Here is a 72,089-nt window from a genome sequence, read left to right on the forward strand (position 1 = left end):
ATTTGATCAATGACTCAAATCCTACATTTCCCCAACTACCACATAATTTATCAACAATCATACATAATTCATCAAATAGTTCACATACTAAAATCATCCATATGAACACTAATCATTACCAAACTCAATCAACCACAAGCGTGCAATTAGAAATTTTTATCAAACTCACACACACAAACAAAAACTAGCTTCACTTACCTGGTGAAAAGCTCGACTGACTCTAACAACACCAAAATCTTCCGCAAACCACAAGGTACTCTATCTACACATAGAAATACCACGGAGATAATCAGATCATACCCTCATGACCAATGATCAATAGATAACCAAATAGAAGACTAAAGGAACACATGCGACCTCAAAGAGAGGAGCATGCAAGGATGATCAAGAATTACACAAAAGGAAGAGTTGAAAATCAACTTACTCAATGGAAAAATTGATCGGACAGACTTGAAGATCTTGCTGCAAGGATCACACAGACGGTCTCTGATCTTCAAACAAATAATCACAGGATTTGATAGTTTAGAGAGAGGAGAGTGAGCTCTTATAAAGATAATTTTAGAGAGATAAAATATTTTTAAGTAATGAGATCTCTTTATGAAATTTCTATTTATAATTCATTATTTTATTATTAAAATAATAAGATTTTATTCTTTTAAAACACGACCACCCCTTAAATACTATTTTCTAGGGTCTCACAAAATTTGTTACAATAAACTCATAGTGTAGAAAATTTGTATCAAAAGAAAAAACTTAATTTTTTGTAACTTTGTCTCAAACTTATTTTAGATGATTATTGGATCTAACCTTGAGCTTTTCTATCCAAGGCATTTGTGGACTTCAAATAATTTTAACCAATAAAATAATTTTAATACGTAATTGCTTGATTCTTTGGTCATCTGCCCTTACAAGAGTTACATCATAAGTTAAGTTATCATGAACTTAAATTGGATATAGTTAACATGAATCATGAACATACTTAATGTAGATCTAACAATTAGATAACAAAATTATGTAGTATGTAACTAACTAAATCTTTTTAAAAAATACTATAAATGAATGCATTTTTTATCTGATAAATTTATTAGTATTCCCTTTATATTGATTTAATTATAAAGTATTTAGAAAATTAGGATGTGTTTAATAAAACTAACAAATTATAAGTTACTTTGAAAGATAATCAAAATTTCCAATATAAATTTCCCGATTTGCTCTCTAGTCAGAATATATATATATATATATATATATATATATATATATATATATATATATATATATATATATATATATATATATATATATATATATATATATATATATATATTTTGTCATCAAACTCGTAAACTAACATCGAATATTTTGCTTCAAATAACTATAACTTTGAATAATTTATCCTAAATGCAATAATCTAAAACAAATAACAGAACAATATTCATTCTTTTGAACTATACAAATCTCATCAGAAACTCAAATTGATAACATGTTCAAACAACAAATAATCCTACGTAAAACTTAAGATATATCACTATGTCATTTTCATATTCAGATTATCTGTCATAAGATATAAAAGTATATAAATAGTTTCTCTTACCTATAATTATTCTCTTCAGGCAATTTCCTGAACCGATATTCAAAATTTGGGAAGAAAAAATAAAGTATCATAATATAACAAAAGTTTAGTGTGTCTTTAATAAGATAATTATTTCTCAAAATTAACTCTACTAAGATTGTTGATATAATGATAAGAAAAGTAAAAGAACAAAAAATCTTTAAAGAAAGAGAAATTTACTTGGATTGAAAGTCTGATCGGATTCCTAGCCCTCAAATATTATGAAATGCCTAGATTTAAAAAAAAAATGAGGATAGGAGAAAGAAAATTAGAAAGTAGTTGAAAAGAAAAATCTAGAAAAAGAGAGTTCGAGAAGTGAGATAAAGGATGAATTATGTTTTTAAAATTTACACAACTATATATATTTGATAGTTATATATTTATTAAATGAAGTTTAAGTATTATTATTTTTATCCTTCAATTAATCCAAATTTGGCTCCTCGGTGTATCTTTTAACATCTTCCTCTTACTAGCTTTTAACTTCAATGTTTCGAAATATTATATCCATCCCTAATCGTTTTAATCTCTTCAGTTAATTTAAACTATTAAAGGAATGTTCCCACGTCTAGGTTTCCTAGTGAAAAAAACAAAGATTTCTAGGAAAATAAAATCATACAAGAGTGTTCAAATTAAACTTTTCCAAAATGAAAAGATATAAAAAGGCAAAATATCATTTTTATTAAGTTATTTAATGTAACAAAAAATTAAGAATTATAGTGAAACTAACACATTATTTTGATTTTAAGAAAATTATGTAAACATTTCTAGTCATATCTTTTACCTACCACCCAAAAAGACCTTAATCATCTACAGAGATAATAATTTTCAGGATTTATAGTTATAGGTTCAGAAGAAGAAAAAAAAAAACTAAGATAACCCTAGTGAAGAAGAATTGAGATAAATGTATATGATATTGTAAAAGAAAAAGAAAAGAAAAATGCAAATATGAATTTATGTAAATGAGTAAATTTAGTTGGGAATTGAATTATAGGAACATATGAAGGTGGTGGGGACTGTAATGAATTCCATGGAAAAATGTGTAGAAAGAAAGAATCTTTTGTTTACAGGTGTAGAAAGGAAAGAGAATGATGAATGTTATGTAGGGTACCCCCACTCATCTCCTTTCTCATCTTATCTATCCTTTTCATCACATCACATTTCACTTTCATACTCCATTCTAGTTACCCATTAAAAAAATATATATAATCTATTGATTTTCTTTTTGTTGTAGTAGATTAATATAAGTTACACAATGTGAATGTATTCAAAATCATTTTTGTTATAATTTCTTAACACCCTATGTTAGCAAACTATGATTAAGTATATTTCAAGAGAATTTCTAGTTATGTATATTAAAATATTCTAAATTGACTAATTTTGTATATGTTTGTGTGTAAGAGGAAAAAGATTTCTAGGTCAAAAATGTACCTGTGAAAATTTATCATATTTTATTAATTTCTATAAGTAAAAAAATAGTGTGAAAGAAGTGTGAGAAAGAATGTTATTATCCATAGAATATGAGTGGATTTTAAGATAATCAACTTACAATGAAAATCAAATCAAATATTCAACAATTTTTTTTTAAATATGTGATATAGCAGTTATTATTAAAAAAATAATAAAAATATTATAAATGATAAAATTAGAATCATAAAATGTATATAAAAAAGTTTATTTATCTTAAAATATTTAATATAACAGTTACAATTAGAAAGTCAGATAAAAATATTATAAATGATAAAATTGGAATTATGAAATTTGTATTTTTATAACACATGCACATGTGTTCTCATTTTTTTATAATAAAAATAATTAAATTATAATTATAAATATAGATAATTTTTATTTATTTTGTAAATTATTTTTATATTTAATAGATGATTTTTATTTATTTGATTTAAAAAGTAGTTAAATTTAAAAAATAAATAAAATTTAAATAAAATAATAACTTGAATGTTAAAGTGGAAAGAAAAATAAACAAAAAAATCCTTACAGATTTATATTTATTATATATATATATATATAATTAGTGATTTAATCCTCTAATTTATTAGTTTAGTTCGTTTTAATCTTATTATTTTTTGATTCAATTTAATCCTTCAATGTTTTAAAAGAGGTTCACTTTGGTCGTTTATTATTTTTTATTTAATTTAGTCCTCATTTTCTTTAAAACGATACAATTTAATTCTTTTAGATTTGAATCCAAATTAGTAATTAAGCTTAATTATAACTTATATATACATGTTAAAATAATTTTTTATATTTATAAATCAAATTGAGTATTTAGGTGGAGTGTAAAACATAAAATAATTTTTAGTATTTTGGTGGTGTGATTTGATGTATAAATCCAAAAAAAAAAAAATTAACATTTATATATAAGTTGTAATTAAACTTACTAATTTAGTCTTAAATTAAAGAGGACAAAATTGGATAGTTTTGAAATGAAGAATGACTACATTGAATAAAAGATAGACTTAAATGAGACCAAATTGAACCTTTTAAAAACAAAATGAATGATTAAATTGAACCTAAAAAGGACTAAAATGAACCAAAACAACATATTAGAGGACTAAATGAATAATTAAGTATATATATATATATATATATATATGGAATACTTAATGTGCATTGTATGATCATGTTCACATCGAAAGATGGAATGATTGAGTTCATTAATTAAAATAATATAAATGAATATAACAGACTTTATAAAGACAAAACTATCATTTAAAACTTTTAAGCAATACCTCTGATACAAAATAAGAACTTTGAAATTTGTAAGGTCTTTTCTAAAAGTTTAAATAATTTTTTTTATATTGCTAGTTTTATGTATTTAGAATTAATAATTTTAGATATTGAAATATTGTCTATTTTTTGGAATTTTGTTAAGCTAACATGAATGTTGCAAAATATTATGGAGAAGTCTGAGAAATTAATTTCATTGAAATCTTAAATTAATATTTTAATTTTAATTTTTGTAAACTTTTTAGACCTTTAACACCATTCTTTGTTAATTTTTTTATTTAATTTTTTTTTATATTTAATTATATTTTAATTTTTAATAATATTAAAATATAATTATTTTACTTTTTAATTTTTATTCATAAATATTAAATAAAATATTAAACACATTTATAACAGTTATAAATATTTATGTACTTTAAATAAAAAAAACTATATTAATAATTATATTTTATTTAATATTTTGATAAAATTTAATGTATATTAATTATCATTAATAACAGCCTATTATAACAGATAAAAAAAACATAAATTTAAGAAAGAATCAATAAACTGAAACAAAAGAAACAACGGTTGTGATTGATAGATAAAAAAGTTGATTAGAAACTTTGTCGTCAGATTGGTGGGGTCCCCAATTTGAGTGAACAAAATTGACCTATACAATTGCAGGTCATAATTGTGGGGTTGACCAAAGCTATCATGGTGCTGCTACTGTGTTCAGCACAACATATATGCTTACAAAGTGAATGCCTATATAAACATTTGCTTGAAACCCTTGCTTTCTTTCTCATGCCACCCTTTTTCATTTTTCAATTGAAATGGAGCAATTTGCTTGGGGTCTCTTTTGATCTCTGAATCTGTAAGTGCTCCATCCCCCTGTGTGATTTTATTCTATGAATTTGTGTTGCATGTCCTTTTTAATTTTTAATTTTGTTAAGGGTTATCTCTGAATAGGGTTTTTGCTGTTTTCGGCAAAAACTTGATCTCTCTATTTTCCATGAAATCTGTTTTTTCAATTTTGGATTTCTCAGAACAAAGAGTGAGGGGATGAATTAGATAAGAAGAATTTGAAGTTTTTTTATTTTTTTATTTTTTTTTATAATTGGGGCTTTATACAGGTTGACTTGCCGCTTCACCTGAGGAGTAAAGGACGTGAAGGGTAAAGGGGTTTTTTCTTTGTTCTGATTTTATGGTATGATATAAATATTAAAAGGGAAAAAGATTTTGGAATTTGGATCCTGAATATACTGTGAAGAAAATATGAGTTTGGTCTTGTGATTACTGTGTTTATGTGATTACTGTGTTTGTGTTGACTTAACTTAAGGCTTATAGCCTTAGCTAGGTAATTACCCACGTCAAAAGTTAATTCAACTAAAGTGCAGAGAAAGATTTTGTTTCATGGTTTGATTCCTGTATTCAATCGTAATTTCAAGTGGCATGGGATATTTATTTGTATTCTTGTGGATATCTATGTTGAATAGCATATTTCTTCTGATTGGTGGTCATGCTTAATTTTCCTTTTATCGCTGTCCCCTTTTGTCTCTCTTTCCGTTCAAATTTTCCCTGACCACCCTTTATTATTTCTGCCTTTTTGGAACTTTGAAACATAATCTAATCCGACATGGTCCTTGGTTTTGGTAAATTCTTTATACTCTATTGATGTTCTTTGTGAATGATGAATGATCCATGTGTGGTATTTTTGTAAAAGAGTCTTGGTTTTTGATGGAGCTGACTTAGCTGTGTAATCCATGTAGCTGATCTAACCCAGTGGTGGGATAAGGCTTTGTTGTTATTGTTGTGCTTTGTACACTGTATCAGTTTCTCAGTCATATTTCCTTTGATTTTCAGTGATCAAGAATCTTGATAAAGAATTTGAAATGGATTCAAATGGGAGTCTACATGCCAACAACTGGGCAAGGTCTTCATCGTTAACCTCGGATTCCATGTCATTCCCAGGTTTTGGTCTGCAGAATAATCAACCCAAATGGGATGATCCCTCAAATTCAGATTATGGGATGAGAGCAGAAGTACCTTTCAAAGACTTCAACCAGCCTTCTCAAACTCAGTCTCCACTTTCTTGCAACTCAAACAATGAGATTGAGATCCCTAATCAAGAAAACTGTCATCTGAATGAATCATCACAAACCAGTGCACTCCAAGATTGGGACCCCAATGTGATGTTGAATAACCTGTCTTTCCTGGAAGAAAAGATTCATCAGCTTCAGGATCTAGTGCACTTGATTGTTCGTCAAAAGGGCATTGGACAACCTAATGAACTTGTAACTCAGGAACAGCAGCTTATCACAACGGATCTCACATCAATCATTATTCAATTGATCTCTACTGCAGGTAGTCTTCTCCCATCTGTTAGGCACAACCTTGCAAACACAGCTTCATTGTTGGGACAGATTGATCAGCTTCGTGGGACGACCGTTCCTTCCGGGGCTGGTGGAAGTAGCAGCTGTATTCAGCCAGAAAATAATGGTGGAAAGAAAATGTCTGATCAGTCCATGCAAACTGATCTACCTAATAACTGTGAAATGGAGCCAAACTACAATGTGGTAGAACAAGAACTCAAAGATGAAGAAGATGTAGATGAGGGAGAAACCCTTGCCCCTGGTTCATATGAGATTCTACAATTAGAGAAAGAAGAAATCCTTGCTCCTCACACCCATTTCTGCACAATTTGTGGGAAGGGATTCAAGCGAGATGCAAATCTCCGAATGCATATGCGCGGCCATGGCGACGAGTACAAAACCCCAGCAGCTCTTGCAAAACCTCACAAAGAATCTGGATCACCAAAGCTTATCAAGAGGTATTCCTGTCCCTATCCTGGCTGCAAGCGCAACAAGGATCACAAGAAGTTTCAACCTCTGAAGACTATCCTTTGTGTGAAAAACCATTACAAAAGGACACACTGTGACAAGAGTTACACTTGCAGCAGATGCAACACCAAGAAGTTCTCAGTCATGGCTGATCTGAAAACTCATGAAAAGCACTGTGGTAAGGATAAATGGCTGTGTTCATGTGGCACAACATTTTCTAGGAAAGACAAGCTTTTTGGGCACATTGCTCTTTTCCAGGGCCATACTCCAGCCATTCCCTTGGATGACACTAAAGGGGTAGCTGAGCCACCCAATCATGAAAGAAAAGAAAACAGTAAGGTGGAGAATATGCAGTTCAGTTTTGGATCAAGCCCTTCTTCAAATGGAAATGAAGTGGAGAATGTGATGGATGTAAAAGGCAATAGTGATGATCCTATAAGTTTTTTCTCATCATTGAACTTTGACAACAGCTTTGGTGGGTTTAATGAATTCACTAGACCTCTATTTGATGACTCAGAAGGCTCATTCTCTTTTGTGATTCCTGGATCTTTCAAATCTGGTGGAGAATCCAGCCCTGACGATCTTTTGTAACAGTGCTAGTATCTATGTTTGTCTCTTCATCTGAACAACTACAACTCTGGTTTATATTAAATTTGTAAAGCCAGTTTAGTTTCCTATCCCTTCAAATTCTAAGATCATAGATTTTCTTCAAGATTTTATCTTGTTTCCTAACCTTTCGACAGAGAAATATAAATTGCGATTTAGCATCTGGGTTCTTCTACTTTCCATTGCTGTGCTACTTAATGACTTAACGTTTTGAGTTGATTGCACCGCCATACTTTCCGGATTACCTGTTCTGGAAATCTTCCAAAACGAGCTTTTCAAAAATTTTAAACCATGATTTCTGATCAGAATTTTCGATATATTTTCAGAACAAGATCTATGACAAGATCTATGGAATAAGCTTCTTTAACATATGAGATATGTGTTGGAACGAGTTTTCTATAACGAGCAACCCAATGTTTTACTCACACTTTCTCCTTCCTTTAAAAGAGGATGGCGAAGATTAAAGATATTTTAATCCCTTTGCTATTAGTATGGGGGGCAGTGCAGGTGGTAATAATGGAGGTGGGGAAGAAAAAATCTCTGTATGAGGAGTAGCATATAATTACATCTCTTAATACGATGTGCTGGTCGGTTAAGACAGAAAAAGAAAATACGGACAAATTTCTTCCTGCACCCCATCACACTGAAATTTTTTATCCAGAATAAGGGTGTAATGAGTGTCTTCCAGAAAAACTTTTCCGGAATAGGAATAATGTGTTTTAGAATAGGGTGCAGAAAATTTAATGAGATGCAGGAAGAAACACCCAAAAGAAAATTGACATATTGAATTGGGTAATATTTTTAATATTTCTAAAATTAATTTTATTATCAAGATTTAAATTTTAAAAACGTATATATCATTTCAGAGATGTTTAGAAGTTGCGAGGGTACATAAAATGTAATCTTTGTCAAAATAAAAATTATATTAAAATTGATAAAATTATTAGTATGTGCTTTATTTACCAAATATAGATATAGTTGTCAAGAAATCTAAAATAATGCTTCTTCTAATAATCTGACGATTAAAGTTTCGTACTGTGATTTAGATTGTTCAAAATATTAAATATTATAGGCTGTATGAAGAGTAGCCTATAATATTTCATATTAAATCATGATTTTATAATTATTTTAAATTAAAATATTAAAATTATAAAAATATGACATGTAGTAACAACTTAGAAAGATAATAACCACGTCACCCATTTAATCGTCAAATCATTTAATTATTAACAGAAAAAATTAATACTAAAGACTCAATTGAAAAAAAATAAATTTATTGAGTATTCAATAAATTATAATAAATTAATACTAAAGACTCAATTGAAAAAAAATAAATTTATTGAGTATTCAATAAATCATAATAATTTATCGAGAATTGACCGGAAAATTGATAGTTTCCAAATTTATTAGGAATTTTTCAAAATATAATTAAATCTATAATATATTTCGTGATTAGCATGGAGCACAATTTATTGAATTAAAATAAATATATGATTTTTTTGTAAAAAACATTTTTATATATGGAAGAAAGAAAATCCGTTGAAAAAATATTAATGGTTTTCTAAACAAAAGTAATTGCATTTATTACCCAATTAATGTCAATTAATGTAAATAGTCCTTTTGAAATAAAGTCAAAGATTAGGATCAGGATGAAATGTATGTTATTTCACTTACTCTTATGTTGATGGTATTCAAGATACTTTAAGGAAGATTTGGAGTTTGAGACAAAACCAAACCTCACCAATAAGACTCCACTCAAGATTATTTATGTAGTTCATAATTTTCTTAAAGTTTTTTGGTATTATTTTTCTAACTTTATGTATATATTACTAATTTTATTCTTTTTATTTTGGATTCTACAGATAGAATTTAGAGACACTATTGTATTGATATTTATAAACAATCAGCCTTCGACCATCATTTACTAAAGAAGCATAAATTGCATGTAAATAATAAAAACCTTTTATTATATAGAAAAAGTTCAACTTTAAAATCTTTTAATGTTTTACTTTTAACTTTCAATCTTTTCTCTATTATATTTTTTTTCTAAACTTTAATTTTTATTCCATTATTTACATATAAAACCCAACTTTAAAAATTTAATTCAAAAAATCTGTGAATAATACACAAATTGGATCCAGGTTTGGGCTTGACGAGAAATAATGTCCACTAGGAACAATTCCTATACAAAAAGCAAAATATGATCTCTTTGAAGAAAAATTATTAAATGATCATATATTGCTTAAAGACATTCCCGGTATTCACGTAAGATATCTATAACAATCCTGATTGTATATTCCTATAAATTATATTTTTTAAGTTGATTAGTTATTTGAATATATTCAATTTTTGCAGGGTTGTAGAAACATTTATTTATGGTCCTCTTTATATAGTGAAATTACTAGCCTTTATAATCCAAAAGTTGAGAAAAATCAAATTTCTATGTCTCATATATTGGTTGAAAATGAACTTATAGAATCTTCCAATAAAATAACCATTGGATGGCATGTGAGTTACAATTATTGTATTTATAATTTTTTTTCCTAAATTTAAGTTATTTACTTTGTCTATTAAATGTCAATAAAAAATTAGGTATTTTTAATGTTCGTATTAAAGAATATTATTTTATAAAATATTTTTAGTTTTTCATAATATATATTTTATTTGAAATAATGATTTTTAGTTTTATTAAATTTATGAGTTATAAATGTAAAGAAAAATAAATAAATAAATAAATAAATATATTAATTTTATTATAGTGAAGAAGAAAATATCATAATTTTTTGTTTGTGTGAAAATAATTTCAAAAAATAGATAAAGTCGAACATAACAAAACTAAACTTCTAATTGATTTCATACATTCATATAAGGTACTTCCAGCGATATATTCCAGCGATATATGGTGATGCAAAAACCTATTTTTATACATCATTTGTAACGTCCCATTTAAATAGATAAAACTAATTAAATAAAACGTCGCATACTTAGTAATATCTAAAGAGCATGGAGTTTAGGGTATGAAGGTTTACATTTATCCAATCATAATAACATTGGAAACAAAGGCACTACACTGCTTGGAACAAAATATAAAAGTTCAACAGTGGCCCAGAAGACTTGCCCATAAGCAGGGGATTACAAATTAATTAAAACTCTCCAAATGTGGGCTCAACAGTGAGCCCAATACCAATCCATGACCATCAAGCTGCAGCATCCCCATTGTCACTACGATCACCAAGGGTTCCCATATCTGCTCACACCAAGAAATTTGATGATCATTGCAAAAAGGAAAACCACACAAGAATACAAACACAAGCAAGAAAGGGTAAGCTAGAGTGAAAAGGTTTTATCATACAAATGAGCATACAATTTAAAAGCCAAGAACACATAAATTAATCAAGCATGTGATAGCAAACAATGCAGGACTCTAAGACTCAAATTATCCGGATACATATAATCAGTCAGATTCACTGGATACTTGCACTTGTGGTGGCCTCTACTACTCTGCAGAGCCATTGCCAATGGGTTTCACCCTACCACGCACAAGGTTGGCCTTCAAACATCTAAGGCCATTATCCTGCCAAAAACTAGGGCCTCTTGCTACTCTCACCACTTGAGTCAGTATGTTCTACGTGAGACTAACTGACTCTTTAGAGCTTCAGGATGCAATCCTTTCTTGAATCCATACTTAATTATATACTGAGGCACCACCACGAAACCTTACTAAGAGGTTCGTGGAATTACATCCATTACTTGAGGTACCACCATGAGCTCTCCCCAAGAGGGTCATGGAATTACCTCCATTACCTAAGGCACCACCATGAGCTCTCACCAAGAGGATCATGGAATTACGTCCATTACCTGCAGCACCACCATGAGCTCTCACTGAGAGGGTCATGGAATTACGTCCATTACATGAGGTACCACCATGAGATTTCACTAAGAGGTTCATGGAATTACGTCCTATCCATACCATAGCCATGTCTCACCAACCAATCATAGAATGATCATGCATACCAATCTCATGCCAATTTATAACCAACCATCCAATCATGTTTCATACGCATAATCATACCAACTTATCAATTCCAGCCCATGAACCATTTAATACATGCATAATCACCCAATTCATGCTTTAACAGAGTAATTCAATCAAATATGTGACAATCAACCAAGAACAGAGGAAAAAACAAGACCTGAGCACGTCCCTGCCCAGTTCTCACTTAGGCAGAAGCCCTCGCTCAGGCGAGAGAGGTCCTCTTGCTCAGGCGAGCTCCTTTTGCCCAAGCGAGAACTCGAGTAGTAGAACAGTGGCTTTTGCGTTTTCTTGCTTAGGCGAGACCTCCTCGCCTGAGCGAGATGGACTCTCGCTCAAAACTAGAGCTCGTCACTTGAGCGACAGCTCGCGCAAGCCCTAGGGAGCACTTCTAATACTCTCGCTTGGGCAAGCCTCGCTTGCCTGGGCAAAAACACCAGGTTCCTCCACTATTCACATGTGTGCAACAACCAGACATTCACAACCAAACAGTGCTTTAGCATTTCCTAAGCAATCACAACATCAAACAAGCCACACTATCATGAAATAAAACCAAAGCAGGTAGTATATCACAAGAAACAGGCAAACCCTAGCTTCCCTTACTTGGACAGATGCTAGCGGAAAGCACAAACACTCAACACAGGGTTTTCTACAACTCCAGCAACAAAGTTGCGAGCTGGAAATACTAACACCATAACCCAAAAATGAGATTACTACAAGAACTCTAGTTGGAACCACGAAGAATAAGCTGGAGAATAGAAAGTATGAGTTAAGAACTAACTTACGTGGATTAGGAATGGAGTTTGCTAGCTTGACGCGGAAAGGGGCCAAACCCTATCAGAGCTCATTGTTGTTGTTCTATGAGGGAGGATGGGAGCTGTTTTCTGAAAAGTGGGCAGAATGAGAGGGTTAGAGCTGGTTTAGGGGTTTTGGGCACCCTATGGGCCACCCTTAGGCCCAACAGATTAGGGCAGGCCATTAAGAGCAAAAGAAGTGGATTTTACATCATTGACGGTAAGAAGACATATCATTATATTTTAATTGATCCTAATTTAATTTATATAACTAAAATATGGAAGACAATATACTATAATAAATCTTAGGTATTAGTGCTTATTCTCTTTTCACTTTTTTTTCTAAGGCAAATGGATGTTTTGCCTTTACATATAATAGACACTTGATAGAAGATTATGATTAATCTTTATAAATAAAAATTAATTTTATTTATTCATAGCTACATATCATTATTTATTTATTTTTATGCTACACACATTTTATTTCTTTAAATTTAAGTCAATGTTAAAAAATTACTGTGAGATGATTTTAAGAAGACATGATGCTATAATACCAAATGTCGAGGTTTTGTTCAGGTTGACAATAAATTTTTTTTTGTGGATATTTCTGTGACACATTTACCTATGGTGGACCAATTCATGAGGTTTACATGGCTATTACTCAGGTAAATAATTATACAATTAAATTTCCACTTTAAGTAAAATTGAATGACTCTTAAATCCATTATTACATTTTACTTTTTTAAACACACTTGTAAATAAACATATTTAAAGAGTTTGAAATATTTTATGATATGTTATTGACAAAAGTTGAGGTGTATTTTCAAGATCCAAAGACAAAAAAATGGTGGATAAGTACAGAAAATGTAAATATTGGATATTATTCAGCAAGATTGTCCTCAAACTTAGGGTAACATCCAGTGGAGGGTGGGGTGGAAGAACGAAAGCCAATGTTGGTAGTCTTAGTCCTCCAATGGAATTTGGACACTTTCCCGATGGAAACAAGGTCCATGGATTTTATTTTAGATCTCTCGAAGATTCAAGAGAATTCACGAAAAGTTTATACGCTTGAACTTTTCTTATCAAAGCTTTCTCTGACAATACTAATTGTTATGGTGTTTATTACTATAAAGATCACATAGGGGTTTATGATGAAGGTGTCATCCAGTTTGGAGGACCCGGAGGCAAGTGTGAAATTTAATTTTCTTTATAATTAAACTTTATATAGAATTTATGAGTTCAATAATAATCATCATAGTTTATAATATATTTTTCAATTATTCTCTCTATTGTCTTGGTCATAACGCTATCCATTTTCCAAATAACGCTGTATCACTTTTTTTTCATTGAATAATTCTTTTATCATAATATCGATATGACTTATTCGTTATCAAGAAATTATTAACAATGTTGAAAGTGTTGAGAAAAAGAGATGGCAAATAACCCTGCTCCTGTGGGTATTGTCCGAACTTGTTCCCATTTTGACGGGAAATCTCCGCATTGACTGGGTATGAGTATTGGTATGGGGAATCCCCGACTTTTTCAATTGGGTATGAGTATGGAAAATCCTCGACTTTTTCAATTGGGTATGGGAATGGGTATGAGGATGTACATATCCCCACCATAATACTCGTCCCCGCCATATCTCCGCCCCTATTTAAATTATTAAAACATTCACAATTAATTAATTAACACTATATATATACTTTCTATTTTTATTTCTTCTAATTATTTGGTTTGTCATGAAAATCATCTGCATCTCCAATATATTTTTCATCTTATCATAACCTTTATGTAATTATGTTAAAATGATGTATGTCAAATAAAAAAAATTATGTCTCACATTTGAATATTTCTATTTTTTGTTCATATTTTCCTTTGACATGAGAATGTTTAATACTCTCAATTTAAGTGTTTAATAGCATAAACATTTCATTTACTATGTAATATAAAAACAATATTATGTATATATTATTCTTATTCATTTTTGTTTCATTTGAAGAACTCTCTTTTTTTCGCTAAAATAATTTTCGTTATTTATCAACCATTGAGTATATATGTTGATATTTGAAAAGTTTGCTTAGATCTCTAAGGTATTTTTCATTTTATCATACCCTTAATTATACATTTGTTTTTCTTTGTGCAATTTCTTTCACTAGTCTCTCAAATTGTTTCTAAGACACACATTTGTTAATTTTTTAATATTTTTATTTTTTGTTTATTTTCATCATGTAGAATACTATTTCAATATATTTTATCTAATTATTTTTTATTTTCTAACTCATTATCAATCATACTGTAATTTTTTCACTATAATTTTATAAATAACTTTTATTTACTACAATATAAAAATTAAATGTAATTGGCATGAATATTTTTTTATCACCATCCAAGATATATTGGAGTTCAAAAGATACAAGATCTATGTCAAAAATGTTATTATTATGTTTATTATTTGTTCTTTGCGTCATTTTGATCAAGTGATGTATTATAACTTTTATTAGTTTATAAAAAATAGATTCATTAGAAATTAAAAAATTAAAGTAAACAAATATTTAAAATATATTTTAATTTGAATATTTGTTTTCCTTTTATATTATTTTAAAAATATTTTCAAATTTTATCAATTAGGTTTCATTCATGTTTGCAAATTTAATAAATGTTTTGATTCTCACGAAATTTTATTTGATATTCTAATATAAAATGTAAATAATTACAATTTATTTCAAAGTATTTGATATGTAAGAAACAATTATGCTCCTAATATTGAATATTTGATAATATTATGTTTCCTTTACTGTATTTTTTTTTTATAAAAATTAATTAAAATTAATATTGAAGTAGTAAGAAAACAAGTATGGGTATGGGTACGAGATTATCGTTACCTAGTGAGGATGGGGATGGGACAAAAGTTTGATATATTATAATTAAGGTTTAAACCATTTTTGTTCCAAAATCTCAATTGGGTCCTCAGATTTTAAGTTGTCCCAATTAGGTTCTCACTTTTGAAAATGTGTTCCAATTTGGCTATTTCCGTTCGTGCAACATTGACGACGTTAACTTTGTGCCACGTGTCAGCTCCTGTTTTTTTTTTTATTTAATTCTTTTTAAAACAACTACCACATGACAAATTAGAGTTCTACCACATGCCAGCTCGTGTTTATTTTATTTTATTTTATTTTTTTAATTAAAAAAATACAAACTTGCCACGTGTTAATTTAGGATTCTACCACGTGTCATTATTTATGTGAAAAATCCCAATTTGGTCATTGTATTTATTATTTTGTCTCAATTTAGTCTCAATTCTGCTAGTGGCCTTTTTTAGTAAGAAGTTTTGTCCTCGTATGATGCAAGCTTCTACGTATTTGCGGGAGCTCTATGCCATTACAACAACTATAAAAAAGGGGCGACAATATCGCTTAGGCAATTACTTCATCATACAAATAGATCACAAGCCTTTGAAAGATCTCTTTACTCAAACTGTTCAGACGCCAGAACAACAATTTTACATGAGTAAATTGTTGGGGTACAATTACACGATCCAATATCGTCCTGGTCGCACTAATGCTACTGCATATGCATTATCACGAATTCCTGACAAACAAAGTAACTCTCAACTACGCATCATGACGGTTTCTCATTTCCAATTTTTGGAGGAATTTTGCACAATTCTTCAGTCTAACCAACAATTTCAGTCCATGAACCAAGATATTGAACAAGGTGCTGAAACTGTAATTGACTACAAACTTCAGGATAACCTGATTTTTTTCAAGGGAAAAATTTGGTTGCCCCCCTCTTTTCCTTTTGGTGAAGTACTGATGACATAATTTCATTCAACCCCTTTGGGTGGTTACTTAGGATTGGTTAAGACCCTTAACCGATTGCAGGAAAAAAATTTTGGCCAACGATGTCTAAGGATGTTAAGGATTTTATTCGAAGATGTGTGATCTGTCAACAGATTAAGTATAGCCCTCAAAAGATAGCAAGACTCCTCCAGCTTATTACACCACCCACTCGACTCTGGGAAGACTTGGCCATGAATTTCATCACCCATCTTCCTCCTTCCTGCGGATATACAACTGTTTTGGTAGTTGTCGATTGCTTTTCTAAAGCTGTCCATTTCGACCCTCTACTCACTCAATATTTTGCTTACCAAGTAACTCTGTTATTTATCAATTTGGTGGCCAAACTCCATGGAATGCCTAAGAGCATTATTTCAAATCATGATCCCTTGTTTTTAAGCAAATTTTGGCAAGCACTGTTCAAGGCTTGTGGTACTCAACTACGTGTATGGTTGTGCTCCTCCTTCACGATCAAAATATTTATTAGGGCAATCTCCAGTGGAGGCAGTAGAAGAAATGTTGAGTTCCCATGAGGCTCTGTTAGCTAAATTACGTAAGAATTTGCACAAGTCTCAAAAGCACATGAAGAAGTTGGCGAATACTCATCGACGTGATGTCCAATTTGAAGTAGGGACTTGGGTGTATGTCAGGCTTCGTCTGTATCGTCAAACTTCGTAGCTGGATGTACTCCTCACAAGCTAGCCAAACGCTACTTTAGTCCTTTTCAAATTATTCGTCGCATTGGAGTAGTGGCATATGAGTTGGCCTTACCCGCAACATCTCGCATACATCCTATTTATCACTGTTCTGTTCTGAAACTCCATGTTGGAAATCCCCCGACAAAGGTTGGCATCCTTCTTGCAGACACTCATCAAAATGGGTCGTTGTTAGTTCCATTAGTTATTTTGAATCACTGAGAAGACACCTCAGTTGATCCATCAAGCATACAAGTTTTGGTGTAGTGGATGAGGCTTTCTCTTGAAGAGGCAACCTGGGAATCATGGTCAGATATAAAACAAACTTTTAACCTTAAGCACAAAGTTTTTTTCCAAGGGCCAAGGGATGATACAGATGGGGGAGCTAATGGACCGTGTAACACCAACAACCAATTGATGTGAGCGGGCCAATCATAAGGAAAAGCTCTAGGCAAACTGCAAGACCAGCTGGATGGAATGAGTTTATCCACTAAGAGAAATAGTTTCTTTTACAATTATGCATTATGCAGAATGAGAATAAATTATGCTAGGATTTGTGTTTGTCTCCGTGTTTGGTGAAATTCTATTATAGGGTAGATTTGCTTATATATACTATTGTAAGAAACATTTTAAAAGAAGGAAAAAGGAAAATTTCATATTCACTCTACATTATCTTATCTAGAGGGTAGTACCTCGAAATACCAAATTGTTTTTCATCCCCTATCATTTTTTAACCAAATTAATTTATTTAAATTTATATTTTGTATTGTACTTTATTTAAAATATATTTTAATAATTTTTAGACAACTTTATAAATTTCTACATAAACATTTGAATTTTGTAATTGTTATAAAACTATTTTAAAATTTTACATTTGAATTTATAAAGTTGTTATTTTTACATCAACTCTAACATATTTGTCTAAAAATGATTGATATATAAATATTTAAAACAAATTGTAAATAAAGTTCAATGCAAATATAAATTTAAATAAATTTAATTTGGTTAAAAATATCATTGTAATATTTATATAAAAGTTAAATTTGGTCTCAATTGGGAAGGGATGAAATTGCTCTAATTTAAAAAGAATTTGAAACTAAATTGAGACAAAATAACAAATACAAAACCAAATTATTGAGATTTTTCACATAAATAATAATACATGGCAGAACTCTAAGTTGACACATGACAAATTTTTTAAAAAATTAAATATTTAAAAAATCACGAGCTAACACATGACAGAACCCCTAATTTAACATGTGGCAATTATATTTTTTTAAATTAAAAATAAATAAATAATTAAAAACATTAAGAACTGAATTTTAAGGTTGGTGATACACTAGCAAAAGAGACCAAATTAGAACACATTTTAAAAGATGAGGATCCAATTGGAATGACTTCAAATTTCAAGTCGAAATTGAGATATTAGAACAAAAAACGTTCCTAAGGTTTAAACCTAAGAATTATTATTTATATGTGTAATAAACCTGAATGGGGAATTTTCTGTATCTGGAACGGGAATTGGGTCCTCTTGCATTTACTACATTCTATGGAAAAAAATGTAGTTCGTTTCTAGATTATACTACAAAGATTTAAAGAGGAAAATTGAACAATATTATACTACGTATATTTATGAAATCTTATTTGATATACCCATTTTACATCAGTTTATATGAAAGTGATACCAAGTCATTGCTTTCTACCAAGCTGAATAAGAAGAAAAAAATTCCAAGACTCTTCGTTCAGCAGGATCAACTGAACTGTTGTCAGTGGCTCAGAGCCCATACTTGGAATTGTGAAGCAGAATGAGCTTTAAACCGCTTGCAGTTGTCTTTAATGATTTGCAGAAAGGAACACGACAGTATTTCTCTCTTAAAACCACGTCGTCCTTGCAAGACCAAGTCTGTCCTCGAGGAGAGCTATTGGTCCACAAGAACCTCTCAGAGAATGGATTCACTAGACTCTCACGAAACTCCTGCACTGGCTCACAAAGCAAACCCTGAAACAGTCACAGAAAGAGTGGTGTTAAAAGTTTTGAATACAAGAGAGTGAAGTAAAATGGGGATAATAACTTTTGATACCTCTGCCATGCATTTGATTTTCAAAGGGCTATCCTCACTGAGTAGGACAAGTTGTCCATCATTTTGGTTTCTTCTATATAGAAGAGCAAAGTCAAGGATGTGGTCTTCTACAGTTGGTGAAACAATTTCCATGCATTTCTGGTATGAAAGAGAAGTTCCACTGTCTTCACTAAACTGAGACTGGGGAGAAGCAGGTGGGGTTGGAGCTATTAACCTTCCTTCATCTGCTGAGCTCTGGATTTTAATCCACCAGTTTGTCTTCACTATACATTCTTCAATCCATTCCAATGCCAAGGAAGCCTCTGAAGTTCTTCTGAAGATTTTGAACTGTCGCATCATACGGTCCAGTTCCCTTATCACTGACATTGAAGAGTGATGATAGCTATACTTGTGAGAAACAACACTGCTTCATTTATTTAAAACAGTAAAAGATAAGGAAATGACAGTTTAAGACACATTACCCAATCTTGGAATGATTAACCTAGTCCCCTTGAGACCTTGTAAAAGCTGCAGAGCTTTCCTTGATTCCTTGTTCACAAGACAACTGGTATCCACAATCATGTCCCAGCTAGTCTTCTTTGGCACCCCACTAATATCCTGCAAATTAAAATAGATATAAACATACTCTACCCAGTTTATTGAATCATTCTAAGTAAACATGAATGCATGATATTTCCTGTGGAAACTTACAGAAGGGTGGTTAATGTGCTGGTCTAAAATTTGTCCACAATTACTGAAATGAAAGCTTTTGGCTGCAGAAACAGGGTAAAAAGTGTTTGATTTTCCCTTGTCTGCTGAGCTATTTAGTGATTGGAAAGGTACCCTTTCCACTCTGTCCTCTGATGTCACAAGATGTTGCTCCTGTGCCAAGTTGATTTGGCTGCAAAAAGGATTTCTTTGCAACTTTTGATTGTCTTTCCACGGAGACTTGGAATGTTTAATTTCTGCCACCTTACCCTTCTTTGTCAGAAGCCGCAATTGATAGGCATTTGGACTGAAGTTTTCCTTATCTGGAGTGAAGATTTCTTCGTCCTCTTCTTCCCATGCCAAATCAGAGAAATGACCCTTTGAGATTGAGCTATTTATTGTATCAATCTGTTTCAGTTTACCACAAGCGGAACCTATGATTTCATTTGGATAAACGTCAAGATTAAACGTACCCTTTGAAAGGGGTGACTTTTGAGGCTTGAAACATTCAATTTCTTCTACCTTACCCTTATTTTTCAGGAGCCTCAACTGAAGGGTATTTGGACTGAAGTTTTCCTTATTAGGGGTGAAGATTTCTTCTTCCTCTTCTTCCCCGTCAAAGTCAGAGATGAAATCGTCTGACATTGTACTATTTTTTACATCTGTCTGGTTCGTTTTGCATAAAGTGGGGCCTGTGCTTTCATTTGGATATATGTCAGGATTAAATATACCCTTTGAAAGAGGTGACATTTTTGACTTGGAACGTTTAATTTCTTCTACCTTACCCTTATTTTTCAGAAGCTTCAATTGAAGGGTATTTGGACTTATGTTTTCCTTATCTGGAGCGAAGAATTCTTCCTCTTTCTCCCCATCCGAAACAGAGAAAAGATCCTTTGAAATTGTTTTGTTTATGATATCCTTCTGGTTCATTTTGCTTAAAGCGGTGCTTTCACTTCGATGCTTTGAAAAGGGTCGTGACCTTTGTGACCTTGAATGTTTAATTTCTTCTACTTTATCCTTTTTCAATAATCGTTTCTGGAGGGTATTTGGACTAAAATTTTCTTTATCTGGAGTGAAGATTTCTTCTTCCTCTACCTCCCCATCCTGTACAGAGAAAAGATTCTTTGTGATTGTTCTCTTTCTGATATCCTTCTCCTTGCTCATTGCAACTTCAGCGTCAACGTTGGCTGCATTCTTAACTGTGCTCTTGCTAGTTCGAACCTGAGGAGCTCTATTAGATCTACCTCTTCTTGACCAAATATTATGATTTGCTGAAGTTTTCTCCTCTGCTTTTACACAGCTTTCAAGGATTTCCATATCAGACTGCAGGGTCTGATCCTTATTCATAATATTGAAAACTAATTCTTGTGTCATTGATAAATTGACTGACTCTATCTGACCTGATATGAGGGAGATGCTATCTGTGCACTTGTTTCTAACGTCTTGAGTTATTTCATTGAGTAAGTGCCCACTGTCATGACAAAATTTATCCTTCCGCAGCTGTGACTGTGATCTATACATGTCTTGCTTTTCTACGTCAGATGAGGAATCAATAGCAACTATGTCAACAATTTTAATCTGCTCAACGAGGGTTCCTAGCACAGCTTCCTTGACTGGAAGCAACATATCCACAGAATCCATATTTCCAACTCCAGCAGTAAAATCATCTGACGTGCTTCCATCATCTTTGAGGGCACATTCGGATTCAGATTCCATAGGCAGTATTACATCTTCGGCTAAACTTTCCTCATCAAGAGGCGCAGGAACTGTAAAGGCATCTACAACACGTTCATCATCTCTGTCTGTACATTCATATTCACATTCAGCTTCTTTAGGCAAGTTGAAATGAAGCTTTTCAAACGAATTTTCATGACCAGGTGGTAATGGGGAGGAAAGTGTATCAAGTGGAGTATGGAAATGCAACATTTTGGTCTCCAAAAAAGCTTCCAGAGGTGGCAAACATAAAGTCTCAGACAAATTTTCTGTCAGTATGTCATGACCTCGGACAAGTGATCCCACATAAGGTGGTGATAGAACCTGACTTACAGAGTCACCCAAACTTTTTTCACCATCAGATATTTGGATTCCAATTGCTTCCTCTTGCGATGGGCTCTTCTCTTCTTCCAGAATCCAAGGTGCCAAGTGAATCTCCTCTTCCACAGTTAGTTTTACATTCTCATCAAGGAATAAAGAACTTATATCCTCAACAATTGAATCCACTTCCATTTCAGCAGAACAGCCATTCAACTTCTGCAGGTTGCGAAAGCAGAAACGTAGAGATCATGTTATAATACTTAAACAAAACAGCAAAGTAAGCCTGGTACATAGTTCACAATCAGTACCCTGTTCAAACATAACTTACAAAAAACAGTTGAATATACAATACAACACAGACAAAGGGACACGAAAATTTTTAAAAATTGAAACACATGACTCGACTAATATTAAAACACACAAAAAATTCATAAATAAAAGCACAAGTCTTTGAATCGAAACATAAACATATTGTAATATTACGTCTTTGGATCTTACTGCAGTGTTATAACTTTTCTCTTATATAAAAGTGAATAATATTTAAAAAAAATAAATATTCAAAATAATACAAAATGCATCTAGACATTAATGCATGGTAACCTAAGTGTGGTATTTTTTGTTTGTGTACTAAAAGTATTCCTTAGCAAACAGGGGACACTAATGTCTAGCCAAAACAGAAATGTGAAGACATAAAGATCAGCAAAAGGTGATTTACCTTTCATAACAACAATAAAGACTCTGGTCACTTATAATATGTCTTCAAGACATAAACGCGAACAAAATGAAATTTACCTAACATAAAAAAGCCTTTTTCATGCACGTGACCACTGACAAAGTCCCATTGGTATATCTCTTCAAGACATAAATATCAACCAAGTAGAATTTACATATCATAACGAGATCTTTTTCATGTAAATGACCTGGTAATGAATTATCTACCAATTATGTCAAGCTTCTTGGTACATCGAGCACTATTCAATTCGACGCTTATAATAATTGTACTTACATGAACCTCAAGCTTTTCTCATGCAACTCAACAGAAAATAGTTATACCGCCATTCAATCATCACAATCACACTGTACAGAGTAAGTTTGTTATTTTTTACAATCAACAGCTTAAAAGTCATATCAAACCCAATTTTTGATTCGTTTAAAGGCCAAAATGCAAAAGTCATTAAACATACAATTCAAAAGAAAAGAAAAGAAAGTAAAAGAAGATATCACAAACACCTCGTGTGAAACATTCAATTGTATCATACCTGCATTTTCTCTTCATCCTCCTCCTCCTCCTCATCTTCTTCTTCTTCGGCAACCACATCCAATTGCGCAACAAACGGGTTTTCCAAATCATAGGCTCGACTAATCGGAATCCAATGCAGACGGTAAACCCTACTGGAAACCCCAATCCTGAGCACGTCCCCCTCCCACATCTCCACACTCACCATCGGCTCGATCCTCTTTCCCGACACCCACGTCCCGTGCACTGCAACGTCATCACCAACCACCATCGTTCGTTTTGTTCATTCATTTCATTCATTCAACACCAAACCAATCAATGAAAACAAGAAAAAAGAAAGGAAAGAAGAGAGGGATAGGTTACCGGAAGACAAATCGACAACGGAGAAGGCGCGTGAGGATGGCTTGGAGCGGATCTGAAGGTGGAAGCGGCTGATGCTGGGGTGCGTGAGCATGAGGTCGCAGTCGGGGTGGCGTCCCACGAGGAGAACATCCACGTGCTCTCCTCGTGACGCCTTATCTGGCTCCTCCGGCGGCTTGTTGACGATGAAGATGTTCTTGAGGATTGTGTTGTTCTTGAGCACAGTCAGCACTGGGATTTCACCTTCATCTTCCTCGCCTTTCGCTCGCTTCTCAGAATCCATTCTCTGTGTTTCTTTCTCTGGTTTTTCGATGATTGTTGCAGAATTTGGGTTTGAAGGAGTGAGCAAGTACTGAGTGAGGTTTAACCAATGAAAGAGAAGGAAAGGGTTTTGAATTGAATTATTAGAGAATGGTGACCGTTTGTTTGACGAGGTGCAACGGCTATTTCTACCTGGGTTTTAATTTTCTTTTAGGTTAAAATACTCCGATAGTCCTCGTTTTGGTTCAGAAATCTCAAATTGGTCCTCGAATTTTAATTGATCTCAATTTCGTCTTCATTTTTGTAAATGTGTTTTAAATCAACCCAATCGTTAACAGTGTTAAAATTATTAACGTTAACTTCATTTTAATTTTCTGACATGGCTTTATGCATTATTTTGAGGACTGAAAAATGGGTGTGTCGACCCTGATAATTAAAATAAGCACCATCCTTGAAACCCTAAATTACTGAATTAGGGATTGGAATTGGGTGGTGAAGGTAGTGAATGCGATTTTCACTACACCATGCAAAAAAATTGCAGCCAACAACTTCTTCACTTCCACCCTGTCCAACAAAAAATCAACACCACCAATTACATACCAATTACAAAATTAGGTTTTCCAAAATCAAAATACGAAAAAAAACGTCCACCAAAACAACAAATTTCATAACTTGAACTTTCGGCAACCCCAAAAATTTCTCCCCATGTTCTTAGGAGTTCTAGCAGTTCTCGTGATTGCCTTTTCACCGCAATAGCAAACAGGTGTTAAATCGAACCTCCTCACCGCACCTCCATGAGAAGAAACGTTGGAATCTTTCATCTCCCAACCATTGCAAGTGCAGGACGAGCAAGAATGAAAGAGAGACATTACCAATCTTACCAAATCAGAACGCAGGAGACAACTTCACCTCACCCTTTTCAAACCCTAAGCTTCAAAAGTTATGAACTTTTTAAAAGAGAAACCAAGAACACATGTTCCAAAACAATTGAATGACACGTCAGAATACATAAAACAGCCACATCATCAGGAATAAACGTCGTTTGTCAACTGATAACGGAAAGAGTTGATTTAAAACACATTTACAAAAATGAGGACGAAATTGAGATCAATTAAAATTCGAGGACCAATTTGAGATTTCTGAACCAAAACGAGGACCATCGAAGTATTTTAACCTTTTTTTTAAATGCGATATTTTTTATAATTTAAATTTATGATTTTATTCTGTCGATTAGGATTCTTGAATGCATGTAATTGTTATTTTTGAACTAATTTTTTCTAATAATAGTTATATACAAGCTTAAACATATTTTTATTTGTAAGAGAATTTTAATTTTCCGTTTGGTTTTTAATATTATTTTTGTCTTATATTTGGTCTTGGTCATTCTGTTAACTGTAATAACATGGTACTTCTGTGATGAAAAAGGTATAAATTATTATAATAAAAAATTAAAATTAAATATATAATACGTAAATATTTGAATGTAAAGTCAAATAAATTTCATTAGCGACTAAATGTAAAGCTTATAAATTTTCATAAATCATATTTAAATTTTATCATAATTATAAAATAAAACAACACTTTTATATTTTATTTTAACATAATAATTTTTAAGTCAGTTTATTAATTATTTTAAATGGAAATCATTTGGATTTACAATTTCGTTTTCGTCACTTTAATAAAATCTTACTTTATTCGAAATCTATACTTACTTTATTGTACAAATATTTTACCTATTTTATTGTACAAAAATCAGGTTTGGTAAGAGAATTGAAACTTGTATGAAATGTTCTTATTATATACTTACTTAAAAATATTTGAATTTATTAAACCATAAACTTATTCATGATAAAAGGCAAAGGCATTTTTAACTAAAAATATATTGGTAATGAAAAAGAAAAATGTTCGCTAAAAGGTTATATAGAACTTAAAAGATAGTATAAGGATAATTATTTAACAACATGGAAAAGTTTTTTAAAACGATTTTGGCATATAATAGGAAATGGCAATGAGAGTTTGTGCAAATACAATGAAAAAGAAGGAATGCATTTTCGATTAAAATCATATGTTGTCTGAATATTTTGGTAATATACTATTGAGATAGAAACTTTTAGATAAATCTCTAATGATGAGACTGTTTTGGTCTAATAAACTAAAAGATTCTTAATTAATATGTAAAAATTTTAATTTTTTTTTAAAAGGACTAAATACAAGTTTTGAATTTTCTTAAAGCAAAGTAAATACGTGATTTTTTTTGAAAAAAATAATAATAATTGCAAATCCATGGATTTACTCTGTATAAGACCCCTTCCCCTTTAATTTCCTACATATCCTCTTCTTTCCTTTCATTTATTTATTTATTTTTCTTTCTTCTCTAAAGTTTCATTTCCATTCCCATCTATCTCAAGATCCGGTCGCATCTGGTCGCATCTGGTCATAGTTGAGGAACTAAGAACCATTTCTATTCAATCAAAACTTTTAACAAGATCATAAGTTTTGAATAACCTTACCACTTCGACTTTAAAATTTTACTTTAAGAATAGTTATTGCATGGAAGGGGAGTTAGTTATTTTGTTATTGATTCGTGTATCTTATCATACTATGGTGTGGATGAAATCTATGATGATATGAGTATAATAATAATGATTGATTTGTGTTCAATATTACTATGATATATTGGTTTGAAATACTTTATGTGATTAAAAAAAGTTTAAGTATAAAAATATTATATTGGTTAAATCGGCTATTATGCTATATTTTAGAATTGAATTGGACCTATCATGATTGATAAAAGAGATTAAAAATAGGTTTAATTACTCGGATGAAACCTATTTTGGTAGAGGTGTGTCAATCTGATATCCGCTTTTAAAAAAGTGTCAATTGCATCCAAACTTTTGAATAAGTGTTTCAATTAGGTTCCTCTCGGAAAAAAATTATTAACGCCGTTAACGGCGTGCCACGTGTTAGTCTACAATTTTTTTTAATATTTTTTAATTTTTAATTTTTTTTTTGCAAAAAAAAATAATGGCACGTGTCAGTTCTCTTGTGTGACACATGACATTGTCAGTACCACGTGGCAATACAATGTCACGTGTCAGTGTCACTATTAAATATCATTGTGTTGATTTCAATTTAGTCCCCATATATGTCTTGATTCAATTTAGTCTCTATCTACGTGTATCTGATTTAATTTTGTCCTAATTTTTTTTAATAATTAAAATATTTTGTAATCCTTTTTTTATAAGATTAAAAATAATTAAGTATAAATATTTTTACAAAACTAATTACTGACATTTATATCTCTCCAATTTCAGACCAAATTTATTATTTATATAAATGTTATACTAATATTTTTTATTAAAACGACTTTTTAATATATTACTTTATTAATTACTTTTTTAAGTACTCATGTTTTGTTAATTATTTTTTTTTCAACATAGAACAATGTTGACCCTCACTAATTTTAAACCAAAATTTTTATTTGTATCAATGTTATACTAATATTTTTTATTAAAAATGACTTAATAAAATGATTTTTACCACTAAATTTTAATATAAATATCAATACTTAATTTTTGTAAAAATATTTATATTTAATTAGTTTTAATCTTATAAAAAATGGATTTTAATAATTAAAAAAAATTTGGTCAAAATTGAATCAGAGACACATAAGTAGGGACTAAATTGAATCATTGAGACATATATGATGACTAAATTGAAATCAAGACAATGACATTTGATAGTGACACTAACATGTGACATTGCATTGCCACATGACACTGAGAATGCCACGTGTCACACTAGGGACCTGTCACGTGACATTTTTTTTTGCAAAAAAAAAATTAAAAATTTTAGAAAATTAAAAAATAAAAATAAAAGAACCACAAACTGACACGTGGCATACTGTTAACGGCATTAGTCATCTCCATTTGAAAGGAACCTAATTGAAGCATTTTCTCAAAAGTTGGGATGTAATTGACATTTTTTTATAAATGGATACCAGATTGACACACCTCTACCAAAGTGGGTACCGTCCTAGTAATTAAACCTTAAAAATACTAGTTGGAGTGAAGACCAATATGATATATCCATCAGATTTATTGAATTATGCAGACTCGTTGGACGAGCTCTAAATGCTAGGCGAAGTGGAAAATTTAAAACCCATAGACATAGGTCATTCTACTCATTGGACGAGTTGATGCTACCTGAGCGAGCCTTGTGAAAAAAGTTCCCAAGGATTTGGGTCACTAGGCGAGTAAGACCCTTGTAGAGCGAAAGTGTTTTATGAAAAATCCATAGTTTGGGATGAGTAAGTCACTTAGCAAGTCAAATTCTTGCTCAATGAAGCTTTTTTTATTATTATTTATAAAAGCTCCAAGTGGTCATTTGCTTAGTGGCTGAGTTTTAATTGGACAAGCTAAAATTCACTTATTGTGCAGAAAACTTTTGTTGTGTGAGCAAAATTCTAGGCTGGGCGAATTTTAATGTGTTTAATTCGCTAAGCCGGCCAAATGTTGAGTGAGAAAGAGAGAGAATTTCATGAACTCTAAAAAAATGAGTTTTTAAATATTTTAAATGCTAAGATATGTTTATCTTTAACTTTTATGTTAACTTGATATATATTGAATTTGGATATTATATTAATGTAATGGAAGTCTTATTTTGATTTATTACCATTTAAATTGAAATGATGCATATATGATTGATGATATATTTCTTGCAAAGATAAACTAAATTGATTATGGAGACAATTATTGAGACCGATTGATGTAGCATGAATTTGAGGTCTTTCTTATGGGATCATGACCATTGTTTGAATTGTCCATTAAGTGTTGATACATATGTTATAATAAATATTCTTTGCTTCATTGATGATCTAAGTCATATAGAGAATCAGGTAGTGAGAAGGAGAAGCAGAAGGAGAGTCCTCACACAGTGTGATGAACTTATCCTGATTTAATAATGTGTGGATTTGCTTATAGTGTATTTAAAATGAGTCTTTCTGAAAACATGAGTCCATTGAATGTTTCTTATTAATTGAAATTGGATTATTATGAATTGTTAATAAAGTTATTTCTCAATTTGCAAACCTCTCCTTATAATATTAATCACAATTAAATAATATATAATTTAAAGAATTAAGGGAAAAGAAGGATGTAAACTATATTTTTATACTAATTAGTTTGTTAACATTTTGAGAAGTTGTTTCATTCCATTGTCAATTTATTTGAATAATTATGTTCCACACTTACCTTAAGGTAAGGTAAAATTTTATAGATAAGTGAAAGATTTAACTTTACTTTTCTGTTATGGTAAACTTTTAGAGATAAGAGAAAGATTTAACCTTACTTTTCTATTTTTCAAAGAAAGAGAACGATGACACAAATTGTAACCATGATATTAATTCACTTAATTTGTTTGTATGAATTAGAATTTTTGCCCTAAGAACTTAATGATACAACTTAGTTTATTTTATGACGTATGTAATTAAGAATTTTGTTGTAAATTTGTGGATAGAATTTTTCTAACATGGAGACTCGCACATTACTATTATAACCACGCAAATATGATGTATATTATTAGACAAAGTGTTTAAGTTATACTCTTGCGTCCGATCAGTTAAATAAAGTCATAACATATACGCTTTTATCTGTTAAGTCCAACCAAAGTTCGTGTCTGACGAAATCCAACGTATAAAATAATTTACTATATTATTGTCAATTTACATTGTTTTCAAACTCAACATCCTAAATTATGTAATAATGAACTTTGTTTCATAACTTCTAAAATATTTGTGAAATAATAAGAAGGCTTAATAAACTATGCTATTATATATATATATATATATATATATATATATATATATATATATATATATATATATATATATATATATAATAAGACAATGAATATGCGATTGACGTTTAATAAATATTGGGAAAGTCATAAGATTAATTATCTTTTGTTTGTGGCTTCAATTTCTTGACATGTTTAAATTTGAGTATATTCATTTTTTTTTCTTAAAGAAAATGTATGGTGCTAATAAACGATAAATAGACGGTGAAAAAATTGGATGATCAGATGGGGAAAATGTTTATTGAATATACAATGAAACATCCTATTTCTATTGAAAGTAGTACTGTGACTTAAGACAGTGTCTCTAATCTAACAAATATTGAGAACAATGGTAATGATGATGAGAATTCAGACAGTTAATTTATAATGAAAATAAAGAAAAAATAAATAAAGAGATGAACAAAGGAATGAGTTGAATAGATATTTGGGCGATGATGCTGAAGATAATAACACTGGATTTGACCTTTTGGCATGGTGAAGATGCTGACCAAATATTATGTTCTTTCATACGAGAGGACATGTACTTGTTCCCTTTCATGGTTTTTTGAATCCCAATAATAGTTGAAAGCTTTGATTTGTAGTACAAAGTTGACTCAGAGGTAATAATCAATCAGAATTACAGAAATAATTTTTTTTTCTAAATGTAAAAATTGCTTTGACATTAAATACTATTTCTTTTTGGTCTATTCTTTATGGGATTGAAAACATTAAAATTTAAGACTACTCTTTATGGGGAAGACTTCGTGTATCAAAATATTGTGACTTTTTAAACTGTAAATTATATTTCGTGTTATGGATAAATTGTTATGTTTTTCTTATGTATGAATTAATTTAGACAAACTTGTAATAATTTGACTCTGATTTACTTGAAGCATTGAATTAACTTTTATAAATAGTATGCTATTTTTTTTAATTAGATTGAAATTTTAAAAATTGCAACTTTTAACAAAATAACTTTCTTTTTAAAATCTTGATTCAATTCACCCAGCTAAATTCAACCAGCTTGTCCTCGAACATGTCTAATTTAATCTTACTAGTATGTTAGTATGTCAAATTTACATGATATATATTTATTTTATATAATTAAAGTTCATAAGAAGAAAAACATTTTAAATATGAAAATGATATTTTAATTCAAATTATAACAAATTTTCTTATGCATATATCAGTTATATTTTCAATTAAATATTAATTTATACTATATTACCAAGTTTCTTTTATTGCTTAGAGATGAGAGCTTTCGCTTAAAATAAATTCAAACAATTAAAAAAAAATCCAGTCTATTTGATATCAGGTTTTACTTTAAATCGGTTTAAATTACTATCTATTCGCTGTAAATAAAATCTGAAACTCTTAGTCCCAAAATACAGACACATTTTGTCAGTGATCATCATCCATACAATCTCGTTAATATAGTCACATCAGCACTTCATTTAATTCTCAGCCCCTTTAACGAAAGGAGCTAAAAGGCTAAAAAAAATCCCGTAAATAGTGTACACAAAAAATTAGAAATAATAAAAATACTAAATAAAGAAAAAGAAAATTGTTGTGTAAAACCTTATTATTACATTGCCAATAGCATGAACTACTCTTGTTTGTTACGAGCAGCCCTAGCACGATGTCTGAGTTCAGCTCTTTTCCACCTAACAATCAAGTAGCATAAGGAGAAGAGTGTATTGATCTGCACATAGAGAAAGATTTTGCAAGTCAATGTTAAATGTGAAAAGGAAAAAACAGCAGCACTGAAATGGTTGTGTGATGAAAAATACTAACCAAGATTATCATAGAAATGATAAGAAGAGGTCCAGACCAAAGAACTGACATAAATAGCCCACTGGGATCAAAGTAGTTCTGACCAGAGAAGCTTTTCCAGTTTTTACCCATAATTCTGTTCAGACGCTCAGCAAGATATACACCAACCACTGCATCAAACAATTTGTACTAAGACAAGCTTCAAGAACAACCAAGTCTTTTCCCACAACGTCATAATGTTCTATTGTGGGAACAAAGAGGAAAGTTAATAGAGACTAGAACTTCAGAAATATCTGCAAGATTGCAAGCATACAAGGGGATGGAAAAAATTAATCACAGTTAGACCACATACGTGGTAGGGATTATAAACGGTCCAATCAATACAAAAAAGGTAGAAGTCACATAATGTTGATATAAAAGTGGGAGATTGATAGTGTTAAAATGATCAACAACTAGTCACAGAAAAACAGCACTAGTTATCCACAAAGTTTAATGATGCTAGTAATAGATAAATATAGCCGTCATTGGGTCAATAACTACCACAAACATTTTAAAATTTTAACAGATAGCCTTTAAGATGGTATGGTGCATGTGCACCACTTGCTCTTCATAACCAAAGAGCTCTTGCATAAGAGACATGTTGGGTGTAAAACTATTCCTAGGCATAGCAAACAACTTAACCTTCCAGGGTAGTTAGTCTTGGACAATTTCTTTACAGTCTATTTATCAAGGAATAGTTGAGTTCAGAACATAGATGGTTAATCATGATACATAATGAAATGATATATCATACCTTAGGCCATTGTAGATGACTAATATCGAGCCAGTTTCACAATAATATCCTAAACATCAGTAAATCTACGATATCCTAAATAAAACCCAATATTTCTTTATTAATCAGCCTTTGTTTGCATCATCATCCTCTTTTCAGGATTTAAATTTATAATGATTCTATGCAAATCCTGCCTATTAAGAATTTAACTTAATTTTCCCCAAAAAGAAAATTGTGTCTCGGAAAATTTCAGCCTCACACAAAACGTATGGTACAATTGTTACCCTACCATCTTTATAACTTGATTTCTTTTTATAGGCACAAAGCAACAATTTTTTGCAGAAAGATAGCAAACATCAAAGTAGAATAAAATTTTCTAGACTCTACTACTGAACTTTAAGTATGATTCAACTTTTGTGCTTTATGAAAGACGAGTTCAGCACATCTAAGACTAATGCAGAGAATCCGTTATGTACATATTTGCTACTGTTAAACTAGATAAATCAAGAAACTTGTTAATACTGTATCAGTCCAGTGAAATTACATCAACATTTCTTAAGGTCCTAATGCACTCCCCTTTATCAGACTAATGTTTCTCCCCTATATACAATACATACTAACAATCTGCCTAGTCAGCTCATCCACATCCCCCTATAACCTTCCTCTTTGAATAGATTCCAAAAGTTGTGCCACTCGACCCATTATCTAAAGCAAGCCCTGTTAGGACAAAGTGTCCTAAAAGAATGCTACTAACTTTCCAGCACATTGATTATGAATGAGCTTGAATATTCAATTGGACTAAATGGGTACTTGACATAAACGATAATCCATCATCAAATTTCTCATTTTAAAAGAAATCTTTACATAAATGATATGGAGAAATTTACAACAATTTGAGCTCTTCACAATGCAAAAGAATATATTGTTTCAAGATGCTAAAATGGCTGGATTTTGTCCCACTAATTTGACAATAGTAGGTATATTTGCAATGCAAGAAACATTAACAAGCAAAATGCTTGCATGAAGCGCAAAGCCAAACATAATATTGGACAGCATTCCTCTCATTTTCAGACAATTTGTGTGAGGTATTTTATTTCAGCCAACGTCATCAAGCAAAGGCAAGGCACTCACTTAACTATTAGGAAGGATTCAAGGAAATCAACAAAATGAAACAAGAATGAGGCTAGCTGCCTCAAAATAAATAAATCAGTTTTAATTCAGCCTAAAATAAGTAAGGAATGAAACATACATGTCAAAAGGAATAAAAACATTTGAAAGTTCGTCTTCTTTCTAGAGATGATAACTACAAGCAGCAACACAACATGGAATCCTACTAATCCCATTAGCCATGGTTCCTGAAACAAAGGGTAAACAGAAAAATTAGTAAACCCAAAAGGAGAATTCAGAAAAAGAAAAATGATAGAGATTTAACAATCTGAGAACAGAAAACACAGAAAGTCATGATCCGAAAACCAAAGTACATATGTAAATGTTATAAGCATTGTACACTAAGACAGCAGTATATAGATATGAAATCTCAAGATACTCCTGCCAAGAACCAACATGAATTCTCTTCCATTGTTTCTTTTCTATTAAGCTGTCAAGCCAAATACCATCATTTTGTTTATATCCTTTGATATGCAACATTAAAAGATCACAATAAAGAAAGGGTCACTGACTACACCAAATTGCAAATGAAGTAATAGTTTCTTATAATCATCCCCTCTTCATCAAATTTGAATTTGAAAATTTCTATCCAACTTATACCTATTCCAGTAATCAAATATTACCAAACACAAAATCTAAAAAAATTCATAAGATTATATCACCAAAAAATATAATAGCACAAAATGAGATCCAAGAACAAAATCATGCCACTCACAGCACAAACAAGCACTAAACATCTACCAAACACAAATTTCACGAGGAGGAAAAAAACCTAAACCTTGAAAACTTACACCATATTTTGTACTTCAAGTTCAAGGATAGAATTCTCACATACCCAAATTAAAATAAAATGATATCTGGAACCCAAAAACTAAAACAAAATACAACCAAACACCCGTCAACAAACTTTTATAAACATTAAGATCATGTTATTCTGTCTGATTCAAACATCGAAATTGAGGATCACTTACAATAAAAACATATATAAGTCATACTTTTAATGGACTAAAATAATGAGAACAAGATTATTGAATTTATTCAACAACCACCATCATGTAAAGTTAGAGAATTAGACGATGACATCAGGATAGAGACCACAAGAGAACATTTTCACTTTCTGATTTGAAATACATTCTCATCAGAAAAATTATTAGAAGGCCTCCCATCAATCCAGTAAATTTTTCTTTTAATTTGGATTTCAATAAGAAAAGATAGGAATTGGCTTGATTCAATCTCATATTCCACTCTAACACAAAAATATAATGTGCAAGAGTAACTATGAATAACAAATCTAACACAAAAGGTTGATGAAAGGTGCTGATAAGATGTGGTTGGATACTTGACGAAATAAACCATCTAATAAAATAGGACTAAAATTTCCCTCCAAGTCATAAGAGAAGTTCAGACTTCAACACTGCAGCTGTCATTCAAGTAACAAACACCAGAAAGTCCTTATCGCCTCTTAAATTGTAGGAAGTAACGCATTATGATAATCACGTTGACAATCAAATTGAAAACACAAATCCACAATTCACAGCTCAAGAACAAAGAACATGAGCTTAAACTGAAAACCCGCAAATCCAAAATCAATATACAACAAACGGTGAGTCCCAATAACAAAAGAACACGGAGCTTAAATTTAAAACCCACAGATCCATAAATAAAGAAAGAACAAACACTAAACTAGAAAATCAAAAAAGAACAAACGAAGTTTAGAAAAACCAAAATTGGAAAGCTACCTTCCAGTCAATGGCATGGAAGAAACCCATGAAGTTATCATAAGCGGGGATAAAGCCAGCACGAATATCGGTGGAGAATTTCTGAAAAAGATCTGTCATAAGCACAATGTGTTCGTCCAGAGCAGATTTTAGTTCCTCCATTCTTCTAACACTTTAAATTTTTGTCTCAAAAAACAACGCAGTACACAGATTCAACTTCTGTTTATACACTGCAAGAGATTTTCTTATGCGGGAACTTTCCCTTCGTCAAAACTGAAATGTTGTTGCTTTTTTCTTTCTCGAACAATTCTTTTTGGGCCTTTTATTGGATCGGGCCCTTGTCATGCCCAGCAAAATAGTGGCTTCTGCTTCGTACCTTTTCCCGCACCTTCAATATTTGTTAAATGACTAAAATAACCTTGTTAAGAAAAAAATTATTGCTCAAACATCTCTCAACCCTAAATTTTTTTTTGAATCATTAGTTTTCATTCAACTTATTAGGGCTAAAATTTGTTCTGCATCACGGTAATTTTTTAAAAATTTTAAATATATTTCTGTACCGGGACCGAGGTGCCAGATCGGAATAGCTCGGAACGATCGGATCAAGTCGGACCCTCGGATGAAACCACAACATTTTCAGCATATGCGATCCATACAGGCCCAAATTAACGATACGACCCATAGGCCCATAAAAGATAAAAGAAACTGATGCGTAAAAATCGAGTACTGGATTCCTAGATTTTAGGAAAGACGTGGACTGATTTTCAGGAACGAATTAAGGGAAACATGGCTAGCGAGAATGCTTAAAAGGTGGATTCCAGTACCATTGAAGGGGACGAAAAAAGAGAGTGAGGGTGCAGGATTAAGGCAGAAATTGAGAGAGATAACGTTCGACGGTAGAAAATCACTGTTTTGGTTTGGGCTGCACTCCTAGACTGAAACATTGGTGCCCACTGTGGGGCAGGTAAAACTAGTATCCCTGTCCACTAAAAACCGAGATGGCGATCACGTCATCAACAGGAAACAACGGAGGAGATGACCCTCCTACGATGGAACAAATAATGCAACATATAGAAAACCTACGTCGAGAGAATGAAGTAATGCGGAAGCAAGCGAACGACGAGCAAACACGATGGCAAGAGCGCGAAACAACACGACGGGCGGAAGTAGAAGTAGAAAGCGAGCGTTTGCGAAAAGAGGCATCAGAATCTCGTCAACGCTTGGAAGAATCGTTACGACAACAAGAACAGTTGCGTCGGAGCAATGAGGAGCTGAGGACATGGATGAGGGATCGTGGTCATTTTCATGACCGTGGTCTTACAAATAGAAGCGCGATCCAGGAGGAGGGACATCCTTTTATACGAGGAATCATGGACGAGCTGATTCCTCCGCATTTCATCATCCCGAAAATTCCACCGTTTTTCGGCGAAGGCGATCCCGAAGCCCATCTGAAGGCCTTCCGAGCTCAAATGTTGATCTCCGGAGGAAGCGACGCTATTCGTTGCAAAATGTTCGTGGGAACACTCACCGGAACTGCTCTCAAGTGGTTCAGTAAGCTCCCCGCAGCTTCCATAGCATCGTTCGCCGCATTCTCCTAAGTGTTTATGGAGCGGTTTGCTGTCAACCGACCTAAGCAATTACAGATCGCCGATATGTTCGACATAAAACAACATCCAGAGGAATCACTAAAGCAATTCCTGAATCGTTTCTGCGACATAAGTATGGGACTCATTAATCCTAGTGAGGAGATGCTGGTAGGAGCCTTTGTCAAAGGATTAAGAGCGAACCCTTTCAGTGAGTCCTTAATCAGACTACCGGCCATGTCATTAGCCGAGGTGAGAAGCCGAGCCGCAGTTCATATCGAAACAGAGGAAGCCATGCAACGGAAAAGAGCGGATGAAAAACGCCCTAACCCGGACTATAAGAATAGGGATACCAGGCAGCAGGTAATGGAGGCTTTTTCACCCCATAAGAGGACTAATCACAAATTTGCCCCTTACTCCACCCAGAGACCACCTCAGAGGAAGTTGATCAAACCACTCTGTCCGACCCTAATTAAACCTAAAATTCAGATAATCAAAGACGATGAAGTTGCACGATATCTACGATTCCCTTTAGAAACTGAAAGATTGCTAGGAAAGGATACATTTGCTTGGTGTGAATTCCACAAAACTCATGGCCACGATACCAAAGGATGTTATCCTCTAACAGGACAGTTAGCTAGTCTTGCGCGCAGAGGGATGATCCAAAGGTACGTAAGCTCAGAAAATCCACGAACTGAGATTGAGCGACCGCAACATCAAAAGCAGACGGGAGAATCACACGAAATACCGATCCTTGGAGATTTCAATACTATAGCAGGGGGTTTCGCAGGTGGCGGATCGACCAAGTCATCGAGAAAACGATATGCCCGAAGTGTCATGACGACAACCACTATAGAAACACCAGGCTCGGTACCGACTCTCACTTTCACATGGGAAGACATGAGGGACGTCTATCCCTATGAAGATGACCCGGTAGTTTTATCGGTCGTCATGATGGGGCGAAATGTCCATCGAGTTCTCATCGATCAAGGAAGTTCAGCAGATGTGATGTTCTGGGACGCGTTTGTAGGTCTACAAGTACCTCGCGATCAGCTACAACCTTTCGATGGGGTCCTAGTGGGTTTCTCGGGGGAACAAGTTGAAGTCCGTGGCCATGTAGATTTAAGGACGACCTTTTCAGACGAGCAGGCAACAAAGACCATCGTGATTCGGTACCTGGTAGTAAATGCACCCTCTTCCTATAACCTATTGCTAGGAAGGTCGTCCCTAAACAAATTGGGGGCAGTCGTCTCCACTAGTCATATGAAAATGAAATTTCCAACAGAAGGAAAAATTGTCACCATGAAGGTTGACCAGGAAGTCGCCCGCAAGTGTTACGAAAATAGTTTACGTACCCGAAGGACTTACACTTTGGCATAGGCAGCTCCCGTCAATGACGAAACCAAGCAAGATGAGTTAGACCCGAGGTCGGCAGACGAACGTCGTGGTCCAAAGCCTGTTGGAGACTTAAAGGAGATCGAAATTTCTTCAGGAAGGAAGGTGAAAATTGGCTCGGGCATGGATCCGAAAATAGAGGCCGATCTCTGTCGGGTTTTACGATCCAACCTTGTGTCGTTCGCCTGGACCGCCAGAGACATGCCAGGAATCAGCCCAGATATCATTTGTCATCGTTTAAATGTAAATCCCAAAAGTAAGGCAAAAATACAAAGACGGAGAAGGCTAAACAAAGAAAAGGCGGAGGCCGCCGCGGAGGAGATTTTGAAATTACAAAAGGCTGGACACATCAAGGAGATCCAGTATCCCGAATGGTTGGTCAACATAGTAATGGTGAAAAAGGCTAATGGAAAATGGCGAATGTGTGTCGATTTCACGGATTTGAACGCTGCATGCCCTAAAGACTCCTACCCGCTACCCAACATAGACTCTTTGGTGGATAGAGTGTCAGGTTGTGGATTGTTAAGCTTCATGGATGCATACTCTGGATACAACCAAATCTGAATGCACTCGGAGGATGAGGATAAAACGGCTTTCATGGGAGTTAAGGCAAACTTTTGTTATCGGGTCATGCCTTTTGGACTCAAAAATGCGGGCGCAACATATCAGGGGATGATGGACATAATTCTACAACCTATGCTCGAGCGCAACGTAGAAGCTTACATAGATGACATGGTGGTCACCTCGGTCAGCGAAAGCAGTCACGCAGACGATCTCCAAGAGTTATTTGATACTATCAACAAATACCAATTACGCTTAAACCCGGAAAAATGCGTTTTTGGTGTCAAAGCCGGCAAATTCCTAGGTTTTATGTTAACCGAAAGGGGAATAGAGGCTAATCCTAATAAATGCACGACGATCATCAACATGAAAAGCCCGAGCTGTATACGTGAGGTGCAACAGTTAACAGGAAGAATGGTAGCACTGGCACGATTTTTAGCGAAAGGTGGTGACAGGGGACATCCCTACTTCCAATGTTTACAAAAGAATAATAAGTTCCAGTGGACACCTGATTGTGAACAGGCCTTCACAGAACTGAAGGAATATCTAAGTCGTCCTCTAGTACTCAGTCGGCCCGAGGTTGGAATTCTGTTACAAATGTACATAACCGTAACCGAGCATGCGATCAACTCGGTCCTGGTACAGGAAAAAGAGGGCGCGCAACGGCCCATATACTTCGTCAGCCGATTACTACGGGTTGCGGAGAAGAGATATCCGACCTTGGAGAAAACAGCTTTGTCAATCGTAATCACTGCATGAAAACTCCGACCTTATTTCCAACGTTTTCAGGTGATACTGAAAACTGACCTTCCTATCAAGCAGGTCCTCAAAAAGTTTGATATGACAGGTCGTTTGGTAAAATGGGCTTTGGAACTTGGAGAGTATGACATCACGTACGAACCGAGAGGGCCCATTAAGGCACAGGTGTTGGCAGATTTCTTAGCAGAACAGACTCTGCCTTCGATTAGTAACGATGGCTGCGACGCCAACAAGAAGGACATGGTAGCCACAAAATGGCTCTTATCAGTAGATGGTTCTTCTAATCAACGAGGAAGTGGAGCAGGAGTAGTCCTAGAAGGACCTGGAGGAGTTCTGGTGGAACAATCCCTGAAATTCTCTTTTAAAACCAGCAATAATCAAGCAGAATATGAGGCTCTAGCCGCAGGAATGTTGTTAGCCAAGGAAATGGGAATTTCTCATCTCATTGCTTGGAGCGATTCCTTACTAGTGACTGGACAAGTCAACGGTGATTTCGCAACTCGGGATCCCCAGTTAGCACGGTATCTAGAATATGTAAAATCTTTGGCTACAGCCTTTACCACCTTTGAATTAATACATGTTCCTCGAGAAGACAATAACCGAGCAGATCTTCTATCTAAACTAGCCAGCTGCACCAAACCAGAGCAACAGAAATCAGTTATTCGGGAAACGCTAAGTACCCCGCGCATAAATCGTGCAGACAACGTCGTAATCATGACTTCTCAGGGAAATAACCGCTCAGAAACTTGGATGACTCCCATCAAAACCTACCTCGCCGATGGAGTATTACCTTCAGACGCAACAAAAGCTCATCGTGTAAAAAGGAGTTCTTCTAGATACACTCTGTTAGATGGTCATCTTTTCCGACTCGGGTTTTCCCGACACATTTTAACTTGTGTAAACGAGAAAGAAGCCAAGAGGATTCTGGTCGAACTTCATGAGGGAATATGCGGAAGTCACATTGGTGGACGAGCCCTCATGTTACGTACACTCCGAGTAGGTTATTTTTGGCCCACAATGAAGAAGGATTGCGTAGAGTATGTGCAAAAGTGTGACCAATGTCAAAGGCACTCTGACCTACATCATGCTCCGCCCGAGTTCTTACATTCCATCAATGCTCCGTGGCCTTTCCACACATGGGGTATCGATATATTGGGTCCATTCCCGCTAGCGGCTTGGCAGATGAAATTTTTAGTGGTTGCTATTGAGTATATGACGAAATGGATCGAAGCAGAACCAGTTGCCTCTATCTCGGCCTCAAAAATCGCAAAATTTATCTGAAAAAACATAATATGTCGATTCGGCAGACCTCATCACCTTATATCAGATAACAGAACTCAATTCACGAGCTCACAAGTTAGAAAACTGTGCAACGAAGTAGGGATCAAGCAAAGATTCTCATCCGTAGAGCATCCCCAGACAAATGGTCAAGCTGAAGCGGCCAATAAAGTTATTTTAAAAGCGCTCAAATGAAGAATAAGCTCGGCAAGAACCTCCTGACTAGAAGAAATACCTCAAATTTTATGGGCATACCACATGACTCCCCAGACGACAACGCATGAAACCCCTTTTAATTTAGTATATGGAACTGATGCTCTCCTTCCCACAGAGTTCGGGAATTCGACAAGGGAGAGGGTTTCCCCAGAGGTCGATCACCAGAGCATTCGCGGAAATCTCGAAGTCTTGGAAGAGGTTCGTGAATTAGCTCGGATCACTAGTGAAGCTACCAGAAGAAGAGTGGAACGACGATATCAGACCAAAGTAAGACCTCACGATTTCAAAGAAAACGACTTGGTGCTTAGAAAGGCCCACGCAGCCGAACTAGAGGATAAGCTATCACCCAAATGGGTTGGACCATTCCGCGTACAGAAAGTTCTTTTGGGTGGAGCGTATAAACTAGAGACGCTGGACGGGACAACAATTCCCAGGACTTGGAACGCAGCCAATTTACGGTTCTATTTTAGTTAAATATTTCTTTGTATACATTATTACTTTCTTGTTCTTTGCAAAACATTCATTCCTATAAATAAAATCCCACACTCTTCTTTTTATGAGGTGGGTCCCACACTCTTTTTCCCTTCCATAAACAGGGGAGGGTTTTTTAACGAGGTGGGTTTTTTACGTCATGGTGCTGTATAGATCCTCGGTCCGACCTCGCTACGTGCTTGGAAAAAGCCTCAGTACGCTGAGGGCTCTTTATTCGGTCCGACCTCGCTACGCGCTTGGAAAAAGCCTCAGTACGCTGAGGGCTCTTTATTCGGTCCGACCTCGCTACGCGCTTGGAAAAACCTTAGTACGCTGAGGGCTCTTTATTCGGTCCAACCTCGCTACGCGCTTGGAAAACCTCAGTACGCTGAGGGCTCTTTATTTGGTCCGACCTCGCTACGCACTTGGAAAAACCTCAGTACGCTGAGGGCTCTTTACTCGGTCCGACCTCGAACATACATCTAAAATTCTCAAATCGCAAGTTAAGTTACTCTGTCCTAACGTTCCCATCCAGCATACTAAAGACACAAGGCCGACACCCAATCATCTACGGCGGATGTCATGTGCAAAGGAATTTAAGGCAAACATCATAATCCAGGTATTTTATCAAACGATTTCTTTTTCATACCAACACGTTATAAATGCATATGAAGTTCTATAGCTTAGCCACACATTTTTTAAATAAACAGCGCATCGGATCTCACAAATCAAAACATTTAAGTACAGCAAGCAAAGGGTTTTTCAAAAGAAAGAGAAACTTATTATATATCTCTATTTCTTACTCATCACCTATCTCTATTAGTTGACCTTCTATCACTTCCTTCGTAATACTCACAAGGGAGATATCAACATCAGGGCAGAGTATTTTTACTTGATCTAGGGCTAGCTGAAAACCCTGATTCAAAGTAGCGCAAAGCTGGTCAGCAAGCTCTTCTTTCTCATTTTCCAAATTCTGGCACTTTGTTGTCAACTCTTGTATCTGAGTCTCATAAACCGCGACTTTAGGTGTTAGTTCTTCAAGTTTAGTCTTCAAGGGCATTAACTCATCCAGTTTTGTCTGCAAGGAAGTCAGCTCAAGCTCTTTTTGTTCCAGAGTTTTTCGAACATTGGCGAGATCAACAACATCAAATCGGAGTTGCATTGCATCTTTCTTCGCTTTGTTAAGGTTGTCTGTTAACACATACTCGTTTAACTCTAATGCTTCCATACGATCAATTAGAAATATGGTTGAGGCCTCGGCCTGATGCAGACATCGTAACACTTCCTCACGGGCCGACGTGACACTCTTGCCAGAAAGCATGGTGCTATCAGTTGTGGAGAAGTTATGAGCTCGCCCATGAGCAAGATGCTCAAAGTCCTCGTCCCAGAAGCTTTTCCTCGACCCCGAAACAACAAGGGTATTGGTCCCAGTCACATCGATGGTCAGCATAAGGTTGATGGACTCGGAAATTTCCCCATCATGCTCTCCATGGCCTAGTTTCCTTTTCTTTAATTGAGAATCACTTTGGGTCGTCTCAGGATCACTATCGATAACGATTTTGGAAGATCGGGCCTGGGATCGAGAAGCCTGCTCCTTTGGTTTCCCCTTCAGCTTGATTCGTCTAAGTAAATCCTTCTGAGACAAGGCCATTTGTTTCTCTAGAAAAACATCATAACAATAACAGGAATCAGTAAAAATTAATAGAAAATAGTTAATAAAAACACAAAAACAAGGTCAAAGTATATACCAATGAATAGTTTTAAGTCTACTTCTCAATATTCGAGGTCTAAGATCTTACGGATGTTGAAAATGACCTCTAGACCCTCCAGTTCTGCACAACCTTTCTGATCCACCGGATCTAGCTCTTCAAAGGGGCGAGCTCTCTTTAGCAAAGGAGTTTTCGTCCAGTACAAAGGAAATCCCTCTAATAAAGTAGGATTGTGTGTTGGTGCTAAGATTTTTACGAAGGCTCCCCTAAAACCCTTATAGGAAGATTGGTATAGGGTAAATAAACCTCTACCCCCTGCTCCACTCAAGGACGTCCATACTGATCGGGACGAGCCACCCTTTAGCTCAAAAAAGTACAGAAACATAGCAGGAGTGGGTCGGATACCGAGACCCTTACATAGGATGTGGAAAGCTCGTATGAATGCCCAACTATTTGGGTCCAACTGCGCAGGAGCTACATTTAAGGTAGTCATTAATCCCTTTTCAAAATCATTAAAGGGAAGTCGAAATCCGAGTCTCTCGAAAAGGGTGGCATATATGAAAGTAAAGGTTTCTCGAGGAGGGAGCGTACCATCTCTACAGTCAGGCTCGTCAAGCTCACATACCCCTACAATCACGTCATTCTCATCATTCTTACATAAAGCTTGTTTTTCCCTAAAAGCTTGGACTATTTTCTCAGTACAAAAACCAGTACATTCCTGCTTAAGGTCTAAAGGGGCCCAAGGGTATTGGATATCGTAAGAAGTCATTTTGGTCAGTTAAAATACCCTAAAGGATTTTAGTGCTCAAAATAAGGATGAACGGGAACGAACAGGAAAATCTGAAATAAATAGACCATCAAAACCCCAATCTTACTTCGATATTCAGATTCTCAAAAGATAAAACGTCTACAGGACAGGAAACAATATGAACTAGAAGCAATTTCAAAGCATGTGTTTTATCAAGATCATCAGAAATAACAGGACTGAAAGAGCGGGAAAGAGCATAAACTAAGCAGCATACCTGGAACAGCGAATATGGAGGTCACGTTTCCTGGAGAAAAGCTAAGCAAAAGAGCAACGCAAATATGAGAAGTCGAAGTGGAAGAAGAAGCACGAATAAAAGGAATTTGAACGGTTATTTAGGGTTTAAATTTCAACCATTAGATTTAAACTGACAAAAACAGCTGGTGCGCTCGATGAATGAACACGTGTCTTGGTAGGTAAGGAGTAATAAATGCAAGCAGGATACGTCACTTCACTAACAGGAAGTGGCGGTTCGCTTTTTTCTCTCATTCGATGAAGCAAGCAACCTTATGTTGCGCTAGCCCAAAATAAGGTTGGAGGGCTGTGTACCGGGACCGAGGTGCCAGATCGGAATAGCTCGGAACGATCGGATCAGGTCGGACCCTCGGATGAAACCACAACATTTTCAGCATATGCGATCCATACAGGCCCAAATTAACGATATGACCCATAGGCCCATAAAAGATAAAAGAAACTGATGCGTAAAAATCGAGTACTGGATTCCTAGATTTTAGGAAAGACATGGACTGATTTTCAGGAACGAATTAAGGGAAATATGGCTAGCGAGAATGCTTGAAAGGTGGATTCCAGTACCATTGAAGGGGACGAAAAAAGAGAGTGAGGGCGCAGGATTAAGGCAGAAATTGAGAGAGATAACGTTCGACGGTAGAAAATCACTGTTTTGGTTTAGGCTGCACTTCTAGACTGAAACAATTTCTAATCTTTTCATTATTTTTTGTCCTTTTAAAATTAAACATATTCCTTTTAGATTCTTCTAAAATTTAATATTTTTTTAAGTGTTAATAAGAACGAAAAATAAACTTACGTGGATGAGAGTCTCAATTAATATCTGTTATACTTTTAATTGATAATCTACGTGCTAAACTTATATTTCATGTAAGTATTTTAACAACTATTTTTAAAGTTAAAGGAAAAGATTTAATGTTTTTAGAATGTATTTAATTTATCAAAAACTTTATGAACTAAACACACATTTTATCCACTTGATACCACAAAACATACATCTTAATTTGATGTCAATTTGAAAGGGACAAAATTGATTCATTTTAACTATAATTGGGATGAAATCGAATGAAAATAATGAATATAGGGACTAAATTGAAGAAAAATAATGAATATGGAAATTAAATTGAAAAAAAAAACAACAAAACCATAAATTGACACATGACACTAACATTGACACGTGACAAAGTTATGACTTGATATGTAGACAATTTTTTCAAAATTAAAGAAAATTTAAAAAATTAAAAAATTAAAAACAAATCAGGAGCCGACACGTGCCATGTACTGTTCAAAAATGTTAACTATTTAAACACCGTTAGTAAAAAAATAAATGGACCAAAATTTCACGAAAAATGATGACCTAATTAAATAGAAAACAAAAATGAAAACCAAATTAAATAAAAAAACGAATATAGAGACCAAATATATATTTAAGACTATATTAATTACATCTAATGTATGTTGAGACTGGATCGTCAGCCACAATTATCCATTACACCCTAAGGTCCACCATGCATCTCCTAGGGCAACGACTATGACAAAACGGTAAGTCCTATCGTGGAGCTTATCACATGAGGGAGATGATTCCTGAACCTCAGAAGGGTACTAATCACTACTTTCACTCTTATCTCGAAGATCACCAAATTAAGTTTGTTGTCTCACCAGGTGGTCACACAACCCTTTGACGAGAACATATATAGTCACTAGTTTCATTCTTATCTCGAAGATCACCAAATTAAGTTTACTGTCTCACCAGGTCGTCACGCAACCCTTTGACAAAAATATACAGAAGGTTTATTTGTTTGATGGATGCATTTTGGTGCTTAGTTCTTGTACCTCCTGGCAAATCTGAACTACCATTGACCAAGGTTACCGATCGAGTATAGAGGCCTGGGTCAAAGGACATGAACCCTACTACACCCAGCCTTAAGCAACAAAGTAACGACTAGTGGAGTAACAGATCACCCGATATGTTCGGAAGTTAAGGTTGTTATCCCTGAGGTTCGTGCAACTACCAAAGAGATGGGAGGCAAATCACGCGTATAAGAGGAGGCATTTATCCCGAGGAGAAGGCATCAATTACTCTTCCCAAATAAGACAAATTGTCTTGATAAAAACATATGTTCTCACCTGAAGGCCAGTATGTCGACCTTTGTAGCCTCAGTGACTTCCCGTTCGAACTACGCGTTGGTGATATCCTGCACAGTCTTTTGGCGAGAAGAATTCTGAAAAGCAAAATTGTATGGTTGTGGAAGTTAAGAATATGACAGGAACGTGTATTGCATTTTAAGATTTCGAAAAAGAAAAATAAGCTGGTTAAAGTGAGGTTTATGCAAATTGTATGGTTGTGGAAGTTAAATATGAAGGGAACATGTATTGCATTTAAGGTTTTGAAAGTAATGGAAATTATTGGATTTCCTATTAAAATCCAACAGATGGATTTACGAAAAATAAGTTGGTTAAAGTGAGGTTTATGGAAATTGAAGGAACTTTATTAGGTGATTGATTGGGAGTTAGAAAAATCATGGTTACATGTTACGATAAAATTGAGAGCTCTCACTGAAACAAAAATGAAGCATTATCTTGAACTAATGTGAAACAAAGAACACTAAGGCCAGAAAATAGCTACCCCTGACCCTGGTAGTTAACCTTTAATCAACTAGTAATTGAGAAACTTAGACCCAATTCCTGGACCCATAGACTTTAGGTCAGCTTTGGGACGTCTTATCCATAATTAGGAATCAGGTCGGGCCCTAGACGACCAAGACGATACAGTACACTTTTGGCAAAGGCTGGGTTATATATTTGTTTGAAGGATGCACTTTGGTGTTAGGTTTGAAAAGGAAGAGATAAAAGAAGAACATGTTAGGAGAGCACATCAAAGAAAATTTTGAAAGAGTTTATTTAAATCATCTGGGTAAGGGAGTTTTCTTGCTTTCTTGTACTGGGCAAGTCGGCCTGGTCTTTCCCGCATTGTTCTGTTCCCGCCACGAGAAGGACACATAGAAGAGGTATACCTAGTGCAGAGGATCCATTGAGAGTGTGACATGGAAGCACCATCTGTAACACCCCCGGATCCTCTTGGGCTTACCAGGCATCCCACCTGCCACCCTCAAACCGGTTGTGTTAGATCCGTAGTCCAATACACCCCAACCCATCACCTCTAGCACCAACTAGCAGGTGGGTTGTTCTCAGGGAGGATCGAACCCCAGACCTGAGCTTTAACACCTCTGGCTCACCATCTGCTATAATCATGGAGGCACCATCTCCAACCATCACCACACTTAGTGTGGAGGCCAGCCAGGCCAAGCCGAGCCCACTATGAAAATTGTTTGTTATGGCGTCCATAATTGAGGACATATAGTTCAGGTGGGGTATTCAGCTGTCTCTGCTCACACCATACATTTAGGTCTTGGAGTTCGACATGCGACAGCCTCCATGAGTAAATGCGTGTGGGAAACAATTGCTTTACCCATAAACAAAATTTTGTGGAAAAGATGCATGGAAAATAATTTTCTTACCCACAAAAAATATCTGAGGAAAATAGACATTTTATTCACAGGAAAAAAATTGTCAAAAATAATACATGAATAATAATTTTTTGTCTTACAGTGAAATAATCATACTTTTATTATATTTCTAATCTATACAAAAAATACTAAACAAATCTATGTTTGCCTTAAAATTAAATTTAAAATAAATGTTTAAATGTAATTATTTTATTTAGAACTAGTAGACTAACATGTGTGTACGCACGAGTATTGAATTTTATTATATTTTGTATATTAAAATAATAAAGTAGTGAAAATATTATGTAATGAAATATCATAAAAGTTAGGTTATATTCTTGTAATTGTTATTATTAAAATAATGAAGTAGTAAATTTAAGTGATATGATAATAATTTTAGTTTTAAATATAATATGTAAAATTGATATTACAATATCGTGTGGTTAATTGATTTTACGATACCTTTTTTTTGTTTTTTATTTTTTATTTCTAATCTTTTTAGCATAATAGTATAATTTTTATTGTATTTATTTAACCTTTAAAAATACTAATAATTTTGAACGGGTGTTGTATTTTTTTTATATTTTATATATTAGAATAATAAAGTAGTAAAAATATTATGTAATGCAATATCATAAAAATTAGAAGTTAATTGATTTTACGAAATAATTGTGATAGTTTCTGATTTTTGTCTCTGATTCGTGCGTGTACACACAATTTTATTTTTTATTTTTTTATTTTTTATTTCAAATCTTTTTAGCATAATAATATAATTGTTATTATATTTATTTAATTTTTAAATACTATAATTTTATTAATATAAATTATAAATTTTTAAGACATTAAAAATCTATTTAACAAAAGTATTTAGTATAATGTTTTTTATAATTAAAAAAACCACTTCTAACACCACTATGAATCGTAACAATAATAATAAAAATAATAATGACATCAATAATGACAAACTAATGATAATATAATAATATTTATACTATAAATATTAATGTTAATGCTAATACTAAGGATAATGTTAACGATAATAATCCATAATTATATATAAAAATATACATCAACAATAAAACAAAGAGAGAAGACAAGTAATTGAAATATGATCCTGTAGTAATTAAAATTAAGAGATGTGTTTAACTATAATAGTAATAATACCATTATAATAATATCTCATAATGATAAAAAATAATATTAATAATAATAATACAATACACATATTTTGTATCCTCTTTTGTTTTTATAATTTTATTCTCTTAATTTTAAAGAGATACACATATATATATATATATATATATATATATAATATGGAAAATAGAAATTTTATTCACTAAAATAAATTTATCAAAAATAATACATGAATAATAAATTTTTTTCTCACAGTGAAATAATCATACTTTTATTATATTTCTAATCTATACAAAAAATACTAAACAATAAATATTCCTTGTAGTGAATACTTTAAATATGTTTTCAAGTATTTAATACTTTGTTATAAAACACTTAATTAAAATTATTTAGAATAAATAAAGTTAAATTTATTAATATTTTCAATAATATAAATAATTCAACAATTTTTTTAATAAAATAACTTTCCTCCCAAGTCTAATAAGAAAGTTACATCTATTACATATCAAGAAAAAAAGATACCACCAAAATCTATTACATATCAAGAAAAGAAAATACCACCAAAATTACTACACGTGTCAAAAAATATAGTTTTTCCGTCATTTTTAAAACTCTGATACAAAAGAACCCGGGTTCAAATCCTACAAAAGTCAATTTATTTTTATTTTTTTATTTATTTATGATTTCAGCTATAATATTAATTATAAATAATATTAACCCCTGGAACCCCCCGACCAACAATGTCAGAGATAAGGCAGTTTTGATGTTCAAAGGACACTTTAAATCCCTTTTCCATCAACTGTCCTACACTTAGCAAATTTTGATCAATGTCAGGTACATAAAGAACACCATCACTACAAGGTAGTCTCTACTTTATTTTATTCATAGATGATTTTACAAGAATTTGGATTTTTTTTCTTGAAATTCAAGCATGAAGTGGTTGGAGTATTTATGAAGTTCAAGAAAATGGTGGAAACTCAAAGTGGCTACAAGATTCAATTTCTAAGATCAAACAATGGGAAGGAGTATACATCAACAAAATTTAATCTATTTTGTGAAAAAGCAGGAATTGCGCATCAATTGACAGCTCCTTACACTCCTCAACAAAATGGGGTAAATGAAAGGAGAAACAGATCTGTGATGGAGATAGCTAGATGCATGTTGCATGAGAAGGAGCTGCCTAAAACATTTTGGGCAGAAGCAGCTAATACAACAGTTTTCTTGCAAAATCGGCTTCCAACCAAGGCCTTGAAAGATAAAACTCCATTTGAGGCTTGGTATGGGTATAATCCTTCTCTAACCTTCCTTAAAGTATTTGGTTGTGTCTGTTTTGTATATATTCCTCAGGTTAAGTGTGATAAACTTGACAAGAAGGCTACTCCAGGCATCTTTGTGGGTTACAGTTCTGTTTCGAAAGCCTACAAAGTGTACCATCCTCAAACCGAAAAGATGTCTATGATTAAAAAAAACAAAACGTGGGAGTTGGTTGATAAGCCTAAAAACAGAAAAGTCATTGGAGTCAAATGGGTTTTCAGAACAAAGCTTAATGCAGATAGCTCAATCAACAAATACAAGGCCAGACTCGTGGTTAAAGGGTATGCACAAATCTTTGGTGTTGATTATTCTGTCACTTTTGCTCTTGTGTCTAGATTAGATACAATCATATTGGTGTTAACTATAGCTACGCAAAAGGGCTGGAAAATATTCTAGTTGGATGTCAAATCAGCATTTTTAAATGGACTTCTAGAAGAAGAAATATATGTGGAGCAACCAGAGGGATTCGTGAAGCATGGTGAAGAAGATAAAGTTTATCTACTAAGAAAGGCCCTATATGGCCTAAAGCAAGCTCCAAGGGCCTGGTACAATAGAATAAATGATCACCTATTAAGCATAGGCTTTACAAAAAGCTTATCTGAATTCACTCTCTATGTGAAAGATAAGGGAAATAGTTTTCTCATAGTTTCACTATATGTTGATGATCTTTTAGTAACTGGAGATGACACAAAGTTGATTGACGAATTCAAGCAAGAAATGATGCAAGCATTTGAAATGACAGATCTTGGTCTCATGACCTATTTTCTTGGAATTGAGATCAAACAAGGTGAAAATGAAGTGTTCATTTGCCAAAGAAAATATGCAAAGGAAATATTGAGGAAATTTCAAATGGATGAATGTAAAGTAGTTAGCACACCAATGAATCAAAAAGAGAAATTCATCAAGGAAGATGGTGTTGATAAAGTTGATGAAGGATACTACAGGAGCTTGATTGGATGTCTAATGTACCTAACTGCAACAAGGCCAGACATTATATTTGTTGTAAGTCTCTTATATCGATTTATGCATTGTGCTAGTGAGGTGCATTTAAGAGCAGCAAAAAGAATATTAAGGTATGTGAAAGGCACTCTTGATTATGGTGTCAAATTTGATAAGTGTACAAATTTCAAGTTGTGTGGATTTTCTGATAGTGATTAGGCTGGATCTTATGATGACATGAAAAGCACTTCAGGGTATTGTTTCAACTTAGGTTCAGGAGTTTTCTCATGGTGCACAAAGAAGCAAGAGATTGTAGCACAATCCACTACAGAGGCTGAATTCATAGCAGCAACAGCTGCTGTAAATCAAGTTCTATGGCTGAAAAAGATTCTATATGATTTACACTTTCAGCAGAAAAATAAAATTGAGGTTTTTGTTGACAACCAAGCAGCAATTGCAATTGCAAATAATCCAGTATGTCATGGGAAAACAAAACATTTCAACATCAAGCTCTATTTTTTTAGGGAGATGCAGCAAAATGGAGAAGTGAACTTAGTTTACTGCAAGTCTGAAGAGATCAGTTGGTTGACATGTTTACAAAGCTATAATATTAACTATAAATAATATTTATAATAATATTATTATTAATAATTAGAAATACTAATACTTATAAAAATATTACAAATAATAATATTATTTATAATTAATATTATAGCTGAAATCATAAATAAATGAAAAAATAAAAATAAATTGACTTTTGTAGGATTTGAACCCGGGTTCTTTTGTATCAGAGTTTTAAAATGACGAAAAAACTAAATTTTTTGGCACGTGTCAATAAAAGAAAATGGGTAATGTAGTAATTTTGGTGGTATCTTCTTTTCTTGATATGTAATAGATAGATATTATTATTATAAATATTATTTATAGTGATAGTAGTAAATTATAACAAATATTAATATTATTATAATAATAATAATTGTTATTATTATTATATGTTAGTATTATATATTATTACTATTAGTATTATTAACATTATTAGTGATAAAGTTATTACTCTTATTTGTAATACATAATATTATTATTATTATATATTTTTGTTAGTAATTACGTCTCAATTTTTATTAGGTTATGATAAATTATTTTTTTGTCTTAAACTTAAAAAAATAGGTATATTGATAAATATATGATTAGTTTAAAATTTCACTCCAACATGTCATTGTTGATGTTCATACCCATTCAAATTTGAAGGATTTGTCCACTATTATTGAATTATGTCAATCTTTGACAAAAACAAACAAATTAAAGATATTTTACTTGATTAATTGTCTAATTCATTTTATTTAACTCTACAACGAAAATTATCAAAACAAATTTGGAATAAGATGAAAGATGAATTTCTTGAACACAATATGGTTATTTACATTCATAAAGGAATAAAAGGAATAACTGGAGATTTTTATTCCGAATAAATTATTGATGAGTTCAAAATTTTTTACTATAAATTATTTTGGCTCATCCAAAATTATTGGTTAAGATCCGTCACGGGTTATTATTATTAACTATAATTAATAATCATTATTACTATCAACTATAAATATTATTATCATTATTATTAATTATAATTATTTCTATTATTATATTACTATTATTATTATTATTATTAATATTATTATTATTATTAATAAGAACTATAATTATTATAGTAGTTATTATTATTATTATTGTTTTTATTATTATTGTTAGATACACATCTTACTTTTACTTAATATGTAGGAATCATGTTTCGTTTACTTGTTATTTTTATTTGTTTTGTTTTTCATTTATCTTTCCATTTGAACAATTATTTCAATTTAAAAAAGTAGATACTAAAATTAGTAAAATAATAAAACTGAAAAATAATTTTTTATTATAAATAATTATTTAAATTTAAAATTTAATAATTAAGAGGATAAAATTGATAAAATAAAAAGGACATCAAAGATGTTTATCTCTTTATATATGTAATTGTATTAATATTAATATTATTATTATTAGTAGTAGTATTAGTATTATTTTTTTTATCACTACACGATATTATTATAGTGATATTATTATTATTATAATAATTAAACACATATTTTACTTTTATTTACTACGGGATCATATTTCCATTACTTGCTTTTTGTATTTGTTTTGTTATTCATTTTATCTCTATATCTTGGTATTTCATGAATTGAAAAAAATAGTTACTAAAATTAGTAGAATGATAAGAGTGACAAATAATTTTTTATTATGAATAATTATTTAAATTTAATAAATAATAATTAAGAGGATAAAATTGTAAAAACAAAAAAGGACATAAAAAATGTGTAACTCTTTATATATTTAGTTAGTGGATTATTATTATTATTACTATTATTATTATTATCAATATGAGATATTATTATAATGGTATTATTATTATATTATCACTACAGGATATTATTATAATGATATTATTATTATTATTATTATTATTATTATTATTATTATTATTATTATAGTTAGACACACATCTTAATTTTATTTACTACAAGATCATATTTTAATTAGTTATCCTTCTTAATTGTTTTGTTGCTGATGTATATCTTTATATATAATTATAGATTATTAATATGTCAACATTAGCCTTGGTATTTGCATTGACATTAATATTTATAGCATAAAAATTATTATTATTATTATCATTTGTTTGTTATTATTAGTATCATCATCATCATCATCATCATCATCATCATCATCATCATCATCATCATCATCATCATCATCATCATCATCATCATCATCATCATCATTATTATTATTATTACTATTATTATTATTATTATTATTATTATTATTATTTATAGTGATGTTATTAGTATAAGTTATTTTTTTAATTATAAAAAACGTTATTATACTAAATTCTTTTGCTAAATAGATTTTTAATCTTTTAAAAATTTTATAATTTATAATTTATATTATTATTATTATTTTTAATGGTTAAATAAATATAATAACAATAATATTGCCGTTCTAAACAGATTTGAAATAAATAAAAAAATGTGCACAAGTCATATACTATTATAATTATTTTGTAAAATTAATTAACCCTGCACCATATTGTAATATTAATTTTATTTATTATATTTAAGACTGAATTTACACTTCATTTCATTAATAATAACATTTACAACAATATAACCTAATTTTCATTATATTTATTATTTTATTTTTATATTATTGTTATTATTATCAAATATAACTCTAATAATAATAATTATTATTATTAGCTCTAATTATAATAATAATAATAATAATTATTATTATTATTATTATTATTATTGCTAACTATAATTGTTGTTATCAACTATAATTGTTATGACCAATATTACTAGCAATTATAAGTATTATTATTATCATTATTAACTACAATTATTTCTATTACTATATTACTATCATTATTATTATTACTACTATTATTATTAATTAGAACTATAATTAGTATAATAGTTATTATTATTATTATTAATATTATTATTATTATTATTATTATTATTATTATTATTGCTTTTATTATTATGATTACATACACATTTTACTTTTACTTACTATCTATGAATCATGTTTCAATTACTTTACCCTTTTATTTATTTTGTTGTTTATTCATCTTTACATTTGAATAATTATTTCAATTCAAAAAAATAGTTACTAAAATTAGTGAAATAATAAAACTGAAAAATATTTTTTTTATTTTAAATAATTATTTAAGTTTAAAATATAACAATTAAGATGATAAAATTGAAAAAATAAAAAAGGAAACCAGAGTTGTTTATCTATATATATATATATATATATATATATATATATATATATATATATATATATATAATTGTATTAATATTATTATTATTATTAGTATTTTTTTTATCACTATGAGATATTATTTTAGTGTTATTATTATTATTATTATTATTATTATTATTATTATTTTATTAATATAGTTAAACACGTATTTTACATTTATTTACTATGGGATCATATCTTAATTACTTGCACTTTTTCTTTGTTTTGTTGTTCATTTTATTTTTATATCTGTGTAATTATTTGAATTAAAAATATAGTTACTAAAATTATTAAAATGATAAAATGGACAAATAATTTTTATTATGAATATATTTTAATTTAACAAATAATAATTAAGAGAATAAAATTGTATAAACAAAAGAGGACACAACAAATGTATATCTCTTTACATATGTAGTTATTGTATTATTATTATTTTATCACTATGATATATTATTATAATGATATTATTATTATTATTATTATTATTATTATTATTATTATAGTTAGACACACATTTTAAATTAATTTACTACGGGGTCGTATTTCAATTACTTGTCATTTTTATTTATTTTATTGTTAATGTATATCTTTATATATAATTATAAATTATTATAGTTGACATTAGTCTTAGTGTTAGCATTAATATTAATATTTATAGCATAAATATTATTATTATTAGTATCATTATTATTTTTATTATTATTATTATTACTATTTATAATTGTGTTATTATTATAAGTGTGTGTTTTTTAATTATAGAAAACATTGTTATATTAAATACTTTTGCTAAATAGAATTTTAATCTTTTAAAATTTTTAAAATTTAAAATTTAAAATTTATATAATATTATTATTAGTATTTTTAATGGTTAAATAAATATAATAACAATTATATTATTATTTTAAAAAAATTAAAAAATATATATACGCACATATCATAGGCTATTATAATTATTTCGTAAAATCAATTAAATATATTATATTGTGATATCAATTCTATTTATTATATTTAAAACTGAAATTATTATTGCATCACTTAGATTTACTAATTACTTTAATAACAACATTTACACCAATATAACTTAATTTTCATAATATTTCATTACATAATACTTTTAATATTTTATTATTTTAATATAGAGATAGCAACAAGACGGGGTAGAGACAAGTTTCACTATCTCATACCTAATCCCATCGAAAAAATTTATTATCATCCCCATACCCAACCCAACGGGTATCAAACTTCATCCTCATAGGTAACGAGTATATACTTGTACTCATACCCATATCAACTTTCTTAATGTTTTAATATTAATTAATTAATTATTATAAAATAATAAAAAATTATGACAAAGGAAACATAATATTATCAAATATTCAATATTAAGAGGAGAGTTGTTTCTCCAATATCAAATATTTATAAAGAAATTATGTTATAATTGTATATATTTTAAATTAGAAAACCAAATAAAATTTCATGAGAACCAAAACTTCTGTTAAATTTGCAAACATTAATGAATTGTAGCTGATAAAATTTAATTTGTAAAAAAATATAAAACGAAAACAAATATTCAGATTAAAATATATGTTAAATGTATCTTTACTTCAATTTTATTTTTTAAATTCTAATGAATCTCTTTTTTATATAATAATAAAAGTTATAATAAATCACTTAACCCAAATAACACAAAGAACAAATATTAAACTAATAATAATAAATATTTAACATAAATATTGTATCTTTTGAACTTCAATATATGTTGGGATGGTAAAAGAAAATTCATGACAATTACATTAAAATTTTATATTATAGTAAATAAAATTTATTTATACAATTATAGTGACAAAATCAAAGTATGATAATGAGTTAAAATATAAAAGATAATTATATAAAATATATCAAAATAATATTTTACATTATGAAAATAAAAATATTAAAAAATTATCAAATGTGTGTCTTAGAAACAATTTGAGAGACCATTGAATGAAATCACACGAAGGAAAACAACTATATAATCAAGGATATGATAAAATGAAAAATACTTTAGAGATCTAAAAAAACTTTTTAAATATCAATATAACCAATGCTTTAGAAATAACGAAAATTGTTTTAGCGAAACAAAATAGTTCTTCAAATGAAATAATAATAATAATAATAATAATAATAATAATAATAATAATAGAGTAAAAAAGATAAATTTTTTATATTACGTAGTATTTTGACGGGTATGAGAACGAGGACGGGACAAATATGTACATCCCCATATCCATACCCATACGCATACCCAGTCAATACCGGGATTCTCATCAAAACGGGTACGAATTCAGACAATACTCACGAGAAACGAGTTTATTTGTCATCCTTACTTGGGTCACAAGCTATTATAATTATTTCGTAAAATTAATTAACTGCACTATATTTAATATCAATTTTATTTATTATACTTAAAACTGAAATTATTATTACATCATTTAGATTTACTACTTCATTACTTTAATAACAACATTTCCAACAATATAACATAATTTTCATAATATTTCATTACATAATATTTTACTACTTAATATACAAAATAAATAAATAAAATACAACATGTGCGTACGCACGGCCGGTCTCCTGGTATTAAAAAAACAACCTCTCAAGTTGTTGTGAATGAGTGAAAAGAAACTAGTCTATAGATAAGATTGAACAAAAGAAGCTACATATTTATTAGTTCAAATTAATCAATAAAACTAAGAGAAAAACCATCAATGTTATTTCTCGAACTTACTATTTAGTATGAAAACATTAATGCTTTTAGGAACTTGTTTAAAGTGGATGAACAAAAGCTGTTTACGAAATCAATGTCCTTTTTATCTTGTATAGTAAATATTGAACTCTTTTATTTCAATGTAACGTTGATTTTATGCATTTCAGATTTATAAGTTTTTAACTAGTTTCTATCTTTGGCATTGATTGATTTGAATATACATCTTAAATTGAAACATTTTCACTATGCAAGAAAATGGCAATGGGGGAAAAATATTTCCTTTGGTTATTGTTCAAAAACTTAGGCAAGAAAGGAAAAAAAGGACTTGCACCGAAGCAACTTATATGGATGTACTTTTTATTAGAAGAATTTTAAAAAGATTGTCCAAAAACTAAAATAAGTAAGGAATTTGGTTTGTCATGCATTATTTTCCTTTATTAAACTGTTTTTAATAACTTTTGTGAACAGTTTTTAAGGTATAAAATATTAAACACTTTAGTTCTTTAATTGATATGTTTTACGATATTCAAATGCTAAATTTAAAACTTTTTGTAGCATAACTTTTACTACCGGATACATTTTATTTTTATTTTGTTACTTTAAAAATATTCTTTTTATTATCATTAAAAAAATATTTAAGAAAGAAAAAAGGAAATTATTTGGTTCTTAATTATTATTTAAAATATATTTTAGGTTAATTGGTTGTAAAATTGGATAATCGATTATTTTGTTCTGAAACTTAAGAGCAAATTAGTTTATTATAAATAAATTTAATGGATTAAACGTTTTTATCAACTCTTTTAGGAATGATACTAGTATCATCTACAATTCAATAAGACATATTCTCAACATCATTAACTATTAAAGAAAAAAAAATCACATAAATTAGTAAAAAAGAAGAAGGAAAGTTCTAGTGAGTACTTATCAAAGCCGATGGAATGATAGAGTATAACCTTACTCTATTAATCAACCACCTTTACCAAGTTCCTAGAAAGTATGTTCAAGAACATTATATGCATCCTTAATACTATTCCAAATTAACGATGATTTAAAGGACATATATTTATGACACTTAAACTTAAGAAATCATATACATTTAAGTTTAATCCAAGTCATTTTGTCATAAGCAAACTCCCAAACTAAACATAGTAGATAAGTTTTACTTTCCAACTTAGTAGTAGTAACCTGCAAACCATCATTCACCTTAGAACCACACAAGATAGACCATTTAACGGTGATAACTCCTGTTTTTATGTATCTTGAGTCCAAACAAAAGTTTGAATGCATTGTTTGAGCTCAAGAAGAAGCTTAATAGATCATTTATCAACCTAAAAGCTAAAAGATAACAAACCAACAATCACTGAATTTACTAGTCGAATTCTCTCCACCATACTAAGCAACTTTCCTTTCCCAGAATTTGAAATAATGTTTTTTCCATGTTTGTTAACTTTAATGTATCTTAATATATTTTCTTGCTGAGCTGTTAAAACTTTATTTAAAATCATATATAAATTTTATATAAATACGTTATAGAATAAAAATAAAATAGAAAATATTTGATCATTAAGTCTTTTGACAAAATAAATGAACAAACAAAATGACTTAAATAGGGGTGTCAAAACGGATCACACCTAACGAATCGACCCGCCAAATCGATCGAGCTAAGCCATTGTAAAAGAAAAGAAGCCTATCCTAGTGAGATCTCTTAGACATTCTGTTTCACCCACTATCAGACTTACATATTAAAAAAAAAAACTATTTATAAAAAACCTTGATTTGATTAATATTTGTATTTTTTAATTTAAATTTTAATATGTGTTTTATTTATCAAGTGAATTTGAGACTTAACATAATAAAATGTTACCATCAAAGCAAATTTGGTACTAGACATGATTATATTTTTTAATTATGAAAAAAAATTCAATTATCAAGTAAATATGAGACTTAGCATGGTAATAAAAATTTATTCAAAGAAAATAATTAATTATCAAGTAAGTTCAAGACTTAACATGATAATTAATTTTATTTAAGAGGTTAGATTTAATTATTAAGCAAGTCCAAGACTTCATATGATAATTAACTTTATTTAAAAATTTAGATTTAATCATCAAGTAAGTGTGAGACTTAACATGATAATCAAATTTTATTTGTAATATTCTAATTATGTAAAAAATTTAATTATCAAAGAAATTTGAGACTTAACATGATAATTAAATTTTATTTAAATCAAATGAAACTTATAATTATCAAGTGATCCTAAAACTTAACATGATAATTAATATATCCAATATTATAATTTTTGAAGTAAAAGAAAAAAATGATTTTATATATAAAAACATGTACCATCAAAAGTATCATCAGATAAAAACATGAAAAAAAACAGGATTTAAAGAACCTAAATCTTTAATTAATATTTCAGGGGTGTAAGTATTAAAAAAAGGAGATGCAAACATCAACCTATGTAGAGGTGCAATGCATTAAATATGTGGGGTGCGTGCAGGAATGAAGTAAAGTCCAAAAATAAAAACCAAATAGGAAGTGTAATCATCAGGTGCAGGTAGCGAATGTTAAAGCCCAAACTAATTTCTAATTATTTATATTATCATTATTATTTATTTTTTATTCTGAAAATGCTTTTAACAGAACCCAGAACCTATCATGGTCTATTGAATTCAGTCGCCGGCCGCCATGTACACCCTTTCAATGCAATGTTCTTTCTCCTCCTTCCCCTCCACAACATCAATGACAAAAAAAAAAAATCAATAGAATTGATAGTATTGTTGGGGTTGGTTAATGTGGGTGACAGCGTATAATTATATATTCTATTACATAATGAAATTATTTTAAATTAATAAAATGTAAATGATCTAACTAAAAATATATAAAAACAGTTATAAAAACTTTTATCACACTTTTAACACAACGATATAGATAATATATTATTAGTATCCTAATTTTGTTTTGACACCAGACCACAATAGTAACGAAAACAACACTGAAATTTTATTAATAGTGATCAAAATTTGTTTGTCATAGAAATATTGACACTATCATCTATAAAAATTATTTTCTTATTTAAAATCATGTTCAAACTCCCAACCCCAACTATATTAAAAAAAATTATTCTAAATTACACATTACTAACAAGTAAATTTAAATAATAGTTTTTGAAATGATTAAATTAAAAGTGATAATTATTAAAAAAAATTATTCTAAATTACACATTACTAACAAGTAAATTTAAATAATAGTTTTTGAAATGATTAAATTAAAAGTGATAATTTTAAGTAATTTTTGACCTTGAAGTGGATTTTGCTTTGGGAGTTCGTGAGTAAGAAATAGAATGAGAGAGTGAACTTGGGATTTAAAATTTATAAAACTTTGATATAAATTTTAACATTTTGTTATAATATGGTGGGTCACCGTGATCAATTTTGGCATCTCATTATGAAATAATCAGTAAGAAAAAAAAATGGTGGGTCACCTTGACCACCAACCGTTCATTATTTATTGTCTTCTTTCATAAAACAACCAAATTTCTTAAACCTTCTCGCTCTCTATATCTTTTAATTCCAAATTTTGTCATTTTCTAAAGTACAATTTGAAAAAATAAATCTTGAAAAATACATTGCATAAATAGAAAGTCAAAAATAACTTGTAGATCGTACAATACAAAAATTAATGACTTTCAAATCGTGTAATTAAAAATTTGTGTTTCTTTTAGAAAAATGATTTTTAAATTATAATTTAAAAAAAATTATATTGTACAATCTCAAGGGAATAGAATAAAAAAATAAATTTTACAGGGTGCAAAAAAGAAGTTATAAAGATGAGGGGCTTCTCCTACACCTCCAAAGAGTTTACTGCACCTCCAAAAAAATTTAAATTTCCCATAATACCCTTCTGAACCCTTTGACTATTCAGCGGTAAAAGTTAAAAAAAAAAATTCTCTTTGTTCTCTGCTCTGAAATCACGGGTTCTTTAATATTTTGAACGGATTCTGAATTTCGTTAAATCACTTAACCAAACTTCAAATGTCGGTTCACAATTTCAAATATGTTTGACACTATTCATCGGGTTTCGAAAGTCGGTTAAAGATTTTACCGGGTTTCAAAATATGAAAGAACCTGTGATTTCATAGCAGAGGCAGAGAGAATCTTTTATTAACTTTTACCGCTGAATAGTCAAAGGGTTCAGAGGGATACTATAGGAAATTTAAATTCTTTTGGAGGTGCTGTAGAACTCTTTGGAGGTGTAGGGAGAAGCCCCCATAAAGATGCAAGAAGAATCTGCCATGAATTTGTTTAACAAGTTAAGGAAAGGTGCGGTGCGTGACAAAAAAGATGGGGGATTTCTTTCTGCACCCCATAATTTCTTCTGCACAATTAGTAATTTTTAGTTTCCAAAATTAGCTCTTGACTATTTTTAAAAAATTAAATCTCATACTCTCTCTTCTAGTTAATGAAAACTATATCAACCCTTGAAACCTATGAAAACCTAACCGTGCATCAGAAACCCTCCCACCCCAAACCCCACGAAGTTCACATATTCTCTTTCTCTTCTCTTCACATCCATGTGCTCCCTGTGCTGGTATTCTCCTCCACTTTGTGTGCTGGTGTGCTTCTTGGTATGTAGTTGTGTATCCTGTAACCTCATTCACACATCTCTCCTATACCGTCATTCACACCATTCATATTCACAACTAATGTCATCTCCTGTTAATTATTTTGAACAATTAATGATAAAGTGGGAGTGTTGGTTTTAATTTTTATTTTTGTGAAATAATGAACAAAAAAACGTAAACTGAAAGCCACAATGCTCTGAAAAAATGTGGACACATGTGTCTACATTTTTAAAATATTTGAATTATAATATCTGTGTGAGTGCATGCAAGTGCATATGTGTGTGAATGGATGTCTTTGTGAGTGTATATGGGTGCAGGCATGCATGTGTGGGTGTGTGGGTACGTGCATGTATGCGCATGTATATGTGTTATAATAAAAATATTTAAAAAATACGGATACAAAGGTGTAACAACACCTATGTTTTCCTAGTTCTAAATAAAGAAGACTTGGTTATAAATATGAATTTAAGTTAAAAGTATTGAATTCATGCATTAAAGTATAAAGGACATGTGAGATTGTACAACTAAAAAAAATAAAAATAAAAATAAAAAAGTTCAAAAAAATCAAGAAAGATAAAATGGAGAAATATTGTAGTACTTTTGTATTGCAGATGCAATGTTTATATAAACACAATACAGTACAATCATAATCTCTATAATAAAGCCATTACTAATAATAATGGCTGCATACATGAGAAATAATACACGGACATAATATAAGGGATATTGGGATAATATTATTGACATAATATCTCTGGTATTGATTCTAATAATTAGAATCGTAACTTTCTCTAATTGTATCTTTCAAAACTAAATCGAGAGATAAATAGGCTTGTTAGTTACAGCCTAAACTTACCGCTCCCTCACGTTGTCATAGGTTTGTAAACAAAATGTTGTATAAATTCTGTTATTAAACTTCGTTCCGAGAGTTTCCCATTGAGCACCTTTGTGTCATAAGAGATTCGACGAAATCCTTCTCATCGAGCAAAAACAAAATGGAACAAGCTTCCTCGCTTCAAGTGGAAATCGAGAGGGAAGAACCTAGTTCTCTCGGAGAAGTCCTTGTTGCCTCCTCTTTAACCTCACATTCTTCCTCCTTGCTTCAGATAGAAGCAGCACAGAGGCAAGAAACGAGTACTCTCCTACAAATATTTGTTGTCACCTCCGTAGCTACGACAATCCAATTTGGATGGACCTTAAAGGTGTCTTTCTTAACACCTTTTGTCAAAATGCATGGAATCACTCATGCCTGGTCTTCTTTTCTCTGGTTGTCTGGCCCCATCTCTGGGTTGGTTGTGCAGCCCATTGTAGGATACACTAGTTATCACTGCACTTCCCGTTTTGGCCGTCTCTGTCCCTTCATTCTGGGTGGAGTGTTTGTCATCTCTATTTCAGTGATTCTCATTGGTTATGTCATTGACATAGCATCCGACATCGGCGAGGATATATACGGAAATAATCCACATCTACGAACAGTCGCTATCTTTGCAATTGGACTTTTTTGTATTTCAGGATCCTTTTGTAGTCAAATTTGTAAAAATGGGTCCGTTATTTTTTTTTTGCAAAACAAGGTCAAGTCATCAAGATACAAGATGACATTACATGTGAAGTCGTCTTGTATCCTGCCGGTTTCTTTTTTTTTTTCAAAAAGCAAAGTCGACCTAATATAGGTCGATTTTAGTTCAATAGAAAAAGTGAAGTCGTCAGGTTGAATGACGACTTCAATTCAGGTTTTTCTTATGTTTTCTGAAACGTTGTAATTTTATATTTTTTTTTCACAAATTTTGTTCTCCCTAGAGATTATATTTTCTATTTTTTTAATTTTTTTGTTGATTGGTACAATAAGTTAACATAATAAAATACATTAGATAATAAAAAAATACATAACAAAAATACACTAGAAAATTGGATAAAACAACAAATTATTGACGATAGGGACAATTGCCCCTATGATATCCTACATTTCTAGAATATGAACATTTACTTCGTTTGTTGGGATTTGGTTGATCCATTTCATTATGGATTCTAGTAGTTGGCAGTCTTCCCCGTACCCTACGACACATGTTTGGGTAAGGAATGAAATTTGGTCCGGTGTACGTGGACCAATATTCTTTATTCTTAATTGGATGAAAACATAGGTGAAACATAGGTGTTGTAACACCTTTGTATCTACATTTTTTAAATATTTGTATTATAATTCATATACACGCACATGCACGCACGTACCCACACACCCACACATGCATGCACGCAGCGCCCCCCCCCCCCCCCCCCACACACACACACACTCACATAGACATCTTCCCAAACACACATGCACACACCCATTCCCACAATTTCTTTTACAAAATTAATAACTTTTATTATAATTCAAATATTTAAATAATATAGACAAAGGTGTGACGACACCTTTGTGTGTGTGAGTGAGTGTGTGTTTATGATGACAGTGATAGCGATTGTTCAACTACCAACTCCAAAGCCAACATATATGAATAAAGCTTTTGTCCCCGTAGGTAGTTTCAATTAGTGTAAAAAGTTTACATGTTTTACTTTCACACCTTTGTTTTGACATGAGAAAATGGATTAAGATCTTTTATTTGAATTAGTTACATGTTTATTGCTTAAGTACAAGAAAAAAAACTCGTTATGTTTAGTGTTGAGTTTTATGTAACTTTTTGCCTTTAACGTAAAAAAAAAAAAAAACTTAAAGAGTTACTCATTTTTGGCAAAATAAACATGTAAAAACAGTCAAATATATATCATAAGGTTTGGGTATAATGTTTGGTGAAGATTCTTGACTTTTTATACGCTGAACCAAAGTTTTTTATGTTTAACCTCGTGACATTTAGCTAAGAAAAATGTAAAAAAGTATCCTAAATTTGAACCAACATAATCGCATGGATGTTCAGAAAATAATAACAATATTGGATTTTAGTTATGATAATTCAATATACAACAAAAATGATTTATATACTAATGGAAAGGCAAGTGTTGTCGCACCTGTGTGTCTGCATTTTTTAGATATTTGTATTATAACACATATACACGCACATGCATGCACGCACCCACACATCCACACATGCACGCACGCATGCACCCACACACACTGACACAGACATCCACCCACACACGTACCCATATCAATTTACAAATCTTAATAACTTATATTATAATACAAATATTTAAAAAGCATAATAGTACAATACCAAAAATGCAATGGAAGCCAGAGTAGTAAAAATATAACAATTAGTAAGACAAGAGATATTGATGAGGGTTGTCCTGATAAAAACATATGTTCTCACCTGAAGACCAGTATGTTGACCTTTGTAGCCTCGGTGACTTCCCGTCTGAACTACATTGGTGATATCCTACACAGTCTTTTGGCGAGAAGAGTTCTGAAAAGCAAAATTGTATGGTTATGGAAGTTAAGAATATGAGAGGAACGTGTATTGCATTTTAAGGTTTTGAAAAAGAAAAAATAAGCTGGTTAAAGTGAGGTTTATGGAAATTGTATGGTTGTGGAAGTTAAATATGAAGGGAACATGTATTGCATTTAAGGTTTTGAAAGAAATGGAAATTATTGGATTTCGTATTGAAATCCAACAGATGGATTTACGAAAAATAAGTTGGTTAAAGTGAGGTTTATGGAAATTGAAGGAACTTTATTAGGTGATTGATTGGGAGTTAGAAAAATCATGGTTACATGTTACGGCAAAAACTGAGTGCTCTCACTGAAACAAAAATGAAGCATTATCTTGACCTAATTTGAAACAAAGAACAGTAAGGCCAGAAAATAGCTACCCCTGACCCTGGTAGTTAACCTTTAATGAACTAGTAACTGAGAAACTTAGACCCAATTCCTGGGCACATAGACTTTAGGTCAACTTTGGAACGTCTTATCCATAATTAGGAATCAGGTTGGGCCCCGGACGACCAGGACGATATAGTACACTTTTGGCAAAGGCTAGGTTATATATTTGTTTGAAGGATGCACTTTGGTGTTACGTTTGAAGAGGAAGAGATAAAAGAAGAACATGTTAGGAGAACACATCAAAGAAAATTTTGAAAGAGTTTATTTAAATCATCCGGGTAAGGGAGTTTTCTTGCTTTCTTGTACTGGGCAAGTCGGCCTGGTCTCTCCCGCATTGTTTTGTTCCCGCCACGAGAAGGACACATAGAAGAGGTATACCCAGTGCAGAGGATCCATTGAGAGTGTGGCATGGAAGCACCATCTGTGATAATCATGGAGGCACCATCTTCAACCATCACCACACTTAGTGTGGAGGCCGAGCCAAGCCCACTATGAAAATTTTTTGTGATGGCGTCCATAGCTGAGGACATATAGTTCGGGTGGGGTATTCAATTGTCTTTGCTCACACCATACATTCAGGTCTTAGGAGTTCGACATGCGGCAGCCTCCATGGGAAAATGCGTGTGGAAAACAATTGCTTTACCAACAAACAAAATTTTGTGGAAAAGATGCATGAAAAATAATTTTCTTACCCAAAAAAAATATTAGTGGAAAATAGACATTTTATTCACAGAAAAAAAATTTGTCAAAAATAATACATGAATAATAAATTTTTTTCTTACAGTGAAATAATCATAATTTTATTATATTTCTAATCTATACAAAAAATGGTAAACAAATCTATGTTTGCTTTAAAATTAAATTTAAAATAAATGTTTAAATGTAATTATTTTATTTATAACCAGTCGACTAACTCGTGCGTACGCACGAGTATTGAATTTTATTATATTTTATTTATTAAAATAATAAAGTAGTGAAAATATTATGTAATGAAATATCATAAAAGTTAGGTTATATTCTTGTAATTGTTATTATGAAAGTAATGAAGTAGTAAATCTAATTGATATGATAATTATTTTAGTTTTAAATATAATATGTAAAATTGATATTACAATATGCAGTTAATTGATTTTATGACATAATTATGATAGCCTCTGACTTTTTTTTGTTTTTTATTTTTTATTTCTAATATTTTTAGCATAATAATATAATTTTATTGTATTTATTTAACCTTTAAAAATACTAATAATTCTGAACAAGTGTTGTATTTTTTTTTATATTTTATATGTTAGAATAATAAAGTAGTAAAAATATTATATAATGCAATATCATAAAAATTAGAAGTGAATTGATTTTATGAAATAATTAAGATAGTCTCTCATTTGTGCGTTTACGCACAAATTTTTTTTTTTTATTTCAAATCTTTTTAGCATAATAATGTGAGAATCCCATTTTCCTTTCCATGTACTCTCTTTCTCTATGCCACCAGTTCCACAAAACAACACACTCCACTCTCACTATACAAATTTTTTCCCTCTGTTTTCACTGCCTTCTCTCTAACCAGAAAGCTTGAACTCCACTCTGATCCATCCTCCATTTTTGTACAGCAATTTAACCTGGAACCAGAACAGAAATCCTTCCCCCAGCTGAGTCTCCTTCTCCTCCAAGTAAGTCAATTTCAGTTTCCTCAATTTTCTTCAAATTTCGAAATTTTTGGAGCTCCATTCTTACCAAATCGAATTAGGGTCCTATCCTCACTCTGAGTTTATGCATTCCAGTTCCTTAGGTTGTGCAATTGAGGTGCCCCCTTGTTGAAAGTGTTATTGCTAGTGGTAATTGCAAAAGGTAAGGGAAGCTAACCATTTTCTTTTAAATTCGTGTGGAAATATGCTCTATTGGCTCTGGATTGCGTATTTGAGTGTTAATTGATGTTGAACTGTATGAATTGGGTGTGTGATTGAAATTATGCGAACAATCTAGGCTTCTGCATGTGGGAACAATAAAGTAATCTGATATTTTCGCTTAGGCAAGTGGCTCTCGCCTAAGCGAAAACACTAGAAAACCCACCCATGTTCCTGCGCGAAGCCTCGCCTAGGCGAGCTGAGGTCGCTTAAGCGAGAGACACTCTCGTCTAAGCGAACCAGCTTAGACTGAGCGAGAGTTCGCCCAGATTTTTATTTTGCCCACTGTTAGAGCCTGGCTTTGGCGAAATTGACTCGCCTAAGCGAGATGACCTCTCGCCTGGGCTAGATTTTCTAGCTTGAGCGAGAACCACTGCAGTGGGGTGTTTGAGGTTCTGTTTTAATGGATGAAATTGTATGTTTGAATGTGATCTTGTGCAACTAGCCCCTTATATGCTTGGAATGTTGTTGCTAATATTGTGAGTAGTGAAATTGGGTGAAATTGGATTATGAGATGTGGGTGAATTATAATTTCAAGGGAAATTCAATGAGTATGTTAGTGTGTGTAAGAATGTGAGGACTCCGTATTGGTTGGTATCCTGAAACTCCAATAATCATTCACGCTCAAGTAGAGTAGAATGGATTATATTGTGAGGAGTAGCAGGAGGTCCTAGTTTTTGGACTTGATCAAGTCTTAGACGTAGACTTACCCTGGGAGTGGTCGGGTGATAACCCGTTGCGCCGAAACTCTGCAGAGTTTGGTGACCGTCACAGGTGCACGCCACCAAAAGATCCAATGTTGCTTACATAATCCGGATATTGAGTCTAGAGTCATGTATTTGTGCTATGTGGTGGTGGTTTAAGTAATTCTGATGATTGCAACATAATTGACTGATATTCATAATTTGAACTGCATGATTTCTCTTATTTAAGTTAGCTTACCCTTCTTGTTTATGTTTGTTTTCCTTGTGTGTTCTCCTTTGCAATGATCACTTACTGCTGGTGTGAGCAGAGCAGAATCTAGATGAAGACACCATTGTCCTAGATAGGAGTTGATTCTTTGCTTGGAAATCCGGTAGTAGCTTTTGGGTTAGGCTCTATGGAGTTTTGAGATATATAAATTAACTCTTCCTTGTATAGACTGTACTTGTTGATAGAGACTTATATGGCTATTTTGGATGACTGTATCAGTATTCTATAATAGTTTATTCTCACTATCTGCTTTGTTTGATCATGATATAATATTTTATTTAGTAGCGTGAAAACTATTAAATGAGATGTTACATTTTTTGTATCAGAGCAGTAGTTTCTTTAGGATCTGTAGATGTGAGCTTGCTTAGTTTCTGTTGTGTGTTCCTCGTGATGTCTTTAACATGGATGTAGTATCTGATAGTCGATCTGATAGTGCTCTCTTTGTGTGGTCAGAGCTATGGCACCTAGGCCTCCTTCTCCTTTTCTTCCAAACTCGGATAACCCTCACTTGGTGGGGGCAATTGAGGCGATGATAGCAGCCATGCAGCAACATAATGCTAACATGGTGAATGAGCACAACCTGGACTTATAGTAGATGGAGTCTGCTAGGCTAGCAGCGGAGGTGACTCAACAGAGGCATTTGGAAGCCCTGCATCAAATAGGGGAAAATCATTCTGGAGCTGGTTCTTCCCAAGCTCCACCACCTCGAGTGCAAGAGTGGAGTTTGGAGGATTTTCTTCAACACCATCCATCCCGCTTCAATGGCAAGACTAGCCCGAATGAGGCAGATCAATGGATGAGAGACATAGAGCGGATTTATGATGCGAAGAGGTGTCCTGCAGAGAACAGGCTAGCATATTCTGAGTATCTTCTTGCTGCAGAAGTCGTTCACTGGTGGTCTAGTATGAAGATGATGCTGGAGGACAGCAGGGAGCCTATTACTTGGGAGTTGTTTAAGAAAAAGTTCTATGCTGAGTACTTCCCAAACAGTGTGAGGTACGCCAAAGAGGTCGAGTTGTTGCAGCTGATGCAAGGAGATATGTCAGTATCGGAGTACGCTGAAAAGTTCAAGCACCTGGGCAGATTTCACACCTTGAAGATGACTGAGGAGTGGCAGTGCAGGAAGTTTGAGAATGGGTTGAGGGGTGATCTCAAACTCATGATGGCCCCACTCTCTACTAAGGAGAGAGAAGACAAGTAATTGAAATATGATCATGTAGTAAATAAAATTAAGAAATTTGTATAACTATAATAGTAATAATACCATTATAATAATATATCATAATGGTAAAAATAATATTAATAATAATGATAATGATAATAATAATAATAATAATAATAATAATAATAATAATAATAATAATAATAATAATAATAATAATAATACAACAACTGATACACATATTTTGTATCCTCTTTTATTTTTATAATTTTATCCTCTTAATTTTAAGGAGATACACATATATAATAATATGGAAAATAGACATTTTATTCACGAAAAAAAATTGTCAAAAATAATACATAAATAATAAATTTTTTTCTCACAATGAAATAATCATACTTTTATTATATTTCTAATCTATAAAAAAAATAGTAAACAATTCTATGTTTGCATTATAATTAAATTTAAAATAGATGTTTAAATGTAATTATTTTATTTAGAATTAGTAGACTACACGCATAGGTGTTGATTTTTTTTTTTTTTTATATTTTGTACAGTAAAATAATAAAATTTATGTTATATCCTTATAATTGTTAATCTTAAAGTAATTAAGTAATAAATCTAAGCGATATGATAATAATTTTAGTTTTAAATATAATATGTAAAATGGATATTACAATATCGTGCGGTTAATTGATTTTACGAAATAATTATGATAGCATGTGACCTTTTTTTGTTTTTTATTTTTTATTTCTAACATTTTTAGCATAATAATATAATTTTATTGTATTTATTTAACATTTAAGAATACTAATAATTCTAAACGAGTGTTGTATTTTTTTTTATATTTTATATATTAGAATAATAAAGTAGTAAAAATATTATGTAATGCAATATCATAAAAATTATAAGTTAATTGGTTTTATGAAATAATTAAGATAGTCTCTCATTCTTGCATTTACTGCATAATTTTTTTTATTTCAAATCTTTTTAGCATAATAATATAATTGTTATTATATTTCTTTAATTTTTAAAATACTAATAATTTTATTAATATAAATTATAAATTTTTAAGAGATTAAAAATCTTTAACAAAAGTATTTAATATAATAACGTTTTTTATAATTAAAAAATCCACTTCTAACACCACTATGATTCGAAATAATAATAATAAAAATAATAATGATATCAATAATAACAAACTAATGATAATATAATAATATTTACACTATATAAATATTAATGTTAATGCTAATAATAAGGTAACGTTAACGATAATAATCCATAATTATATATAAAAATATATATCAACAACAAAACAAAGAGAGAAGACAAGTAATTGAAATATGATCCTCTAGTAAATAAGATTAAGAGATGTGTATATTTATAGTAGTAATAATATCATTATAATAATATCTCATAATGGTAAAAATAATATTAATAATAATCTATAACAATATATAAAGGGGATTCCTCTTTTTGTGTCCACTTTTCATTTTCCAATTTTACCCTTAATTATTATTTTAAAAATTAATTATTTTATAATTATTTCTTTAACCATTTTTTTTATTTTGACTGTTAATAATAATAATAATAAGAAGAAGAAGAAGAAGAAGAAGAATAATAATAATAATAATACAACAACTACATATATCAAGAGATACACATATTTGTGTCCTCTTTTGTTTTTACAATTTTATCCTCTTAATTTTAAAGAGATACACATATATAATAATATGGAAAATAGATATTTTATTTACGAAAAAAATTTTATCAAAAATAATACATGAATAATAATTTTTTAATACCGTGAAATATTCATACTTTATTATATTTCTAATCTATAAAAAAATACTAAACAAATCTATGTTTGCATTAAAATTAAATTTAAAATAAATATTTAAATGTAATTATTTTATTTAGAATGTATGGCAAATGAAAAATAAAGTTATGTGTTAAATAGTCAATGGTATAAGTATATGTTTTTATTATTTATTGTATAGTTAGTATACTGACCCGTGCGTACGTAAGGTGTGT

At 31.5% G+C, this 72,089-nt stretch overlaps 3 protein-coding genes across 5 annotated transcripts; 1 reads left to right on the forward strand and 2 right to left on the reverse strand.

Moving 5' to 3' along the window:
* Positions 1-5,038: 5,038 nt before the first annotated feature.
* Positions 5,039-7,943, forward strand: LOC114182001 (protein SENSITIVE TO PROTON RHIZOTOXICITY 1-like). Of its 3 annotated transcripts, none has more exons than XM_028068738.1 (3): positions 5,057-5,210; positions 5,470-5,543; positions 6,200-7,943. In XM_028068738.1, exon 3 carries the CDS (start codon positions 6,229-6,231, stop codon positions 7,765-7,767), a length of 1,539 nt encoding a protein of 512 aa, XP_027924539.1. In that variant the 5' UTR covers positions 5,057-5,210; positions 5,470-5,543; positions 6,200-6,228; the 3' UTR covers positions 7,768-7,943. The 3 variants fall into 3 exon arrangements, with proteins under 3 accessions (XP_027924538.1, XP_027924539.1, XP_027924540.1); XM_028068739.1 differs by having other exon boundaries at positions 5,470-5,510; XM_028068737.1 differs by lacking the exon at positions 5,470-5,543 and having other exon boundaries at positions 5,039-5,210.
* Positions 7,944-18,775: 10,832 nt separating this feature from the next.
* On the reverse strand, positions 18,776-23,952 carry LOC114181174 (FHA domain-containing protein PS1-like). The gene is made up of 6 exons (XM_028067535.1): positions 23,549-23,952; positions 23,208-23,431; positions 19,918-22,164; positions 19,689-19,824; positions 19,228-19,586; positions 18,776-19,145 (listed from the first exon to the last, which is right to left on the reverse strand). The coding sequence occupies exons 1-6, from the start codon at positions 23,826-23,828 to the stop codon at positions 18,921-18,923; spliced, it is 3,471 nt and encodes a 1,156-aa protein (XP_027923336.1). The 5' UTR covers positions 23,829-23,952; the 3' UTR covers positions 18,776-18,920.
* A 7,063-nt stretch (positions 23,953-31,015) lies between these two features.
* On the reverse strand, positions 31,016-35,355 carry LOC114181295 (transmembrane protein 18-like). Its single transcript, XM_028067714.1, has 4 exons — positions 35,093-35,355; positions 33,436-33,541; positions 31,436-31,584; positions 31,016-31,343 (listed from the first exon to the last, which is right to left on the reverse strand). The coding sequence occupies exons 1-4, from the start codon at positions 35,231-35,233 to the stop codon at positions 31,248-31,250; spliced, it is 492 nt and encodes a 163-aa protein (XP_027923515.1). The 5' UTR covers positions 35,234-35,355; the 3' UTR covers positions 31,016-31,247.
* Positions 35,356-72,089: the final 36,734 nt, after the last annotated feature.

Source organism: Vigna unguiculata, chromosome 4 (assembly GCF_004118075.2).
Source record: "Vigna unguiculata cultivar IT97K-499-35 chromosome 4, ASM411807v1, whole genome shotgun sequence".
Taxonomy (NCBI): Eukaryota; Viridiplantae; Streptophyta; class Magnoliopsida; order Fabales; family Fabaceae; genus Vigna; species Vigna unguiculata.

Coding starts and splice junctions, on each gene's coding strand:
- LOC114182001 (XM_028068737.1), top strand. CDS start 6,229: ATGGATTCAAATGGGAGTCTACATGCCAACAACTGGGCAAGGTCTTCA.
- LOC114181174 (XM_028067535.1), bottom strand. CDS start 23,828: ATGGATTCTGAGAAGCGAGCGAAAGGCGAGGAAGATGAAGGTGAAATC. Junction 23,432..23,548: donor CGTTGTCGATTTGTCTTCCG/GTAACCTATCCC, acceptor ATGACGTTGCAG/TGCACGGGACGTGGGTGTCG. Junction 19,825..19,917: donor AGCACATTAACCACCCTTCT/GTAAGTTTCCAC, acceptor TTTAATTTGCAG/GATATTAGTGGGGTGCCAAA.
- LOC114181295 (XM_028067714.1), bottom strand. CDS start 35,233: ATGGAGGAACTAAAATCTGCTCTGGACGAACACATTGTGCTTATGACA. Junction 31,585..33,435: donor GTTTTTATTCCTTTTGACAT/GTATGTTTCATT, acceptor TGTTTGATGCAG/TGGTTGGTGTATATCTTGCT. Junction 31,344..31,435: donor TCATTTCTATGATAATCTTG/GTTAGTATTTTT, acceptor CTCTATGTGCAG/ATCAATACACTCTTCTCCTT.